General features: G+C 40.7%; 1 protein-coding gene across 2 annotated transcripts; it reads right to left on the reverse strand.

Annotated features, from left to right (window-relative positions):
* Window positions 1–285: 285 nt before the first annotated feature.
* Window positions 286–53,006, reverse strand: si:dkey-34e4.1 (carboxyl-terminal PDZ ligand of neuronal nitric oxide synthase protein). Of its 2 annotated transcripts, none has more exons than XM_028601333.1 (11): window positions 52,459–53,006; window positions 51,375–51,446; window positions 31,531–31,623; window positions 31,243–31,301; window positions 29,642–29,750; window positions 28,583–28,724; window positions 26,272–26,441; window positions 21,957–22,118; window positions 19,717–19,918; window positions 17,507–17,837; window positions 286–2,440 (listed from the first exon to the last, which is right to left on the reverse strand). In XM_028601333.1, exons 1-11 carry the CDS (start codon window positions 52,561–52,563, stop codon window positions 1,879–1,881), a joined length of 2,007 nt encoding a protein of 668 aa, XP_028457134.1. In that variant the 5' UTR covers window positions 52,564–53,006; the 3' UTR covers window positions 286–1,878. The 2 variants fall into 2 exon arrangements, with proteins under 2 accessions (XP_028457134.1, XP_028457135.1); XM_028601334.1 differs by lacking the exon at window positions 286–2,440 and adding an exon at window positions 7,432–7,695.
* Between the last annotated feature and the right edge of the window lie 1,188 nt (window positions 53,007–54,194).

Below are 54,194 nucleotides of genomic sequence, written 5' to 3' on the forward strand. Positions count from 1 at the left end.
ACAATGTAACCTCCTTGTGTCGGGTTCGCTCCGTGGACTGGAGGAGTAAACTGGATGTTTTCTACTGAGATGATGTAGCATTGACCCCCTGCTATTGTGGTGAGCTAGTTTGATTTTACAATAGAGACACTGTACAGATTTTTCTTTTTTTTGTTGCAGCAAATGATCCACATTATCACTAGCGCACAATGGGCTCACGCCACGAGCCCGTTGTGCGCCAGTGATAATCATCCGTGCGGAAACACAGTGTTTTAGTAATCAAGTTTTTCGGATGAACCGTTTCAGCCCTAATCCTGTGTGCAATATCACATAAGAGTCTGATGTTGTGGTTTTCTGCATATAATACAAACATACTCTGGGTATAAATTTGTAGGGGGAAAAAACCACAAGTAAGTGCTGAAGTTCTTCAACTATTCCTTTTTATTTTTTATTTTTTTTCCATTATTATTGCTGTTATAGCTTCCTGCCACATGTGATGTTGCGAAAAGCCTCGTTTCTGGGTGTTAAAAGCTTCGCCTGTGGGCATTTGACACCTGCACCTTTACACCACCTCTCCTATCACACCTTAGCTGCTTTTCCTCTCACGTCCACTTATGACATCTACATTTCGAAGGTTACACCTGCGCTTACTTGAATAAAACACTATTATACTATAATGCACTAACATTTTTAAAAGGGAATTTCAACAGGGAATTTATTATTTGCAAATTATTCTTTCAGATTATTTAAACCTTAATCTATAAAATGTCAGAAATGCCACTCAAAAACCAAACAGATATTCAATGAATATCTGAAAGAATTATCATAATATGTGTGTGTCTACACACAACGTCAGCTTAATTCATCTTGACAGCTCTAAAGGAAACAAATTTGCTGGCGATTCAGGATTTCTCAAAGCGAAAGGCCGAACAGAGAAAATCCATCTGCCAAGCTGTCTTTCTCTGGTGTCCTCTGTGATTCCCCAATTATCTTCCCATTGAGTCTGAGGGTTTATTTTATAACACACTCTCCACTGAGACGGGTGCAATCCAAAGCTTTCCTGGCCGTAGGTTTTTAAGTTTTTTGAGGGTACGCTTTCTTCCTGTGCTCAAAACTAAAAATACATTAAAATTCAATGCTACATACAGCATACAAAATCCATTCAAATATTCCACTAATTGTTCCAGTGCTGCTTCAAAGCCTGCAAGTATCACAAGTATCACAAAACATTCTAAAACCCACTCAACTCCGATAATAATGAAAAAAAAAACATACCACACAGCCACAAATAGGTGTGCATAAACCAAAACACAACTACATCTGCTCACTTCTATCCTCCCAGTTTCCTTTATCTGACTTTCTTGTTCTTTTCTTTTCACGCATCATCCGGTCAGGTGCTGTACAGAAGGCGAGGCTCTTTCCAACATCACCAACATGTGCATGATCATCACGATCACTGTGATATCTGCAAAAAATGATATTTCCCACAATGGTTTGCACCACAGCGAAGCAATATACAAAATTACGTTTTAAGATTGACCACTAGCAAAAATAAAACGTGTTCCCTCATTCTCTTTGAATTCTACGGTAACTTATGTGTGACCTTAACAGTGCAAGAATTGCTACATGTATTCTGCTTAACATTCTAGTCACTAAAAAGTAAATTAGATCATTAATATTATTACAAAAATACTAAATCTGACCATTGGCTAATAATTTACACAATAGATTATTTTTCAGTAACTGGTATATGCTATGTCTGTACTGTGTCACAAGTGGACGGAATAATTAAAGGTCCTGATATGGAGCCCAGTGCAAACATAGGAGGGTCTGAGAGTAAGTATTGCATTAAGAGCTGATTGAAGGATGTAGTGGAAGGTCTCCCATCAGCTGATTCTCCTAACTCCGCTGTGGGACATTAGGTTCTTCCTGGTTGCTCTCCAGCAGCTCATCCTCAGAGAAACTGATGTGAAGGCAGGTATCATTCATAGGAGAGGAGAAGGGCAGTGGGTGCTCATAGGTGTCCGGATGCGAGGCGAGGGTGGGGGGCTCAGCATGGTACAACTCGGAGGAAGACAGAACCGCTTCATTTCTCTCCTCCACGGGACTGTCGCAGCCACTGGAAGCCGTTAAGAACGTCCCGCGGTCCCCGAACAGGTCATCGTCATCGCGGAGCGGCGACAGCAGGGACTTGGTCTCGGAGCGCACGCCCGAGTCCTCGCTGGCTGAGCAGGAGCTGCTCTCACCATTGCTGAGAGAGTGGAAATCAGCAGAAGACAAGGAGCTGGGGGTAATGTCGGGGAATGAGAGGCTGCTGCTGTGGCTGGCCGCCCCATCATCAGCGGTGGCCTCTCTGGCCGTGGGCACGGCGGTGACTTCTGACCCCGGAGACAAGGTCCTGCTGGCCCGCTTGCGGTTCATGGAGGGTGGGGGGTCAAGTTTAGGGATCATCTGTTTATATCTGCCAGTGAAGAGAACAGAGGCACTGGTTAGTGAAGTCTGACAAAATGTACCTTTATTAGTTACCATGTTGAGTGAAGATCCATGAAAACTTTAATTGTCGTCATTTTGCTAATTCAAGGTCAGGATAATCATTTCTCTCTACCAAACAGGTGCACGAGAATAAGCCTCCAGGCAGTTTTCCTCTCCATCAGCCACATTATCCCCCATGAACTTGAGACGTACTGTGACGTAAGCCGTTACTAGACAAGATAGAAACACACTCTGTCTGTCTGGCTCCCTGCGGTTTCAGCTTATCTACATCCCACAGCTCCCCTATTGAGAACATACAGGGGGAACAGGGGGAAGAAAGGGAGCCAAAGGAAGAAAAAAAAAGTGGGGGGAGGGGGGTTAGGGTAAAGAAGCGAGAAAAAAGCTGCAGGCTTCCCCCTCCTCACACCAGAAATAGCTACACTGCAGTGTCGCTGATTGTACTACAGAAATGCCACGGCAAGCACCAGTGCGCACAATCACACACAATCGCAGTCATTCTCTTGGAAAATGAGTCCTGACACACACACGTTAACTAGCCTCGCTTCCTCCCCGGCTCCCCTTATCCACATTATTCTGGTGACTGCTACAGTAACTCCCACCCCCGTCCCCCGTCCCGTGAAATCAGGTCTATGGTTGAATCCTGGTCTCAGTAATGATGTGACTTGCTGATGTATTTACTGTCTCTGCTGCTGTACGAGATTGGTGTTGATAGCTACAGTAATGACAGACTTATCATGATGCAGGGAAACTCCATCGCCGGAGATAAATACACACCATTTCCCCTACTGACAAATGGAGAAGCACACACACAGCATTGTGGGGGTAAAAGTCAAGTTGAACTCCACTGACACAAGCGGTATCATCAGGTTTTATTTATTTATTTTTTTTTTAAGTGCCATTGCTCCAGAGATGGCAATGTGGTCCACCACATGGTCCAGACAAAAATATCTCAACAACTATTGAATGGATTACCATTAAAATGTTGTACAGACATTCATGGTCCTGACTTTCATCAAGCTACAAAATGAGGCTGTCTTAGTGGCATATTGGATGGATGGACATAAAATGTTGTACATACACTCACCTAAAGGATTATTAGGAACACCTGTTCAATTTCATGTTAATGCAATTATCTAATCAACCAATCACACGGCAGCTGCTTCAATGCATTTAGGGGTGTGGTCCAGGTCTAGACAATCTCATGAACTCCAAACTGAATGTCAGAATAAGAAAGAAAGGTGATCTAAGCAACTTGGAGCGTGGCACGGTTGTTGGTGCCAGATGGGCTGATTTGAGTATTTCCCAATCTGCTCAGTTACTGGGATTTTCACGCACAACCATTTCTAGGGTTTACAAAGAATGGTCTGAAAAAGAAAAAACATCCAGTATGCTCCAGTCCTGGGGGGCAAAAATGCCTTGTTGATGCTAGAGGTCAGAGGAGAATGGGCAGACTGATTCCAGCTGATAGAAGATCAACTTTGACTCAAATAACCCCTTGTTACAACCGCGGAATGCAGCAAAGCATTTGTGAATCCACAACACGCACAACCTTGAGGCGGATGGGCTACACCAGCAGAATACCCCACCGGGTACCACTCATCTTCACTAAAAATAGGAAAATGAGGCTACAATTTGCACAAGCGCACCAAAATTGGACAGTTGAAGACTGGAAAAATGTTGCCTGGTCTGATAAGCCTCGATTCCTGTTGAGACATTCAGATGGTAGAGTCAGAATTCGGCGTAAACAGAATTAGGACATGGATTCGTCATGCCTTGTTACCACTGTGCAGGCTGGTGGTGGTGGTGGTGTAATGGTGTGAGGGATCCCTTTCGCCTTCAGAACTGCCTTCATTCTTTGTGTCATTGATTCAACAAGGTGTTGGAAACATTCTTTAGAAATGTTGGCCTATATTGATAGGATCGGGTCAAACACGGTATTAGTATGGCGTTCCTAATAATCCTTTAGGTGAGTGTATATCAACGCTTTACTTAATTTTCCTCTAGGGCCACTAGCAGGTCAAAGATTTCCGTTATTCTGTGAAATATCTTAACATCTACTAGATGGATTGGTACACGCTTTGGTAGAGACTTTCATAGTTTCTAAAGGACAAATCCTAATTACTTTTTTGATCCCCCCTGTTTCACATTTGTGGTTTTGAGTGAAATGTATCAACAGTTATGCTCAACTGCCATGATTCATGTACCCCTCAGGATGAATTGTAATAACTTTTTATCAAGCACCATCGCAAAGTCAAATTGTGGTTTTCGGTCCATTATTTTTATGGCAAAATTTGTTTATACTAGAAAAAACTAATGAGATTCCCATCAGCCTCAGTTATACATTGTGTTTAGTTCTAATTAGAAAATGTCAGCATGCTAAGGTGCTGTGTTACATAAGTAATGAGTTATGTAGAAATATTTTTGCAAAACACCCATGCATTCAGCATGTTAACTACACCTGTGCTTTTAAAGCTAATGAAAAGTCAAAAAGATATGCTGTGAAAAGGCCCATTTCTGCACTGAAAGAAGATTGGCTTTCCAAATTATTTGCAAAAAATAATTGGATTACAATTTTTTTCTGGTCCTTTTCAATGTGTGTGCTGCCAAGTTGTGGGGAAGAATGTGCAGCTGGATCAAGGAGCAGGCTGGTCTCATTATCATAACTTTGACTCAGCACTCCTTTTTTCTGTCACATTGACACCCCTCCACCTCACTGCCAGATCTCCCTCTACTGTTTCTCTCTTCGCACTTATGTACCTCTCCTTTTATTACTCCATTTTTTTTGTCTCTCCATTCATCTCGCTCAAGTCCAGAGATCTTCAACAGGGGGTCTGGGACCCATAGGGGGTCCTCAGACTTACTGCAGGGGGGGTATCCTGCTCTGCCTTTGAGAAAAGGAAAGCTCAGATGAGCCGTTTTGGAATCTGCTTGTTATGAGGTCATAACAAGCAAGGTTACCTCCCCTTTCTCTGCTTTGCCCGCCCAGAGAATTTGGCCAACCCACGAGAGAGAGACATCATGGCTTTCAAACGAGAAAAGTGGCAGTTGGTCAAGGCCACACCCCCACCCTCCACCTTGCCCCTCCCACTCTCCTCCTCAATAGCTTCAGACACAGAAATGGCACATACTAAGGAAAGCTCATAAATATATATATATATATATATAAAAAAAAATATATATATATATATATATATATATATATATAAATAAAAGCATCCAAAGAGCACCATGTCATGGAACCTTTAATATTTAATTTTATACAATATGTAGTAGGGTCCTTTGCTTAAAAAAAACACGCTGAGACGTTAAGACCCCTGCTCTAGTCTCATTCAACCTGCCATGCATCTCAGCTGCTAGTGTCCTTTTCCTTTAGCCTCTCTTTTTTTAGTCTATTTAATTTGGAAATTCTGTCACAGATATATAACAAGGACAGAAGAATTGACATTAAGGTCGATTCCATCCCCTTATTTAATGATTCATGACATATTTGTGCAATTCTGGATGTCAATGTTGGTGATTATGAGAATGAGCAAAATGTCTTTGCGTATGATCTTTAGAGCTGTATTAGATGACTTTGAAAAGGGTGATTTTATGTTGCAGACCACAGAATTTCTAAAATCCCAGTCTTCTGTCAAACAGAATTATTACACACTTAACTTGTCAGCACAATATCCCTCTCTTACTGTCGGTGTTAGTGCACAGACTATAAGACGAGCTAATGATCTGTGATATGGCCCACAGTGCTCAAATCTTCCAGTGCTCATTATACCATGATGCTGTACGACAGTCGTCACACTAAAAGGAGATTATTAGGCGCTTGTTCAAGTCAGAGCATTTACGACAGCTCATGTACACTTCATGTTACTGCTGAAGAAGAATATCTGAATGCTTTCTTCTGCTGTAGCATTTAGCAATCCACTGGTTTCAGTTCCTTTCAGTGTGGCATAGAAATTAACTTGCAGAGAGACTTGAAATGCACGTGTGATACTGCAGATAATCCATCACAGTGAAAAATTCATTGGGTTTTCTTTTTTTAAAGTAAGATTATCTTTTTGCCGTAGTGCATTTGAAGACAGAATATTTCACGTCTTCTAAATTGGGGCATTTAATTGTAAATTGGGGCATTTAATTGTGGGTGGAAAGCTCTGAAATTAGAAAATAAGCTGAATATTTGTCAAGTATAAGGCAACAGAATTCACATTATCCTGTTATCTGGGTAAATTAAAAACAATTATCTTATGATCGTATGCAGGATTTTAACCCTTTATCCTATCTACTTTAAGGATATTTTTGTCTGTCATTCCTAGCCACAAATTTGAATTTATTTCCTTCTGCTTCTATTCTACTGGTGCAACAGTACAGTATGTAAGACCTCTGATGGTGTATGCCTGAGGCTGGGCTTATTACTTTCTCCACCTGGAAGATGGTGATTTGGTCAGACTGAGTAAAGCAAAACATGCACATGACACAAAAAACACAAAAACACACACACACACACGCACACACAAACTCCACTAACACAGTGAGTGTAAGACAGGTGCATCTTGGGTGCTTCTCTTCTACCTCTGCTCTGACAGTTTTACTGTTCAGGTGGAACCTCCACTGACAAGATAATACCAAATCTTGACAAGAACATTTCTTCTATTTTGGCAAAAGTATGCGATACAAGTGCTCACAGTCGAGCAAAGTGTATAAAACACAGACAGCGCTACCCTGCATAAGACACTGATTCACTGATTACATCAATGCAAATGCTGAACCACATCTGCATGTAAATGGAGGTTATTATGCAGTCATTAGCAGAGAAATCACCGGTGAGACCTAAACATGAGCCAGCAAACACCCACACTGTTCATCCACCACATGCCGAGTGCCGTGCTTGTACCACAGACAGTTTCACATGCTGGTTGTCATGAAAATACTCACATAGAGGGAGAAGGGGCAGAGAGGAGAAGATGAAGAGGAGGAGGAAGAGGAGAGGAAGAGGGATAAGCCAGTGGAAGAAAGCTCCCCAGGCTCCTAGGAAGAAGCAGGCTGGTGCAGCAAACGATGAGAGTGACAGGGATAGAGACGGGACGATGAAACGTATGAGCTGTGGGTTTAAGGCAGCGACCTGCTCGTTGGGTAATATTTTGGGGTTCACTTTGTTTGTTTGAGCAGACTGATGGGGAAATGAGGGATAGTTAGATGAGGAAGAGGAAGAGCAGGAGAGGGTCCTCGCACCTGTACCAAAGAGAGGCAACAGTTAGACTACAGAGAATCAGGGAGCTACTGTATGTAAGGGACCAGTGGATTAAAAAAATCTTCACTGTGTTGGGTTATCTAGCTTTGCAAGTTACTGTACTGTACTTTTACACTAAAATGAATGCAAACCAATGGCGGCCTCAAAGGCTAAGAGATAAGTCTTAAAAAAGTGTAGTAGTTAGTGACTAAAAAACATACAGAACCACTGGTACGGACCTTGAAATTTCACTTTTTGGTATTAGAAATGTGTGTCAGGCTATGCACTGCCAAGACTTGTTTAATGTCACATGAAAATCAATAGAGACCAACGCAGCAAAGGTGTTTTATAAATTAAAATGAACGTGTCTGCAATACATAAGACTCATAAGCACAGCATGCTGGTTTACCTCACTCATTCAATAAACATAAATAAAGCAGGCAATTAGGAAAGCAAGAAACAACATTTTTGTATTTAAAAAGAAAATAATCAAAAAACAGTTTGAGACAAATAAAAGGAATGAGAAAACATCTCTATCTTTGTATTTAGTCATGTCTCTAGAAAAGAAAGTTGCCAGTAAAATTCTTTACACTTCAGCCTTTGAGACAGACAGACATGCAAAAAGCAACTGAAAGAACAAGTAGGAGGTTTAAACTCAGAGAAGGGACACTGGGCCTTTGTGAATGCATGTTGCTTTTGTAAAGAAATTAACACGCAACACCCATCTGAGATGCCTGTGTGGGATGTTTAAGCATGTAGGTGGATGAACATGAGAGCCTGCAAGAGTATAGTAGGAACCGCAAAGTGGCTGCAAAACTTGTAAATTTGAGCAATTGTACCCTAAAGAGCAACGCTGCCTGACAGAGTCCCTGTCAATCATTATTCCGTGACTGACCGGACGACTTTTCAGCTCCCCAGATATCAAACTCAGCCTGACATGAGTAACACAGATGAATCTTAAAAACGAGAGTATAGTATATCTCTGAAAAACAACATGTAGCAGTGTGTAACTCCAGCTGGCAAAACCAGCTCCACCTAAACGCCTGTAAACATCCTCCATTACACTCCTATTACGATGATCGCGATGATGTTAATGATGAAGAGGGAAAATAAAAACGGATAGAGGGGGAGGAAGATGATCACCAGATAGGTCAGGAAATGTGATTATGCAACATACAATGCTGTCAGAGAAAGAGTGTAAGAGAGTGCAGGCAGTCTATACCATGCCAGAGAAAAGCATGACTCACTTATGAATATTATATAGTTGGGTGTTCATATAAGCTGGTCACCATATGTTTGTTTTTGCTCTGTGTGTACATGCTGCAGTTTGGCTCTGGGGATGGCAATGTTGGTCCAGACTGAGATAACATCGACTGGATAGAGTGCAATGAAATGTTATACAGATATTCATGTTTCCCAGATGATTTCCACTACTGACTTTTCCTCTACAACACAATGAGGCTGACATTTGTGGTTTTGAATAAAATGTCTCATTCATGTCCCTCTCAGGCAGGATGACTTGTCATCTTCAGTGATCCCTTAATTTTTTCCTCCGGCACCATCATCAGGTCAACATTTTAAAATTGCTTCGTATTTTTGTTTATGACCAAATATCCACATAACTAGCATGGCTGTGCGTGTCATAAATAAGAGGAGAAAGAGGGTGACTCAAAAAGTGGAAATAACAAAGCTGAATATTCTGCCCACAAAGTGTATTTTAAGTCTACTATTACATCCTGTTTCGATTGTTCTGTTTGTTGTGTAAAGTGTGACTCACTACATGGTTAGATATAGTGTAAGTGTGGTATGCCAACATACCATATGCAGTGATCATATAGCACTCGAGTCAGTGGGCCAGCTGGAGAGCAGAGATGGATTATGGTCCATGCTGGGCGATAAAATGCTGGTGTGATTTAAAGCTCAATTGTATGAGGGGTGGAAGTTTGATAAATGATCAAGTGATTCAAATAATTTAAAGCTGATTTGATTGGAAAAGTCATGAAATAATGACAAATTTTCCATTTATCAGTTACAGCAAACAATTTTCTTACTCCGCCCAAAAACAACAACACTGTTCCAAATAAAATGGTAATCAAGTTCATAAAATCAATACACAATTTATCACTATCTTTCAATTGATACGTATTTGACTGCTTCAGTTTTTTTGTTACTTCCATCTTGAGGCCAATTCACATGGATTTTCATGATCTCCATTTCTATCAATTCATTTTTGTTACATCCACCCCTCATACAATTGCCCTAATAATGTGAAGTGAATAGACTGCATGACCAGCACTGGACCCAGGGAGAGGTCAGCTCAGGCAGGACGAAAAAGGGAGGAAGAGGATGAGGAGAGACGGGGCGAGAGGATGGCAGAGGAGTCTGTCTGCTAGTTTGCAGAGAATAAAAAATAAGGCCACTCAGGCTGTAAACATTGATTCACTGGGGAAATCCAGAAAACAAAAGCAAATGGAAGCAATAAAATGTGCCATGGTGGGGGAGGGCGGGTACAGGAGTCAGACTGCGCCAAAGGTAATGTGAAGGAGTTTGGCCGGGGAAACACAATAAGACAATGGAGCTGAAGTTTCCATTTCCCCAACACTAATTTTGTCTGATTTTCCTATGGATTTAGTGTGAGTAAAAGTTGTTGTATAGTTGAGCCACATAAGCGGCATAACGCTACCAATTCTAACATTGAAAGGTCATATCATAAACTAAGTTTCTTTGCTGCTCATTTTTCTGTTCAGCAGGAAAACCGTCCAGGACGGCAAAGTTTTCGGCGCCGGAGCAGCTTAACTTCGCTAAACCGGAGGACTGGCCCGATTGGAAACAACGCTTCTCCAGGTACCGAGTAGCAACGAAGCTTAGTAAAGAGCCAGCTGATGTCCAGGTCAGCGCATTGATTTATTCTATGGGCCCGGAGGCTGAACAAGTGTACAAATCGTTTGTCTTGGAGGATGACGAGGAAGAGGATTTTGACTATGTGCTGAGGCTGTTTGACGAGCACTTTGTGCCAAAAAGGAAAGTGATTTTCGAGAGAGCACGTTTCCACTCGCGGACGCAAGAGGCGGGTGAGTCCGTTGAACAGTACATAAGGCACCTGTATGAGCTCGCAGCTCACTGTGACTATCATGAGAAGGATGAGGAAATAAGAGATAGACTTGTCATAGGGATTAAAGACAAAGATCTTTCACTGAAGCTACAAATGACAAGTGACCTCACTCTGAAAAAGGCAGTTGACATGGCCAGGCACTCTGAGCTAGTGAAGCAACAGAACAGCAAGGCTGGCGCATCTGGGCACGTTGATGAAGTGAAATCGAAGTCTTATAAAAGTAAGTGGAAAAACACACAGTACGAGGCAACAGGAGGACGGAAAGAAAATGAAAGGCAAAACTGTGGAAGATGTGGGCGCAGGCATGCAAAAGACAAATGCCCTGCTAAAGACAGAGAATGTAATAAATGCCACAAAATTGGTCACTTTGCCAACAAATGCAAAACCAGAATGATACAAGAAGTAACTGAAGAAGTTGACAGTTTATTCTTAGGCTCAGTAGATGAGACTACAACCAAGAATGAGGCTACAGTAGATGAAGTCATCACCGATACAGAGCCACCATGGCGCACAACTCTAGTGATATGCCATACTCCAGTTAGCTTCAAGATAGATTCTGGTGCTGACACAATGATAATAAATGAGGTTACATATTACCGCCTCAGTGTCAAGCCAAAACTTACTCCAGTTACCTCTAAATTGGAAAGTCCACGAGGAAAAGTGGTCCATTTGGGGCAATTCCTAGCAAAGATACAAGAGGCAAAAGGGAGAAAAATAACAGACTGTTACTTTAGGGTAATAGTGGCAAAGTCTACATGTGATAACCTACTGAGCAGATCTGTCGGTGTTCGCCTGGGTCTGATACAACACATCGAAGAAGTCAGTGTTTGGGGAGTTAGGACTGCTTAAAGGAGACCCCATAAAAATAGTCCTAAAAGAAAACGCTAAGCCATACAGCCCCTCGCCGCATGCCCATTCCGCGTCTACCTAAAGTAGAAGAGGAGCTGAAGTGAATGGAAGAAAATGGCATAATAGAGCGCGTGACGGAGCCCACAGAATGGGTAGCACCAATGGTGCCTGTGATTAAGCCGACAGGAAAAGTAAGAATCTGTGTAGGTCTTACTAAACTGAATGAGAACGTGAAAAGGGAAAAGTTCATCTCGCCAACCACAGACAGCATCTTGCACAAACTGGCCGGAAGTAAGGTGTACACAACTCTGGATGCTGCCAGTGGATTTTGGCAGATGGCCCTGGACGAAGAAAGTTCAAAGTTAACTACCTTCATAACACCAAATGGTCGCTACTGCTTTAAACGGCTCCCATTCGGAATAACATCCGCACCAGAGATATTCCAAAGAAGGATGCAAGAACTGCTGCAGGATCACGAGGGGACGGTAGTTTACATGGACGACATACTTGTGAATTATGTTGGCAGATACATACCCAACTTGTCACAAATCCTTCATCCCCTTAACGAGCTGTTGAAGAATACAGTAGCATGGGTGTGGGACTCGCAGCAAGAAGCAGCCTTCAAGAAGGTAAAAACACTGATATCCTCTGCACCTGTTCTTCAGTACTTTGATCCAAAACTGCCCACTGTAGTAGGTGCTGAGGCACCAGTTATGGATTAGGAGGAGTACCGCTGCAAAATCACGGAGGCACACTCAAACCAGTAGCCTACTGCTCTCGTACACTAAATGAAGCGGAAAAGAAGTATGCACGGATAGAAAAGGAGTGTCTTGCTAGTGTATGGGCTTCAGAAAAGTTCTATCTATATCTGTGTGGTCTGGAAAGCTACAAATTACTTACCGACCATAAACCACTGGTGACACTCCATCAACCACAGAGACCTAGACAAAACTCCACTGAGGTGTCAGCGACTTCTAATCCGCCTGATGAAGTTCAACCCTGTTGCTGAGTACATCCCAGGTAAGAACCTGATAGTACCTGACGTGCTGTCGAGGCACCCAGAGTCAAAAGTGGACGACACAAAACTGAGCGAGGACATCCAGGCATACGTGGACGCCATCGAAGAGCTGGAAAGGCCTAAAACAGTGCTGGAGCGTATAAAGTCAGAGACAGAAGGATGAAACCCTGCAGAAGGTCAGACAATACATTAAGTCTGGCTGGCCGCGATATAAAAGAGATGTTGTCAGACCAGCTTTAGACTATTTTATGGAGAGAAGTAGTCTTAGAGAGCATAATGGACTGGTGAAGAAGGGAAACCCACAAACAATGAGAACTGAGATGCTGGAGAGGATCCACCATGGGCATCAAGGCCTAAACAAATCCAGAGAGAGATACAGTGATGCCGTCTGGTGGCCAAAGATTAGCCATGCGGTAAAGGAGAAAGTCTCCTCATGCCCACACTGTAATGAGCACAAACCAAGCCAAAGCCGGGAACCACTCATCACAACGCCTTTGCCAGAGCTCCCTTGGCAAAAACTGGCTGCAGATCTTTGTGAGGTGGCTTGAAGTATTGAGTCTCACCCAGACCACAAGTGAAGCAGTTGTAAATAAGCTGATGAGCATATTCACACGGTTCGGGATACCTGAAGAGCTGATTACAGAGAACGGCCCGCAGTTCACCTCACGGCAGTTCCAGGTCTTTACATCCAAGTATGATATCCAGCATACTACATCGAGCCCATATTATCCCCAAGCTAATGGGATGGCGGAGCGAGCTGTCAGGACAGCTAAGAGCATCCTTAGGCAACAAGACCCCCAGCTAGCTCTCCTGATCTACAGGGACACAGCCACAGAGCCGACAAAAGAAAGCCCAGCCAGACTCCTCATGGGAAGGAGACTGCGCACCACAGTCCCCAAGCTCCACCATCAGCTGAGACCAGCATGGCCCAATCTGTCTACAGTCAGGCAGACAGATGCCAAAGCTAAGCAGGCCTACGAATACACCTACAACAAGAGATATACACAGCAAAGCCGCTTCCTGCCTTAGGTGTCGGCGACCGAGTGCGACTGAAAACAGACTCAGAGAAGACATGGAGAAGGACCGGGGTGATCCAGGCTTCGTGTTCCACTCCACGTTCATTTGTGGTGAAAACGCCACAAGGAGACACCACGAGACAAAACCGGAGGCATCTGCAGATCGTCAACCAAGAAAGGGACGAGACTCCAACACAGTCACCAGAAGTCTCCACCCCACCGGGTAGCATGGCATCCGCCACCCGTCCAACCCAAACTGACTCTGAGACTGGTAGCATAACACCATCACCCAGAGTTTTGAGGACACGCTCTGGACGTGCTGTGAAACCTGCTGTCAAGCTGACTTACTGGTTAAAGAAAAAAAAACATAACTATTAACGTTTACAAATGATTACAGACCAGTTATGTTAAAGGAAAAGAAAGGTCTGAGCAAAATGTTTGTTTGTTTATATTTGCTTGTTCATTTGTATTACTGTTAATGTCTACTTGAACAGTAAGTTTGAAAATAATAGTATTGATAAGTAGAATAAGAGAAATTATGCTTATTTGATACATGGGTTTCTTAAAAGGAAGAATACGGAAAATATTGTATTTCATACAAAAGGCAATTTCAGAGTATGTTTCTTTTATACAGTCGTTTTGTTTAATAATGTATGAAACCCCAAACTAAAAGGGGGAGATGTCACGTAAACCTGTTACGATCTGTGATTGAGCATACGTCAGTGCGTATGCATATGTACGGATATACAGGAAGTCAAATGAACAGTTTGCACACGTGTGTTACATGCAGGTTACGTGTGGGAATAAAGTCGAGTTAAAGACAATTTACCGTCTCTTTATAAATATATACGAAGATAGCAACACTTCACAGCCACTTTAGAAAAATAACATAAAAAGCCCGGGGCTATATTTTTAAGCTACTGAATCTTTCTTTAAGCCTTTGAGACACAAAATAGAAAGTGGGGTGGGACAGAAAAGCTCAGAAGGAAGAGTGGTAGAAAGAAACGGGAAGTCAGTTGTTACATAATTACAAATAAAAGAGAAAAGGAGGGGTTCAACCTGGCACACAACACAATCCCAGATGAAACCAATGTTCAGATGGAAATGTACAGTAACAAGATGCCTCTCTTTGGACAAGATTTAAAGTTCCCTTTCCTTTTAGGTTTCCCCTTCACTCATGCAAAAGAAAAACTATTCTGACATATGGACTGGGGTAGAGTTTCAGGTTGTGCAGGCATAAGAGCTGGGATTGGCTGGGAGCCTGTGCTGCAGGAAACCACAGGATGAGAGTCTGGCTGTAGGGAGCTCAGCCACACACACATACACAACACACAATAAACACACACACACACACACACGCCAAATACACACTACACCGCCGAGTCAATTCCAACTCCTTATTTTTCTACTTGTCTGTTTTGAAATCAACTTGAACATGCTCTCCTTGGAGACTTCGCTGTGGATTGCTTTCAGGGAGAGATAGTGAAAAGCAAGAGCAGAGACAAATTAAGTGAGAGGATGCGAGAGAGGAGGAGGGGGATAAATAGGAAGAGTTTGTCTTGCTTGAGAGCTCAACTTGATCTTATGTAGTAAAGGTTTCTTTCTTTTTTTTCCATAGCTGGTCTTTGTGATGCCTTTAAGGAGATTAAAAGCTCATTAAAAAGCTCATTAAAAAGTAATTAGATGTTGTGGCTCCATATATGCATTCAAGGTACTGTAAGGGCTGCTTGTGTATCAGTGAGCACTTCACAAGATAAAATGTGCAAGACAATTCATCATAAATTATTCCAAAGAAAAATTCCATTTAATGTCTTTACTCTCTCAACTCTTGTTTTAATGGCTTTTCAAAAATGACTTATTTCATGAAACAGAAACACTTGCACAGAGTTTCTGTGTTTCTCTTGACTCTCATTCTCTCTCGCATGCTTCTCTGATTACCTCTTTCCACCTCCAACCTGATCCCCTCTTTGTTTGTCTAACCCCGACCTTTTTCTCCCAGTGTACTGGAATCCCCTGATTACAGTCACACTTTCATTAGCTGCAGGCTGTTTCTGCTGAGTTGAGCTGTTCTCCACTAATAACACTAAAAGCTACAGGCTGCGTATGTCACTGTGTAGCCCGCTACCTCAAACACAAACTGACTGGTTCCACATTAGGAATGTGTATGCACATTGAAGGAATAGTTAAGACATTTTGGGAAATATTTGCTTTCTGGTAGAGAGTTAGATGAGAGGATCGATACCACGGTTATATGTGGCCATTAGCCAGCAGACACTAGCTTAGCACAAAGACTGGAATCGGATGGAAAGTGCTAGCTGTCTAAAGGTTAAAAAAATATGCACTACCAGCACTTCTAAAGCTTACTAATTACCACGCAAAAAACGATGGGAAGTTATTGTATTTGGCCGTAAATCAGCTTAGAAATCATAGAGAAAAGATGCATCTCATAACACCAGAACTTGCCTGAGAATCCCGTTTTTAAGTTTTCTTAAGTACGAAAGTAATCCAGTGATAGTTGTCTGTACATTGACCCATTGTAAACAGGAACTGCTAATAGCTAATTCTGCATACTTTTAATGGAGCCAATTTGCAAAAATGTGAACAAATGTAAGCAAAAAAAAAAACAGGGTTCAAGTTTTAGCCCACAGCTATCTAAACAGACTCCATAACAACATTATGGTTACTGCCTTTGACTTCAGTACAGTTTTTCCTGCTTCCAACGTTAACATGATTGCTGGATATACCAAACTAACTTTTCTTCACTTTCCTGGAGCACGAGCGAATAGCTGAAAGGAACATCGCGACTGTTGTGTGGAATAAGGTTGGGGAGGAAAAGGCGCTAAGTAACGCTGGCTTTTAAGAGTCTATTATTTTGCTAAGAGCAAACTCAATAAAAAGCCATTAGTCAACACTAAATATCAAACAAAAGCCAGACACTATATCGTATTAAGTTGCTGTGAGCTGTAGCCTACATTCAACACTTCTAAACAGAGGCAGAACATAACGTAATCTCTGAGATTATTTCTTCAGAGCGCTGTGCATATGGGGCTGACACAGCAGTTTTCATCAGACTCACCCTGGGTCAGGTTAATTAAGTCTACTGCTAATTTACAACACTAATAACCATCTCCAAAATACCCCCGCGAATCAAATTCCCTACTTCATCATTAATCGCCAAGCCACTAAACCTGTATGGAAATCAACACCTCTGCTGAAGTGTTAAATCATCATACGACACAATATAACACCACTCTCTCTTGATTACAGACAGATATGTGCTGATTAGCTCTAACGGGCCAGGTGGGTAGCACACTGCCATGAGTCCATGAGGCAACTGTGTGATTAATCCACATTTTCATTGTGATATTTTGTGATTAAATTCTGAATCTGCAACGTTCTCTGTAAGGTAAATATAGTAGTACAATGTTACTCTTGCTCTGATGTAGATTACACTGTAAGTCAGTAGTAGGATATAGAGCGGAGTTGCGTATTAAGTGGTTTGGGGTCCTTCTGTAAGTCACTTTGGGGTACAATTTGGTTTTGAAGAATTCTACAAGCAGCAATACCACAGGCCAAGCAATCGGCCCGTTCCAAACAGGCACATTTTCAACGGGCACTGTAATAGTTAATATAAAATCAGAGAACGAGAGTGTTAACTCTTTGCCAGAAAGCAAATTAGAGTATTTCTCAAAATGTAAAGCTTTAATGTAATGTTACAAGATCTGATTACACTACACGCTGCCAGTTGACTGACTGTTAATTCCGTACATTGGTACAGTATGAATAAGAAATATTTAATAACACAAAGACAGTCTTACTTTTCATCCATGGTGGCAGAGTTCCTTAACGTGAATGGGGCGATCTCATTGCATGAGCTCTCGTTGTTGTCCGCTGTCCCATTGGCCCTGATAAAGGGGTCCAGGTCTCCATTGACGGATGTGGCTGGTTTGGTGTTGTTCTCCAGGTTGAGCAGGTTCAGGTAGGACTCAGCGCAGTCCACTTGGGTTGGGGAGAGGGGTGAGGTTTGGAGTGGCCATGCAGGTGTGGAGGTGATGAGCTGTTCCAGGGTCTGGCTGTAGTGATTTTTCAGATTCAGAGTCAGAGCCTTTGCTGATGTAGACACGGAACTGCATGGTGACTGTTGACCATCTGGAATAGACAGAAGACAAATCAACAAAATGCCAGAATCAAAAGAACAAGCAACTATTTGACAATGAACCACAAACATGTTGGTTCTTTCTTATTTTTCTAAAGTGCTGACTCTCATTACAGAAAGGAGGAGCTGGCACTGTGCCAGTGGAAGCACTTAGGCCAGCCATGTCTGAGATAAGCAATTTCTATCAGAGGGACTAACATGATTAATACAAGCATGAAACATGATACACACACACACACACACACACACACACACACACACACATTATTTTTTTGGCAAGACTGACTGTTCCTTTAGCTCCTCTAAATACATTCCTCCTCCAAAAATCCTCCTTTGGGACAAAGTGTACAAATCTATTGCAACTGTCTATTCCAACTGAACAATAATGTTTAGTTGTGATTGGCTGTCAGATAGGCATTCATTTACCTATGTGTATTTATGAAGATGTTATGATGTGCAGTAGTGTTTAACTGGACTGCAATTTATCCAGGGGCATTTCCAATGTGTTGCCCACCCAATTACAAACATGGGGTGGGCACCACTAGAAATACCACTAACTAACTATGACCTCTAACTAACTATGACCTCAGTAATAAACATTAGTTGGATTGACACCACTCTAATTGCACATTTGCACCTAGGCATTTTTGCATGTTTACGATTACATACAAAGTCACGGCGCGAATGGGGCGACGAAAATGAGGCAAACACATCAAATTCGCATAAATTGGAATATTTCAACTTGAGCGAGACATTAGCTTAACGTTGTGTGGGAAAAGCCTATCAGTGTTTAGATTTTCCTGATGTCTTGACGTTGTTGAATCGGAAATGGAGGAACACATTACTGTCGCCGGCTGTGGTCACCCAGAGCTCTATTAGTACCTCATTATTTGACAGCCTTTTCCTCTGGCGTCAGCATTAGGTCAAAATTATAATTTGTCAGGGGCGCCATGGTAGCTCACCTGGTTGAGCATGCGCCCCATGTACAAAGAATCAGTCCTTACCGCAGCTGTCCGGGTTCAAGTCCAACCCGCAGCCCTTTGCTGCATGCTGTTCCCTGCATGCTGTTCCCTGTCTCTCTACCCTCTTCCTGTCTTAATCGGTCAAGGCCAAAAAATTATCCTAATAAAAAATTATAATTTTTTTCAATACTTGGTTTCTAATCAAATCCTGCAAAAATTATAATGACATTCCCATCAGCCTCAGCTATAGTTTGTATTTAGTGCTAACTAGTAAATGTTAGCATGCTAAAACAATAAACTAAGATGTGTTAGTATGCAGCTCAGCGCTATGCCTGAATACAGCCTCACAGAGCCACTGGCATGGCTGAAGACCCTTAGTCTCGTCACTATTATACACATTAACAGAGTAAATGCAAAGTATAAAACATGAGCCTGCAACATTTAGACAATCTGATCTGAAGTTAACTATATGAAAACATAAAATGTTCTTTGCTAACGGAAATGTGAACATCTTTAGATAAATTCAAAATTGTTTTAATAAAATGAGGATCCTCTAAAAATGACTAGAAAACATGTTTGAGCACTAACTCATTAGTCCTCATTAAAACGAGATTTAACTGCTACGTTCATTCTCCTCAGTACAAATAAAATGCCCAAATCAGGGACACCCAGGTGGTACAAAGGGAAAAACACTAGTGTGCACCTGCAGAGCGGGGTTCAATACCTGCCAGCAGTACTTCTGCTCCGTCAAACCCAACTGACGATGTTTGCAGGCAGGAAGCCAGTGACTGGTCATGGTTTGTGTCATGCATGACTCCACCATCCCCGGGCCAACAAGAGGAGTGAGCAATGACAAGGCCTTGCGGCACACGGGGAACCTGACCTGACATGATTCCCACCAGTCACTTACTGTGTCCATTAGCTTGAAGCTCCTGTTGTGGCTGCCCTGGTTTTGTTTTTGGGGAGGGGGCCTCCAGCTCTTTCAGCTGCTGCACGAGCAGAGCCAGGTGCTGCAGCAGGTCCCTGTTCTGCAGCAGCAGCTGGTGGACGCGCGCCTGAGCCTCCATGCGAGCCGCAGTCTCTGCTGCCATCTGATCCTTCAACAGCTGCACCTGTAGTGGAGGGCAAGTTGTATTTGTTTGGGCGCGATTCGATTCATATGCAAAACGTAGATGCATTATCCATCACAGTGTTTGATTGAATGGTTATTTCTTTTCAATTCAACTCCCTGCCCACCTCACCCACATCATGTGTTTCTGATGATATTATGGGGACAAAACCAGATTCATGATCCTGCCCATATTTATTTTATCAAGACTGAAACTGAAAAGAATGATGGGATGGCTACTATGGTGGATCATTAACTTGCGGGTCGATATTGCTATGGCGGTGCAATCATCCGGATCAGACATAAAATACTAAAGTAAACATGCATTGGTGTTGCAGTTCCTCAGATTACGCTATAAATAGGAGGCTTGATGAATCTCTTGAGATGCAAATTTACAAATGTTGCACTGCTTGTATTTTATTACACTTCACTGACTGTCCTTCCATTACTGTGTTGGTGCTGCCCCCTAGTGGGAGAACATCAGTAGAAGACAGTGCGTGAAGATAACATGTGAATAATTCACTGTGAATAACAGACACTCAACGGAGTGAGCTATGAACTCAAGATGAAGATCCACTTCAGAGGTCTCTAAACTGCTAATTGTGCTAAAGCATGTCCCAAACAATTCTTCCTGCATGTGTGTAATAGTGTGTATTAGCCACAAGCACAAACAAAGTGCACCATGGATGCTGTGCATCCTAGTTAAGAATGGGAAAAAGCGTGATTAATTGACAAAATAATTCCAGATTCATTTTATGCCATACCCCAAGTTTTCAAAATCTGACTGAAATAAATATGAGGCTGAGTAAAAGAGCAAGATGTCATCAATGTCACGGAATAAGCCAAATCATGGTTAATAATTCATGCCATATTGGATGAGCTAAATCCACAACGTGAGTCAGGATCAATCTGTTGGGTTCAGCTGGGCCAAACGAAATTGAAGTCAGAGTAAATTGGAAAAATAAGGGGTACATGCCACTGGCTTTCACTGAAAACAGGTGAGAATCAAGTTGAATTTATTCCATTTTGATAATTGGGTTCCCCTCTCAAAAGAAAGACTACTGATTTGAAGTTAGCCTGTCAGTAAAAGATTATAGAAAGAGCAAAGCCTATGGGAACTGTTAATCTCATTAATGAAAGCGTTGGAAAAAGTGAATAGAAATGTTTGTGTATTTTTAGAAGAACCAATATGAGTGGAGCTGAAACGATTAGTTGACAGAAAAATAATCCTCAACTACTTCGGTGATCAATGACTTGTTTCACTATTGTTTAAGCAAAATAGTTAAACAGTGCTCTCTGGCTCCAACTTGTCAAATGAGAGGATTTGCTGCTTGTCTTTGCCATACATCATCACAAAGGGAATATATCTAGGTTTCTCACTTTTGGTCAAACAAAACAAGGCGTTTTAAAGATGCCATCATAGGCTCAAGGAAGTCGTGACGGGCCTTTTTAACCACGATTAATCAAAAACACCAATCGTCAAATGTATCAATAATTAAAAATGATTGTTAGTTGCAGCCCTAAATCTGAGCTTGTATTTGAAGGTGTAATACAGAAGAGGGTTCAAAGAAACTTGGTGTGTTCAGTTACTGTTGTGTTTTACATAGTCTATATCCTTGGTGTTCCACTTCCAGGATTGCTCCAGTGATGCAGGAAATTCCGCCGGATGCATGTATTTTCCGTTTCCTTCCGCTTTCTTTGCGTTGGAATTAAAAAAAATTTGGATTTATGAGGACTATTGTTGACTGCTCCTCAGATCTTTGCAGGGTAAATTGAAACAGCTAGCTAGACTATCTGTCCAATCTGAGTTTTTTTTTGTCTCGCACGACTATTTTGTAGCGGCTGTGCAGAGTTTAGCACCGCCCAAGACGATTCTGATTGGTTTAAAGAAATGCCAATAAACCAGAGCATGTTTTCCTCCCATCCCCGAATGCTTTGTGGAGTAGCCAGACCCTCCTTCAATGCGCTTTGGAGGAGGGTCTGGCAAAGCAAGACTATGTTTTACACAACCTGCACACTGCGTATGATTGTGTGTTGTTTACCTGTGCGACGGCCACCTGTGTGTGTTGCTGTTGCTGCTGTAGCTGCTGCTGAAGAAGCTGCAGATAGTGCTGTGATGCCAGCGGAGTGATAGAGCGAGAGCAAGGGCTGCTGGGAGTAATGCCTTGGGATGTCACAGTGAAGAGGGACCTTCGATCAAAGTCCTGAACACAGACAAACACATAAAAACATGTTTTATTGATGGAAGGTAGTAAAACAACATTTGTCCCTGACATCGTACTCCCTGACACATACTCCTGTAACCCACAAAAACCATCCAAGACACAAAAAGGACCTCAGGACCCGTAGTGCTGCCAGTTTTTTCAACTCTGGCTTCATGGAGCTATTTTTAGACCTCGGGACACCAGATGAAAGCAATTAACGAGCCAGTAGGATAGAAGTCCCCGAGACCAGGACTGTGACCCACTGATCTGGAGCCCCTTGGAGCTCTAATGTAACCGGAACCGGAATAATCAGGACCGGAATAATCTCTGAGCTCATTATCAAACACACACTCTCTTCCTCCTGTCTTCATTTATCTCCCTCAGTCTCCTTCCTCCATGGATTTTTAGGATTTTGCAGATGATCTCTGGTAGCACAAATATTTCCGGGAGAAATTCCCTCAGCAGCTTTTCACTACTTCACCCTCTTCTCACAGATCAGGGACAGATCAGTTGGGTGTTTCTGTCCCCAGAGATATCAGCACTGAACAAGAGAGATGGATTTAGTGTGTAACTATGTTCAAGTCCAACAGAAACGTATACAATTCATGTCTGCATAATCACACAAACTGCTACTGCCGTCATGCAAAACTGCATGATGCTTTGGTACAGTGGTACACAGTATACTGTAACTCCTACATCACACCACTAGAGGGCGAAGTAGCACACTGTAAAGTACAGCACATTCAAATTGTGATGAAGCAGATTATCTAAATTTGTGTTAGTTATTACTGAATAATAACTAAAACATGGTTTCTTTCTTCTTTACTTCTTTAGTACTGTATATTAACAATACAAGTACTGGTACTGGAAAAAGGGTTTGATTAATTGACTAGTCAATTGTCAGATAATTACTTGACAATGACTTTGATTATCAATTAAGCCTTTAAGTAATTTATTAAGCAAAAAAGGATTTACTGCTTTTGTCTGTTTTATATAAAAGTAAATTGGACATCTTTGTGTTGGTGTGGTGGAAACAAGCAATTTAAAGACATCACCTTAGGCTCTGGGAAATTTTAATTGGCTATTTCTTTTTTTTTTTTTTTTTAAGACAAAACAATTAAACAAATTGAGAAGATTAAAGCCCCTGAAAATACGCATGACTAAATAAGCAATAATTAAAGTTAAAGTTTGGGAAAAAGAAAACATTCTTACTGTGTGGAAGTGGTTTGATTGACAGCAGCCTGGCAACAAAAGCAAACCTCCCACGACAACTGTCATCAGATTTTGACTCAAATGTTGCTCAACTGTGATTGATGTACAGAATAATGTCACCTTTTTCAAAGTCAGCCCCGCCAGTGAGAGGAGCTTTGACAAAAGTAAAAGAAATATGAAGTTATTAAAATGTTGTGCTCATGTAGGGCCAGATTGTTCACTGTAAAAAGCTGATTCAGAAAATATGTTTTCAGGGCCTTTAGTTGACAATGAAAATAATCATTAGTAACAGCCCTACAAACTATGGTTTAAAAAGAAAGAAAAAGAGAAGTCGATTTAACACCTCAGATGGTCTTCGACATGTTTCTGTTATTTTGTCCACCCTTGTTTTGTCTGCTTGCAATCACCAAATACAACCAGCATCTTGTGTAGTCTGTTTCTTTCGTCTTTTTTTCTGTTATCCTGATCTCTTATTATTCCTCCATCTCTTTCTTTCCTTCGCTCTCTCCTTGCTTATCTCCATAGAGCAGATGTTCGTGAACCCCTCAATGGGATTATGGTGGCGATTAAGAGTCCCCCTTTCACAGCCAGCAGGAATATTCAGGTTCCCTCCAATCCAACACGCTCTTTAAGCAGCACGGTAACAGCTGTGTCTACCACACTCACTATGGTGACAAATCCAAAGGAAAGCATCATGACACACCAAAGCCTGCATGTTTGCATCTTTTCACCCTGTCACAGCCAATGTATTTGCGAAACAAAATAGTCAGTTCCAAACTCCATAAGGATTTAAATTCTGCTAAACCCTAAACACAGAGAAAGAAAAATGTCTTTTTTTTACCTCATGCAATCGTGACCAGGAAATGTCGCAAATACAGTATCTGCTGCCAAATGAGGTTAGTCATGGAGAGCTGCAGTCAATGATCTGGTCAGGTACTGCAGTAGATGACAAAGCACTATACTGTACTTCCTTAGTTCAATGAGCCATTTGGCAGCACAATGCCTGGATAATGGCATCAAAACACCACTAAAGCCAAAGGAATGAATCACAGCATTAGATAACCATTATAACCATTAGAATGTGGATGCTGCTGCTTCAGCTTCCGCAACCCCGCTGCGGGTGTCAGTAATAACGGGAACCTTCACTACAACTGCGATGGAAACTAAACTGCCATGAGAATGTCATGTTCATTATGTGAGTCTGCGAATGTGAGAATGTCCTTACATTTCACAATTAGGTGTTGTAAGGTTTAGCTGAACACTTAAAAACAGTCGGAAACATCACATCAATTCCAACGGTTAGTGCTGCCAATTTGGCATTTTTGCCTCTAGATTTAGCAACTTCTATGACCCCCTTAGCAACCTTTTTCAAAAATGTCCCTAGCAACAAATCAGCCAAACCTTACTTTCTTTCCCTTAAAGACAGTTCCTAATATTTCTCAGTAAATGCCCACTTATCCTTGCTCACAGTGGCTCTCTGGAATGACCTATGAACGTATGTTCCTAACCTAGCTTGCTAGCTTCTACTTTCCAAGTGAAATACAAACTTAGCAGCACAATGGTTCATCACAAATGTTTAATGTCATAAAGAGACGGACTGTACGTAACGGTACGTAACAAATGATATGTGGGCTTGTTGAAAAAGAGATGAAAAACACTTCTATCACTATACTATAGGTGTAAGGGCATCAGAGCAGTACACGCGTCTTTTAAACAAGATGTTATGTATGTAAGCCAACGCAATGGGAAATGCATCTACATGGTTTGCACTGTTCGATTGTTCCCAAATACGTTAAATATCTAGATTTTGTAATGGCCACATGCACTAACATGCAAGCACAGCATCACTGGCTATCAAAACAGAGAACAGAGAAACTGGGAGTGTGACTTCATTCATTGCTCAGGATGCCATTACTCCACTATATCTTTACAAAGCAAATACTAGTTTGCTGCTATAATATTGTTCTGAATTTAGAGTATTGCCCCTTTAAAACATCTCCATTTTTTCTTCCATTTAGAGATGCACCAATTACAATTTTCTATCTTTTCTTTAATAGAACATTTTACATTTTGCATAGAACATATTTTGAACAGATAATAGATTGCTATAAAATAGAACTATATAAATTGCTCCTGGTGTGGGAAATTCACACACATCTGTTGGGGTTTTGGAATTTATAGAGTGTGGTCTAGACCTACTCTATCTGTAAAGTGTCTCGAGATCACTTTTGTTATGATTTGATACTATAAATAAAATTGAATTGAATTGAATCTAAAGTGCAATGTTATGGAAGAAAAATGAGAGAAAGGAAAAAAGAGACGCTGTCCGGAGGATAACTAGCCAGTGGAGAGCGCGCATGTGAACGTGTGTAAGTCCTAGAGAACTGTAAGTCGTATAACTTATGTTGTCAGTTCATTGTTAGCTGGTGATTTCATTGTTTGTGTTCTTCACCTGCTAGCTAGGTTGCACGTGGCTGTTGATTCCATATAATGACGATTATTGAACGCCCTTGCTCACCTTTGTATTTGATGTGCATTATTTACAGTAGTTACACTGCATTAAGATAATGTTATTAATAATGGGTTTATTGTTATTATTTGCTAGCCTATATAATTCCTATGCATTGTGTATGCTAGCCTTTACAATGTTATTTATTTACAGCATTTGACCGAGATAAAATCGGCATATGTCAGACTGAATCGGCCAATTCTGGTCACCAGCCGGTCAATCGGTGCATTCTTTACTTCCATTAAGTCTAAATCCCATTGTTGACCCTTCAAATTTAATAAATAAGGCTGACCATACTGTAGCACGATACATTGTGCTTATTATAACATTCTTATCCACGCAATTCAATGTGTGTGCGTGTGTGTGTGTGCGTGTGTGTGTGTATGTATGTGTGTGTGTGTGTGTGTGTGCGCACGTGCTGCAGTATCTTACTATGATGGTCTGTCCAGGTTTGACCACGTTCAGTTCGGCCAGACTCTGCAGAATGTCACTGACTGCCTTTTCACACAGTGAAGTGCCAGCTGAAGGATCTTCTCCTCGTCTTCCTCCAAGTTTGCTGTCCTCCTCTTCCTCATCTCGCTCTGCCCCTGTCAACTTACGACCTGTGAAGGAGTACACACAGACAAAAGGATCACCTCGAGGGTTTATGTAAAACAATGAACAAGAGTCTATAAAACATAGAAACAGGGATGCCTTCATTTAGATCCTTAAACCCTAAATTAATGCTATTTTAAGCACATATACATTATTTTAACCCACACGGGATCAACTCTGCCTGTCACACAACTGTAGCTCAGTGGTACATAATTATTAATTCACTGTGCAAATTACACTGATCACTGGTAACAATGGCAATCAACCTGTTGTGTTGTCCAATGACGTGACAGTTGTAACCACGGGAATCTTTCCCATTGTTACCCTCCAACCCACACAAAGAACACTCAAATCCAGATTAACTTGATCTTGTTTCTTAAATCTGTTTAGATTCCAGTGAAATTGGACATCTTTGTTGTTGCTGTTTGATCACTGTGCTGATTTAATGAGCGAGCAATGTTTGATGGCTCTATTTAGGTCGTAAAGAGGCGTGTAATCAAACTAAGGCCCTGCGGCTGCCCACCGCCCCTCCGTAAGCCTACAGGGTGGGTTAAATGCAGATGACAAATTTCATTTTCCTGTGAATGACAACAAAAAAGGTAGTTTGACAGTGCACACTAGCACATTTGGTAATTAAAAACATTCAGATAAGCATACTTCTAATTTTGATCTTTGATTTGTTTTCATTTTTCTTATAAAGACAAATGAATTAAAGAAAAGATTCAAAACTAGATTCAGATTTGATTATCTAACCATTGTAATGGAAAAAATTACATTTAAGCATAATTCCTTATATTTTTATGTTTTATTTCTACTTTAATTCTCTCACATTATTGAAAGACAGTTTATCTCAGTTTCTGCTTAACTGCTGAGACATCCAGTCTGGAACATAATGTGAGCACTGTTTGTCTGAACAGATAGGGGCTACAAGGTCATTCTAAAACTATCTCTAGTTTTCCCATGCCAGTTAAGATGTAACTGGGGGGGTGAAAATCGTACAGGGAGGAGGAGGCGAAATGGCTCCGAGATGTCTGCATGTGTATCAGATTGCCTGTAAGAATTGTAGCGTCATAATAATCCAAGTGCGTGTGTGCTGTCACTCTGAAGATGCATATAAGCCTAGTGGTTCTGTTCACTCAGAAAAAACTGACTCCACACTGGGCTGCGGCCTTTTGTGAAATCATGTTGTTCCTATTTGCAAATATATATATGTTTTTAATAAAATACAAAAACCCAACTTGGTTATAGTCTCCGACTGTCTTATTTGTTTCACTTTACTAAACTTTGAAAACTCTACCCCCCTGCTGCAAAGGAAACTTCCATGACACCATCAAACCCCAACCCTGGTATCAGAAAAAAATAAAACACCAAGGCATACTTTTGCATTTAATTTTGCTTTGAAATGCCATAAATGTTACATATACCATGATTTGGGACCTCATAGGAAAGACTTACTTATGACTTGCAATACAATGACTATCCCACCTCTTCTATCACTGTACTTACAACTCTCTCATTCTTTTGATAGGATAATATGTTAATATTGTCAGTTTAACTTATTTCAATGTTTTAATGATTGTTCTATGTTTTTTCTATCATTGGAAAGTGTGAAAAACATATATTAAAACTATCTATACATACATTTTGCATGTGACAAACTGTAATGGTTGAGGTGAATAAAAACTTGTCATGTGTCCAATAACATAGCTGGGTATATGCAGTGCATTGTTCCACTAAAAGAAAATCCAGAAAATATCTTCCAACAGTCCAGCAAGAAAGACTTAGCAATGTGGTTTAATAATTGCAGTTTTGTGATGGTTTTGGCCTATTCTACAAAGAGTTGTTGTTGTTCCCTAACAGGTGGGAGGCTCAGACAAGCAGCAGGTGTTTGCACATTGCTAAACAGAAACTAAACTGTACAAACAGACTGTGGCTCAGAATTAGCTGCAAACAAAGCCAAAGAATCAGTGTACTATTAATAGTTTTTAGGATCTACAAACAGATAATAGTACACCGTTTCTTTGGCTTCAGGGTATTAAAATCAGCCACAATATAATATCTGTCTATGTGTATTTGAATGTACTCTTACTACTTTGAAGGCAACACTGTGCATAGCAGATACCAGTAAACCCTTTCAGGTAGGCCTCACCATGACTGCTGGACTCCTCTGTGGACTTGTCACTCTCTCCATCCGCCTGTCCGTCTGCATCCTGCTCAGCATGCTGCAGACTCAGCTTATGGCACACTTCAAAGGCCTGACCTACTGTGCGCACAATACGCATGGCCTGCGTCTGCCAGGGAAAGAGAGGAGGGAGAGGCAGATGGACAGAGAGAACAGAGTGGAGAGTTTCAGATAAAAGGTCAGTGTTTAGAGCAGACGCCACCACAACAAGTGATTTCACAGATGAGTTCATCCTGTCTGCTATGAGATGCGTCAATCAGTGTTTATCTGCTGTAGTCTTTGGATGGACTGAAAACGTGAACACTGTCATCCTTGACACGCAGTTGAATACCAGTGATCAGAGACCAACAACATCACTTCTTTGGAACAATTCTCATTACAGCTGACTGATAATACCAGCCCTGTAAGCCAAGACTGCAGTAACTTTCAACAACTGCAGCAACACACAGTGGAACTGCTCAAAGTAAAGAAAGGTAAAGTCTAAAAACAATGCAGTTGTAATCCTTGTCTTCCAGTGCATAGTCACTGCAGGCTTTGTATCTGCAGTGAATATGCCCTGGAAGACAAGGATTACAACTGCATTTTTGTGCAGCAAGCCACAGGATATTAACTAAGCTACAGGAAATCAAATCCCCAAAAAAGTTAAAAACCAACATTATATTAACTGAGCTGACATAATCAGGAAATTAATTCTTAAATTAAGGATCAAAATTCCAAAACAGAATACAAACAATTCTCAGTCACAGGTAGTTTGACACAGAAAACTAAAGCAACTCACATTTAAGTCTGTATGAGGTAAGTCTCAGTGTACTACCACTTTCTGTATGCAGCTGGGGGATTTAAATCAAGGAGCAATGACCGCAGCAAATTAGGTAGTGAGAGGAATAAGTGCACAGGTTTTTGCAGTTAAGAAAAAGAAAAGGCTTTACTCAAAATGCACCATGTATTACGACTGCAGAAAAGTGTGTTTGTAATCAGCTATGCATGTCTATAGTCAGGAGCTGTGTGAGTGGACGTTTGTTGTACCTTCTTCTTTGACTTGAAGACATTGCATCTGAAGGAATTATTGGGACCATCTCTTGCAATATAGCTGAAGATCTTTAAGTCCTGGGAGTCATGAGACACGTAGAAAATCCTAGAAAACATGACCCAAAATTAAATACACAAACGTTAGAAACCTCAATATATAAAATAATTTTTCTTTTTTTTAAGATGATCCCCCCCTTTCTTCACAGTCTCTATCCTCTTAATGAAAAATTAATATTAAAACCCCATATTGAAATCAGGGTAGAAAGAACTGACCTAATGCAGACATACATCTGATTAAAAGGATTATTTACAGTATAATACTTATACTGTAAAAAAAAATAAAAAAAATAAATACACGCCCCTACACTACTGATGATCTTTGTGAAGTATGCTGTCCCATCTGGTTCTGTCCTGCAAGAGCTGCAGTAAACTGGCAGAGCAAAGGGTCCGCTCTGCATCTCCATCTGCAGCTTTACTGCTATAAAACAACTCCACTGGGAACTGGCCAAACTAATTATGACCATCAACTACTGAAAGTGACATGATACAAAGTGTACTATATATCCCCACTGCACAAACACCCACAGAAACACAAGCAAGGATAATTACATTTAACACACACAACCCCTTGATGAGGTGTGGCTTTGCCAAATGAGATCCTCAAACAGATACACACACACACTTTACACACTTTACACACACACACACACACACACACACACACACACACACACACACACACACACACACCTTTAAGTGCCTGCCTACGCCTTTCCATCTCTGACTTTTTTATTTCCATGAAGAGGTTGCCTTATTAGTTTGCTTGTTTCAAGCCAGCCAAAAAAGAAAAAGTCCTCCTGACCAAAATCGTACCTTTAATTTTTGCCCGCACTTTGCATTCTAAACTTTTGTTCTCTTCTTAGCACCTGACACACAGTATTGTTTTGACACTTTACGGTTTATTTGCTGTGAGTTGTTTAGCAGTGACTGACAGCTTCATAGGCCTGTTGATGATTAGTTGACAGGCTTCATCACCATGGAGCCTACAGGGAAGGTAGGTGATGGGATGTTGTGGCCCTAATGAATGCATGTTATTTACTCTACTTTAATCTGAGAGGATGTAAAATTATATACTGACTAACATATGCTCTGCCAACTACAAAACTACAAGCACAAGCTATTGATTATTCATTCATGCTATATTATGAATGTAAGTGCATTTGGCACATACGGTACAGTACATTAAAGCATTAGTCCTGCATGGTAAAGTACATGGGGGGGGCCCCAGCTTCATCCACAGAGATCAAGCTGAAGGATATCATTTCCACTGAGAGACATACAGTTTGTATTACCTGCAGTATGCTCACAGTCATTACTTTGGTTAAAGCTAACAAGAACACACAGAGTGCAAATAATAGACTGCACTGAATATCAGGCAGTTTAACCCCCTGTGTGTGTAAGGCAAGTGGCAAAGATAGAAAGATGTAATATTTGTTTTACATACAGTATATATATATATATATATATATATATATATATATATATATATATATATATATATATTAAATGAATGAAAGAGATTAAGAGGTGTGACTGACCTGTATATGGGATCATGCATGATCAGCATCTTGCTCTCATCCCATGTCCATTCTTTCCTCTGTGTATGAGACAGATGATTGTGATTAAGCATCAATAAAGCATCACTGATAAAGCATGTCTGAAGAAGTTATTCATTTATTATTACTAATATAGCCATTTTTACATCTCATTTAAAGCTGCAATGTGTCTTTTTTTTGTTCAGTGTTACCAACTCTGGTGTTTAGTTTCTGAATCCAGTGGAAATTGTTATATCTTATTCCTTTTAGAGTGTGTCACGATTGACTTACCTTCTGTTTCTTCCTCAGCATCACCTTGACCCCGTCCACAGACACCACAATGCTGACTTTCTTCTTCTTGATGTTCTTGGCCTTGAATTCATACTAAAAAACAGACAAAAAAGCTTATCATAAGAATAGTTTCAAATAAGTCAAAAATCTTAACAGTATATGATTTCAACAGGCAGCACAGTTTTAAAACTGTATGACAGTAAATTAAGCTTTCCTACTGTAGGTTTGTTGGTATCATAGAATATTTGATTGCAGCTGATTACAGTCAAGAAGATTAGAAAACTTATACTTCACCTGCTTCACTTTCTCGCTTTCACTACTGTACAGATTAATCTGCCAAATACTTTGTTGACTATGCCATCACAACTCCCAGAGCCCAAGATTACTTATTCAAAATTCTTGTTTTGTTCCGTGTACAGTTTTAAATCCAAATATATATTGTTTAGTATCATACAAGACAGAAAAAAGCAAGACAATCAAAATATAGAAAACCTGCCTTGAAAAATGAGAAGATGAAACACTTAAAAAACACACACACACACACAACCTCTTCATTGTCAAAGATTAAGATTAATGGATCCTGCAAGGGAAAATAAAAATGTTTCACTCTGTTGTTAGTTATTAAAACACATTACACACAGGCCCGAAATACACACACATGGACAAACAGGACCAATACATTCACTAATGGAGAGATGTCGGAGTGAGGAGGCTGCCCATTAAAGGCGCCCTGAGCAGTTGGGGGGTTTGGTGCCTTGCTCAAGGGTACCTTGGCAGTGCCCAGAAGGTGAACTGGCACCTCTCCAGCTACCAGTCCACGCTCCGTACTTGGTCCCCACAGGTCTTGAACCAGCGACCCTCCGGTTCCCAAACCTAGTCTGAGCTACTGCCACCCGAAAGTGACAGTGTATGTCCTGCCGCACATTTGGCATGCTCACAGAATTAAGGGCATAATTGGAATCAATCTGTCAGCATTAAAACATGATCTGGAGTGCACTCTAATATAGCAGCATCTTTATTAGCTTGGCAGCTCACAATAGGAGCACTTATAAAGTCTGATGAATCGTGGTAGACATGCAGACTAAAAAGAAAACTTCTCTGCAGCTCTCTGATGCCAGTGAAAAGAGAAAGGACACTTAGGTAACAGAGATAGACTGCCCTAACTTCACCTTGACTGTAATGAGAACCAATAGGTCAAAAATCCAATGCAGGTGCATTCTGACAGATAGTAACTAAAAGCATTAAACATTGTTAGTTTTACCTCATTAATCCTCTAAAATATTCAGGACAATTCCTAAGGACCTGTCACATGGCTGATAAGTATCATGTTATAAATAGAAAGGACGAGGAATTATCATGTGGCCACATACAGCTGACCCACGACTCTCAGGGCCACAAAACACAAACTACACCAGCTAAATTAGACAACATTTAAATAAAAGGCCAAGGATGTAGGTTTGCCTCCACTCTGTTCACTGAGTGGTACACAACAGCTGTGTCTGCACTGAGCGACTAACATGTTTTCATCTTGTCAGCTGGCAAGGCTTTCTGCTGAGGAACTTAGCAAGTCTGGCCTGTCGACTCAAATCAGCGTCACTTCTAAACATAAAGCAGGGTTCAACTGTTGGTGGCTACCAGCCACCAGGGCCTACAAGGATGTCTGTCAGGCCAAAGCCATCTATCATGTTACAAAATGCTGGTGTTTTACTATTATTATTTTTGTAAGATTTTTGTGAGAGTGGTATTGATCTTCTTTGATATTACAAAAATACCTATTATAGCCACTTTAAAGTTTGATTTCATTTCCAAATGTCTCTATGTTATATTTTGCACTATAAATAACTGAAAACCCAACAAGTCACTGGGCCAAAATCCCAAATAACTTTGTTTTCTTTCTTTTTTTAAATCACATCTTGTGTTTAGGGAACAAATCAAAGTGAACAGTAAAAGTTTGGACAATTTTTTTTAAATGTGCCAAGGACAAAATACACTGCCAGCTTCCCATTGGAGCCAGATTAATATGTAAAGTGGAGAGAGGATGAGGAAAATGACATGTTTAAAAAGGAAAGGGTAAAATGAACACCAGTCTGGAAACAAGGCATGGGTAAGAAGATGGAAAAATAGAAGAGAGAGAGAGAGAAGAGGAGATCAGATAGGAGGAGACAGTAGGAGTGGAGGTGAGGAGACAGCTGTTGTTATGTAAGGACATCCTGCCAACTGTGACCTTTTAATCCAGCTACACAATACTGCCAGGGAACAATTAGCTAGACATTATGAACAATACGAGACCTACCAGACATGATTATGAGATAGTTTTTTTTTTTTTGTGTGAACTTGAGATATGTCCTTACTGTCTGTGTGAATGTTTTTAACAGGCTGATAACAAATACATGTCATGATTTGCATTGACAAGAATTTTTGTCACATCCGTTTCTACATTTCCATACTTTCTTTCATGCTCATTTCCTGCTTGTGTGTAGTCTATTTGAAATGCCCTGCTCTCCGCTGCCCTGGATCCATGGTGATTAAAGTTTCAGTCTCTAATTATACAGAGCTGAGTCCTGAGAGAGCTGATTAAATGGAGAAAAGGTTCAGAGAGGGAGAGGAGGAAACACACCACAGAGACAGAGAGCGCCCAATAGCCGGGGTTTTGGTGGAATGGGGAAATGCTCATGCCGCAGACTGAAGTGGTATTGGCGGTGAGATGAAAGGAAAGTGTGAAACCAAAAACCAGGTGCTGGATTTCATTTATCTCTATTGCATTATGCTTATGAACCCTGTGTGAAATCCACTGAAAATGAGAATACAATTTTTGCTTTAACATCAACCTGCCAAACACGGAGTCCCGAAATCGACAAAAGGCAGTAAAAGGTTATCAGACAAGACAAAAAACATAACTGCATGCATCAATTAACAATGCAATTAGTTAAACAGTTAAAATGGCTCGAGGAATATACTTTTTTTCTCTTTACACTTCAATCGACTGGTAAAAATAGAGAAAAGCTTGTTCCTTCCTTTACCTTAACCTTCAGTTAATAAAAGGAAGTAAGAAAATTGAACTCTTTTTTTTACCTTAAAACTAAACAAACCAGTGTATGGAATGTTAATCATCCATTTACTGTACTGTATACTGCTGAAATAGAGCTGCACAATATATCGTTTTTTGTATTGTCATCGCGATATCAGCTGGTGCAATACACACATCAGATTTTAGTTAGTTGAAAGAGAATATCAGTAGAAAACTGCACTTTAAAATGTTAATTTTTTAAATGTAATGTCATTTTTTTTAGTGGTGCCTTTTATGTTCAATTCAATGTTCAATTTGTTCAATAAAAGAATGTTGGAAATTATTTCCTTACATTTGTTTTACATTCAACAAGCAATTTGTTGTATTTTAGCAGAACGCTGAAAGCAGTAGAAATGCAGACATGAATACCTTTTATCGGTTTATTTATCGCAAGTAATATCGTTATTGCAATATTCAACAGCATTATCGCATATCACATTTTTTCCTCATATGGTGCAGCCGTATGCTGAAGCATCACCATATCAAATATTTTAACAAAAGCGTTTTGGGCCCCCGAAAGACCAGACGGGACATTTGAAGACAAAAATGGTTGGCAACAACAATGAGCCACACAACACACTTTCCATACATAGATGAACTATACACTACTTACTTTCTCTACTACCACATAAGTGTCCACACACACACACACACACACACACACACACACACACACACACACACACACACACACACACACACACACACACACACACACACACACACACACACACACACACACACACACACACACACACACACACCTCTTTCATAATTCACAGTTTATGCTGGCATTCTGGTGAAGCAAAATGGGATTTTGCAACTTCATTCAAAGTATAAAATTTTTATATTTTCTTTGCTTAAGTGCCAAGTGTTTTGAAATATTCAAGCTTTTAATGCACTCGCATTGTTGTGCTTTTCCTGTTATCAACAGCGGAACAAACACTTAAAAAGTTCATCACACAAGTTCCCTGAAGCCTTCAGAGGACTTTTCAGCAGCAAAGCATAAATATTCCAGAGAAGAGCTTAGTTTAGTTTAGTCCGCTGTTATGAATTGTGAAACTTTCTGAATGATGTTTTTATACCTCAAGTATGTCATTTAAGAAGACATACTTGAGGTATAACACATGAGTTGTAATGAAAAGTGTATGACTAATATGTGGATTTAACAGGCATGAGAAGGAAATGGGCTTTTGGTTCTAAGATGCACACTTCAAAGATTTGTCCTAAAACCTTAAAACTATGCCTCCGCTGCTGACTGTGAGCGCTACAGTGCTACAGCAATGTTGAAGCTCAAGAGTGAGAGCATTTATTTCAAATCTTTCTGTCTGGATGTGTGCATTTAAGACGTCTGACTCATCCGTCTTCCTAGACAGCGTAACAAATTTGAGCCAGCGTTCCTCTCTGCAATCTATTATGAAAGTGTCAGACAGAATAGTGATGGCTGTTGCTATGTGCACAAAATGAGGAGCTGGCTCTCAGTAGAATTTGAGATCCCAGTGTTATAAATTTTGAGCCTCTTTTTAAAAAAGATTTTTTGATTTAGATTTTTTTTTCAAACCAGAGAAGACAAGGGGCCACTCACTTATTAGTAATATCTGAGCAAGCCAAGACAATGAAATTTGGTGTGACATTTTCAGAGCAGCTTCTTTGAAATTTTATTCCGTCTACAATATATTCTGTCCACATACATTAGCCTCTGCAAACACACTTGTAATATGACCATTGGGCTAGTATGGATCATATTAAACGAAAAAGTGTGGAACTCATGATCCTAAGATACAGACCGAGATCTAATCTTGACATGTTCACAGACCACAAGGGATAAGGAGGCTCGAGTCTCGGAGCAAACTGTGGAGGACGCACATGAGGGACTCTGATGAACTTCAGTGTTCATGACCTCTTTTCTAGAGGGACAGCAGGTATAGGAGCAGGTGAAGTAGTTGTACAGCAGATGCTGAAAAAAAAGCATCCTTCTTGGCTCCAAAAATATCTGTCAGCAACTTCTTAATGAGAGGCCACTGCCATTCCTTCTGTTAATGGTATTTGGTAATTTGAAAAGGAAAAGTTGTCCACTCCCCTTTCTTGAGCCTGAAAAGCAGTGGAATGTCGGGTGCATTGTGGGTCATTGATGCTCCCTGTAGTACCATTGAATCCATACAGGAGTTCACAATAGAGCCTATAGATTGTAACCTAGCAACCCCTTCATTACAATCCCCAGAATTCGGGGAGTTCCAAGGAATTTCACCGCTTTCCCTCCCAATTCAGTATACAAAGAAATTACTGTTGAGAGCTGAGAAACGCAACAGCTGCCCAACAGCCTGAAACCTGAAAAAAGGCTTCTTGGAAAACAAAGTAGTGGGAAACTATTTGTAATAAAATTAGCACATTTATTTTATGTGAAACTCCAACTGCGAGTGCTAATTTTCCTGAGAAGGAAATACATGTTTTGGCAATCAAGCAGCTGCTTCTTACAATGTCCCATTAGTTAAACAAAGAATTGGAGCTTTAATCAGTGCTGCTCAACTAGTCTCTCTCCTTATAGGTGGTATTTTCAGACAGGCCTCTCAGCCTCAAGGCCAAACAGGGAGGACGGAGTGACTCCCATGATGCCGCTGAGGCCCAAACGTCTGCCGTGAGCTGGCACGTCTCATCATTAGTCAGCAGGAGTGTGATAAGTGAGCAATTACCTCGACAGTCGCCACGGACGATGACCTTGGCTTAGACCAGAAATGGATGGGAGTTTGTGTTTGTGCAAGCTGGCAGTGTTATGTGAAAGAAAGAATAAATATACAAGAGCTAGATAGGCAGACAACATTTTAAAAATGTGTCTGCCTGCATTTGGATGCTTGCTGGTGCCTGTCTGTGCCTACGTGAGTGGTTTCCGCCTGAGTGCACATATTATGGATTGGACTCCTGGGCTTTGGTCTGTTGGCAGCCTCCAGTGAGCAGCAGCAGTCTGGTCCTGTGGGAGAGATGGTGCTAACAGGAAACAGCCAGCCTTAAAGGGCTGCTTAACAGGGGCTTCTCCATGACAGCGGGGTTACACACAAGACTGGAATTTACTGCAAAGGCGTAGAATAACTGAGGCTTTGTTGTGATATAAACTTGGTTTTTCCAGTAGTTTGGAACAGTTTTGATTGAAGGGCTTTGTTTTATTGTCTTTTTTTTTGTTGTCTTTTCAGTATGTTTTATCCTTGATTTTAATGACACAGTTCTGAAAGACAGACAAGCAACCACAGCTGGCAGCGACACTGCACCAGCTCCATCTGGGAGCTACAGCTGTGACTTCTATAGATAAATGACTTCATTACTTACACTGCAAAAGTGTGTTTATAGAGGCTGAGAGACAGAATAGATCAACTCCGTGGTCCCGTGTTAATACGTCTAGAAGGAGGCAGAGAAGGAAAAGAATCAAAGGCCCCCCAACTCTGGGTAGCCTTTAGAACAGACCAATGTGGTACACTTAATTGGTCAACGTTATGTCCTTTCATCTTAGATTAAAGCGGCAAGGTCAGGACGAAAAGCCGCCCCGGATAAAAACAGTAAACATGATGATGGATGAGTCAGCTCGTACCTTGGGAGAGGAGTCAACTACACTTGAAGCAGGCTTGTCAGAGGAAGCAGATAAGTCCCAGTGCGGGCCCAGGCAGGCACTCCTTGAGTGCCGGCGCCCTTGCAGTGAGAATGGCTCCACGCCTGAGTGACTCCCTGACAGGCACAGTGAAAGGACAGCCAGCCCTAGAGTGCTGACGGCGGATACTCAGGGTTAGTCACATGGGACGTGGAGGAAATACAAAGGGCCGACCCGAGCATGCCAAACACTCACCCTCAATGAGATATGGGTGGAAGGTGCACACGGAGACACCGTTAAGTCCATACATCCACATGTGCACTCATGAAGACACCACGATAAATAGGTTTACTTATAGTATGAAGGTAATTATTCACATTATTTCATAACTTACAAAAACCCAAATCTAAAGTGATGTAAAACAGAGTTATAATCTCATCTGTGTTTCAGACATGAGAAGTGAAATGGGCGTCGGTAAGTTTTAAGAAAAGGGGAATCAAGCAGACATGTCCTAACGTCCACAAAAACTACGAAAAAGCAATACTACACCTGCATGTGTAGTGACGCAGAAAACCTAATCTTAATCCTCCTCCAAGTTCTTACATGAAGAGATAGTGGCAGTGTCTCCTTTAAATGCAAATCTGAGTCAAACTCACAAGTGACTCCACTGAAATGAAAGAAATGTGCGTGAAATATACAATAACACAATGACTGATAGCTTGAGCTTTTCTTATAGTTACACATTCGTTTGAACTGGAAAGTAAGAACATTTTTGTTTGGACAGCACTATTGCTACGTCAGTTGGATGACTGACCTTGACAGTGCAGAACAGCGTATGTGCAGAGTTTGATATTAGATTGTTTTCACATTTATCTGCTGAAGAGGGAAAGTTTCTTTGTAACTTTAAATCTGAGTTTAATATGTGTATCATTTGTGACATCACAAGTTGATTGAAAGCCAATCATAGTCCAGTATGCAATTTACACTGAGAATGGACTTTTCAGTGAAGTAGGAGACATCTTGTGTCTAGAAGCTAATCTCTGAAACAATAGATATTTGCATATTCATAGATCCTGGATTAGTCAAAGAGGGAGGAGTCAATGTAATTTTAGGATTTTAAAAATGTGTTCATTGATATTTTTTATGTGGAAAAAACAATATCAGGACACAAATTATTTTTCAAAGCAGAGTATTTTATGCGTCCTAGGACGTGTCTGGAGGGAATCTTTAAAACCAGACATCTGTTTACAACAAGTGAGCAAGTATTGATTTAGGGTTTGTAGATCTGTGGAATGAATCTTATTCTAATATCTCGTGTGTGCCGTGATTATGATGTAATGTGTCTTTGACAAATACAGTAATTGAGTTTCTTTTTTGTTTTGAATTAAACCTTTGCATTTGTCCTGTAGACTTGAAATGTGTGTGTGTGTGTGTGTGTGTGTGTGTGTGTGTGTGTGTGTGTGTGTGTTATTGTGAGTATTTAGTTCATTGTTTAATCAATGTTCTTCTGTTTAAGGTTTGGCACTGGGGGAAACAGAGCATCCTGCAGCAAGAGATTAATATAGGTGCCACGGTGATACTGAGATGCTGAGTGTGGCTCTGCCCATTGCAGTAGTCTGGCAAAGCAGCAGTCAGAGTAATAGGATTACCGGGTCACAAGCCCTAAATTCCCCTTAGCACCCAGTGCAGGGTGGCTGGCAACCATCACCATTCTATAGCCACATATTGTTACAGTTACACCTCAAGTTAGGGCAGCAGCAGATTCTGCACTTTGAGGGCTTTGAATAGAGACATGTTTAAGGTCTTGTTTGACACAACATTACCAGTTAATAAATGAGAAGATTCGCTGTTTTTGTTTGATGTCATTCTAGACAGAATATCTTTGGGCTTTGGACTGTTGGTCAGGCAAAACAACACATTTTAAAAAAGGCGTCACCTTGGACTCTGGGGAACCAAGATCAACTCATTTCCTATAATTTTAGACATTTTATAGACCAAAGGATTAACAGCCCTACACGACTTTAAAGGTTATTGTATTTTCCCAATACCTTAAATTAGGAGAATTAACCATTTCATTCTTCCAGTGCGAAAAAGAGATCAATGATAACCTACAATCTGTGGCTTATGTGTATATTGAACATATTGGCACACATATCTGTACATATCTGCCAAATTGTAGCTTTACAAGCCTGCCATCACAAAGGGAAACCACAAATGTGAATAGACAGGACACTGGGGGAGCCTATAGCTGGTGTGAAGGAGACACATGATGAAAGAAAACCAGGAGAAACAAGAAAGTAGGTGACAAACCATATAATGAAACAATGTTAGGTTTGAGGCCAAATGCCTGATTAACCAGGGGGGGAAGGGGGAAGGGTGTAAACGTGGGATGTGATTCATTGGCGCCATCTGTGCCTTACATGCAAACATGCCCCCAAAAAGCCCCTTGGAAGAGGCTTTAAGAGTGTGTGAGAGCTTTCATGAAGCTCAATCATGAGTAGCTTCAATCCTCGTCTGATGGGACAACTCGTCTGAAGGTTGGGCAAAGTGTGCCACCACATGGCACTGATTGATGACAGTCAGCTCAACTCTACTTACTGTTGCCTGCACTTTTTTTCCCTCTCCCTGACTGCTTCCTTCCACCTATCAAGGTAAATATGAATTCACACCTGAGAGAGAAGTGCTTCAATCAAATTCACAAAATACTGAAAAAATAAAAAACATGGCAAAGTCAGAGGGCCACCAAATGAAAACACTATCGCTGAGGCACTGTGATTTTCCATCATTAATGCACTGCAGCAGATTAGAGGCAATCAAATGGATCAAAAGAACAGAATGCCTTTTATGCAGAATCAAAGGACTTACTGGAGATGAGCAGTGTTCAGTGCAGTGTGATAACCAGGATGGGCACTGTACTATCTAGTATGTAAGATTACCCCAAAACAAGACTTGGGGATTAGAGACTGTAGACCCTTTAGAGAGGTTTGGCAGGTGTAATACCATACAAAAGTGACAGAGGTTTGGTCAAAGATCCTTGTAGAGAAGGTCAGTTCAGTAATACTTTTAGCAAGGATAACAGAGCCAGGATAATGTTGGGAAGTCAGAACACACTTCTGTACTTGTTTGATGTACCTAATAGGTGATGGCAAAGGGAGACAGAGACAACCAGACAGAAAGATAAGAAAGAGATCTGAGGAGCGCAGGCTTCATCATAACCTGTAAACAAGACACAGAAAGTGAGAAACCAGACCAGTCAAAGGCAAAGATTATAATGAAATCCAATTGGGGGATCCAATTGTTCAAAGGAAAGAAAACATGAAAAAAAAGTACAGAGTTTGGGATATTGAGATTCTGTTCCAAAAATATGCTAATGCCTCCAGTGCATATGATTAGAAGGGTTATGGGCTGTCTACTCCCTCATTATCCATTCAGTTTTCTGCCCTGATGGGTTGATGCAAGTGGAGATAACAATGAATGCAGCAAAACAGTTTCTCAAACTTTCACTGCAGAGCAGTGTGTTATATAAACAAGTAAGTCGCACAGCATTATTCCTTTTCTGTTCAATCAACAATGAAAATACAGCTTTGATTGAAAAACCTATGCTGCCTAAGCGACAGACATTAATGAATAGACAGAGTTCGACAGGCAGAGATATGGTCCTCTGCGAGACCGAGATGTTGTTAATCTGAGTGACAGTCACATTAGCCCTGTCATTTGGACTGCAGAGAATACGTTATCTTGTTAGTGGATGGCAGTGCTATAGCAGTTTGGAGTCTTTAGGGTGAGTAGCAGCAGTTTACTCACATCATTTATCCAATTAGAGGACAGAACAGGGAGCAACCAGTGCATCCCCAACTGTATACTTTGCAACAGACACCAATACATGTATCAAGAATATGTCATATATTAAACAATGTATCATAAATACAGTATACAGTATTATTGATTAATTCATAAAACATTGTTAATACATATTAGATATCCATACAGAGTCCCCCTAAGACTTTCTTGGGCCTAAAAACGTTTTTTTTTGTTAGACTGCGTTGATTCTGAAAGTGTCAATGTAAATAGCCACTGCAAACATGAAAAACAAGATCAGTTAGACGAAGAATTAAAAGGAATAGTTTGACATATTAGGAAATATGCTTATTTTGCTCTTTTTTTCCCCATATAAAGCCAGACTATTTCTTGGCCAGGCGCAGTAACTTCCTGGAGTCTTGTCGTTACCCTAAGGTTGCCAGACAACCAGTGGCAAGTACAGAATTGCATTACATGATACTGTAACTTTTAACTTGTGGGCAAAGTTTTTCTCCTCAAATGCTATTGCTGTGTCTCCATATGGAAATAATAATAATAATAATAATAATGTTGGTTCATCAGGGGTATGGAGTGGTAACATTTAATGGAGTTTAGGGCTGCACGATATGAGGAAAACATGCAATATGCGATAATGATATTTCATGCGATGAATAAACAGATGTTAAAGTGTAGTCAGTTTTGCTGCTTTCAGCATTCTGCTAAAATACAACAAATTGATTGTTGAATTTAAAACAAATGAATGGAAATCATTTCCAAATTTTTTTTAACAAATTGAACATCGAATTGAATATAAAAAGGCACCACTAAAAAAGAATGACAGTTACATTTTTCTACTGATATTTTCTTTCAACTAACTCCAAAAAATCTCGGAGTGCCCGTCATGATATGTTGCAGCCTTTCGCGATGTTTTATGCGCCAGTTTATATCGCTATGACGATAAAACAACGATATACTGTGCAGCCCTAATGGAGGTGTTGACAGCAGGAAGTCAGTAGCAATTTAACGCCAACTTGAGCTCAGACTTTTTAAATCCTGACAGCTTCCTGCATGTTTAAACCAACACAGACTTCAGACAAGAGCAGGAGAATGCACAGTAAATGCAGCTACAATGACAGCAAGACGAACATAGTAAAATAATAAGAGAATTGGGAGGGGTGAAAGGGAGGAGGCTGTGCAATATAGGAGCGGGAGAACGAGACCTTGAGGCTTTCTATGTAGCACGCTGGAACAAGATGAGAGAAGTGAAATGAATGCCCACACAGACACACACAAATACACACACGGACACACACGACTCCAAATAACATTTAGAAGTAGGGCAGCCTATCTGCCAGCTCAAAAGCCTGCAGCACATTTCTCAATCATTATCCAACAAACTTTTACCATAATACAATAGGCCTAGTTTATCTGCCTACTCATGCTAAGAAGAATGCTTCCAGGCAGAGAAGCACAACTTGCAAACCTGACTCGTTTATTTTAAGTAATATGGAGAATGAGTTTCTGGTAAATACAGAATTTATATATTTGTGAATATGTATAAAATGTACTTTAACCTTTGTGTGCTTCGCAAAATTGAATCCTAACTAAACAGTGATGTTTCTATATGCTTCTCCTGTGCAACAGTCATCACACGTGGCAAATTAAACAGGGTTAGTTTCTCCATCCACACAAAACTATGAGCCCATCCTAAACCTGAAGAGGAGTTGTTTTGTCGGCAGAACTGGTTGCCAGGGAGACCTGAGGAGTGGTCTGATATTTGTGATTAATTCAGATCTGCAGAACAATAGAGAGAGGGAGCAAGAGCTTAACAGTACCATTCATCAAAAGACGAACCATGCATTTGAAATTCTAATTTAACTTAAATCTAATTGTTCTGTTGGGACAATTTGTAAATTTACAGACCAGAGAATTACTTTGACCAAATATAGACACAGTGACCACAAAACATTCAAGAGAAAGGCACAGACAGTTATGGTTCCTATAGTAGCATGCATACTGGACCTCTTGCAGTGAGGAACTTTTACATTTACTACAAGAGACAGAAGAGTCTACAGCCGTACTAGCAGCTCTGTGAGGCGGTTCTGAGGAACAGTGGTGCAGCTATGTCATTCTAAACCAAAAATAACAACGTGCTGGTGGCGCTAGAGGAAAAGTCAGGGGTTCAATAAAGTACGTGGGATTCATCCTCTGGGGAACATGAATGTCTGTACATAATTGGTAGACATTAATAACATAAAATTAAACAAATATACTGCAGATCTAACCGAAATAATTGTGTATAGACATTTATTGTGTTGCATCATACTGTAATGCTCCCATTATTTGGTCTACCCTTTGTACAGGACTTTTTGGCCTTTACAACTCTCCTACGTTATTCTGTGCAAACCCAAGGACATAGGAGCATACTGATGAAATTGCGCTCACATGACTGCAGATTAACAGGTGCACACCCACACACAAACAATACCCACCAAGTACATCCACACACGTGTCCAGTTCCTGGTCTGTTGACTTAAGTTGTGTTTGTACTTGAGATTAGCTACAGAAGGCTCTGCAGCGGGCAGTAACAGATGACTGTTCATATGATCTCCTCAGGGACTGTTACACTATAATGTAACTATAAGCTTGGACTTGCTGACATATTGCAATACCTCCAAATAGAGTAAAAATACACTGCTTTTTTTACAGAAAAAAATCCATTCCTGATCAGTGTGTGTGAAATTTGAATTTTACGGTTATATCTAACTTCTTTGTGTCAAAGTGACTGAGTCATATAAGTCTACTCACATCTGTTTTATTTATTTTTTTAAATGATGATGTTCAAGTATGGAAATACTACAAACAAACACACTATATTCATGTATCCAATACATATTGGAAAACGAAAAACCACAACCACCAAAACTTTGCATGCTAAGGGTGCAGAGAGCACTCTTAGCTCTGAACAAAATGTGCCCTTAGGCTCTGCAGCAGGATTGAGTTCATGGCTTTACAAAAGTCTTTTCTTTAGCATGGGACTTGTTTTAGGTGAGCGTGGGGAGAACAGAGTATACAAGACTTGACTAATTGTGGCAGTTACTGACACAGCATCGCCTTAGGGTAGATGATGAACGCAGAAGCTTGTGTGTTTGTGTATGCGTGCGACATGATGCTGGTTGTGGAGGCTGAGACCACTCACCACCTGTCTGTCCATCCATGTGAGCAAAGACCTGCTGTCCCTCCAGTATATTTATCCACCCCACACACAAGTGTCAAAAAAAGTGTAAAATCCAGCAAAAAAAAAAGAAATACATAATCAAACATTAACTGAAGTGTACAGTCATTCAAATGACCACATGCCCTTTTTAAAATATAAAATCCAGTTTTACAGCAAAGTAACAACAAAAGGGCTTGTTCACACCAGTATTTACAACGGTAAATGTTTTTGTAGAAATCTGTTCCTTTCAACCGAATACTTGCAATCATTGCATTCGTTCATGGGGACAAAGTAAATGCGTGCGTGGCTTTTTCACGTCAACTTCTGTGAACTTTGAACTCTGAATTCACGCCATTGACATATAGCAAGTTGTCTTGACAGTGCTAACCTTTAAGGCAACATAGAGTACGAAAAAGAGGATGCTTTTGTAGCTTCTTAACAGTCTTGAATGATTCACTTTTATTTAACCTCCTCTGTTGGGTATAAAAAGCTCCAAAACAGTGTGAACCTACAGTATTGTCCCGTTTAGCTGAGCTTTCTAACTGTCAGTTAGAAGACCTCTGAGAACGCACCAGCGCTAACATGTTCCCAGAAAGCTAGCCTGTTAGCGTTTAGCTCAGCAGCTACAGTAGTTCACCACCTAGCCCTGCAAGTAATCACCATGTCACCAAGATTCTAGACCCACGCCTGGATGAATATCACTGTGCCACTTTCTGTGGTGACTGAGTTTTAACAGAGCAGATCATGCAGCAGTATACTTTTCAAAAGACTGTTAATCAACAAGAATGGGACCCCCTTTTTTCTGGGAGTTTGGATAAACAAAGGGTAACTGCACCCTTTCAAAGCTGAAATCATGTCTAATCCAGTACACATATAGGTCACCCACTATGCTCTTGTACATCTGCCATTAAGCCAGCATGAATACAAAGTGAAAACAATGCCCCCCAATATGTGTCATGCCTCCCTAAATAGTGCCTATCCCTCATTCACACTTGCGAGGGCACACAGAATAACACCCATCCAACCACCCCCACTTTGCTATAGATCTGTAACCCCCCCTAGAGTTAAGCTGGGCTCTCATTTCTCCCCTGGTTTTCTGGGACATGCAGGGTGTGTAATTGTTATGCAAAAATGTGATTCACTGAAATTTATGAATTGTTTAAGTTGGGTCCTGACTCCTGACTCCTGTTCAGTTGTCTTAATGGTCATGTTGTTTGATCTTCAAGTAAGCGTCTAACTTTGGCCACACTACTACTTCGATTGAAATGCCTCATTTCACACTCATGCATAGTCCTATGTGATGTTATCACTAATCCATGTGTTTTGTGTGTCCTGCAGTCTTCAGGCATAGGTGAGCATTTGTTATGGCTAGCTGCCAAAATCTGACCATAAAGAAAGAATTAAAAGAACGACAGAAACATAAAAGGATAGCTAGAGGAAGTGAAATATGGATATTTTCCTGTTTATGTGGGGAAAGATATTTATTTTGGCTGCGGGTAATTAAGTTGACTGCTGCCATTGTGTTGTATGAGTGAGTGACAGGTGGTCACATGTAATTACAATTGCGTCTCAATCAAAAACATTTTTGTTTTAGCCGACAGTTTGAGTAAAGTCTGAAGCGCAGAGACACAAAAAGGACACAAAGTAAACCAAGAATTTTTGTTGCACTCCAACAGGTCCAGAGTGCCTGTTTTTTCACTACATCCCTTTTGACAGCCAAACATCCACTCTTGACTGAGTCATGACAGTTCAGCGTGCTCTCAAAAAACTGACACAGGCTCAGCGGACCCATACTGAAACGGAGGAACCAGAGGAACCAAAAAACAAACAAACAAACAAACAAACAAACAAAAAAACACACAAGGTTTGCTTCTTTCTCGCACGGCAGACAGAGATGCTCTCATGAGATGTTCCAGATAGACACAGGGACAAATGCAGACAGATAGGAGCCATGTTTTTTCCAGCAAGACTCTTGACAGTCTGCGAAAGGAGGCTGCATCGACGGACATGAGAGGGAGGCTTAAAATCCCATTAGAGCCGATCAAAATTCAAAGGGAAGCATGCATAGCCTGCCCTCAGCCTAAAATCTATTCCTGTCAGCACTGAGTAGATAGCAGAGATGGGCTATATTGAGACGGTCTATTTTAGTAGGAGGAGAGTGAGGGGATGGAAAGAAAACAGCAGTGGATGGAGGGATAAGAGGAAGTAAGAGAGAGAGAGGAATGACAGAAAACAAGACAGGAGTGAGGAGCAGAGAATAGCCTTAAACTTGTTTCCTTTTGTAGAGAGACGCTGGCCTCCTGTGAATAGTGCTTGCTTGTTTCTCAAGGATTTTCCAGTATATACACAGGTCCTTTTCTTACGCAGTGAGTTGTGGACAACTACACCAAATCTCTCCATGTGAGATGTAGCAACGGCAGCCTTTTTCGTCATTCAGCCCCGTTAATCAATTGCGGTGTTTGTTAGAATGCAAGGGGTCTCGCTATTATGGAGCACTCACACATACAAACATGTGTGTGAACGTACTTGCACACCACCGGGATGGTTTCTATGCCACTGGTCAAACTGAATGAAACTAATTATTATAAACCAACACAGCAGGACCAGTCAGCCATAATGGGAGAAGTTTTAACAAAACGCAACTTTGAAAAGATCCACAGGACACAAAATTGTGTCTTTTCACTTTCTCTCTGTGGGAATGACAGGTGTGTGTGTGTGTTTGTAAAACAACTGAAGACTTGACTCAACTGGCACTGCTCCTCTGCTCAGTCAAACCCAGATTTACTGCTTGTTCAGTTGAGACGATCAGGCTGTGTTTTCTGCTCTCCCTCTCTCTCTCTCTCCTCATATTTTCTCACATCCACTGAGACTAAAGAGATTAGCCGAGGGAGATGAAAGGACTACGGCTCTGCCAGCCACCACGCAACCCCTCTCGATTCCAGGACTTCCTCTCGAGTCCTTCCTCTCGAGTCCTTCTCCTAACTGCCATCAGTTCATTCGTTGCTCTCTTTAATCACACACACAACTCCTCTGTGCAGTCCCTCGGCTAAAGGGTTGCGCTTTTAAATTTAAGACAAGGCCTTTGCTTTTGTCAAAAGAGATGAGGAGAAAGTCAGGAAGGCCAGTCAATATTCAGCTACACAAAGCTAATTACATTTGACTTGGCAACCAACCCTAAACTCGCACGCCCACCCTCTAAAACGCTCATGTGTTTGCATTCACTCAGTGTAGGCCCAGTGTTACAGGGTTCACCCAAAAAGACGCAGTTGGCACAGGAATACAATCTTTGCTTTCCATGTGTTTGAAACGAGGGGCCACACGCACGCACATGCACACGGATAAGACATAAACTGACCTTAAAATGAGACTATGTAACTTTTGAAAGATCTAAAAACTGTTTTCCTCTTACAAATGAAAAGCTGAACTCACAAGCAATAAAATACACACTTGCTCAATTCAATACACTCGGGGGTTATTGCTGCTACAGCCTTACTTGGTTTGTATGTCCAGTAGCTTATAATGGCTAATGTTAGATGAATGTTAGATGAATATTGCTTCCTGTGTAGCTTACATTACTGAGACAAGTATGCTGACTGAATAACCATTGCTACAGTTAAACTACTTTGTAGAATGTCACAGATGAAGATTAGATTGTTTTTTTTATTACAAAAACAAAATGATGCACACTCCAGGAGACATGTTTGTGTTTTCCTGCTTGTGGTCCCATTCCAATTGCCCTTTTTTTATTTTAAAGAAATAATTTGAAATTTTTGGAAATAAGCTTATTCACTTTGTTGCTTAGAGTTAGATGAAAAGATTAATATCACTCTCATATCTCTCCATTAAATATGAAGCAACAGCCAGGAAACGGTTCACTTGGCTTAGCATAACGAATGGAAACAGGGGAAACAGCTAGCCTGGCTTTGAAAAAAAATTCACCTCACCTACTACCAGCACTTTTAAAAGGTCACTAACGTAAACCATAATAATGTCATTTAGAGTGACCGTTTCGAAAAAGAAAGAATTGCGATTGCTACTTGTGGCCACAGTGGCCGCTGTTCAGTAAAAGTTATGTAGTCTTGCTTAAAGGAATACGCCACCGTTTGTTGAAATAGGGCTTATCACGGTCTACCCTGGCTGTAGATAGGTGGGCCAACACATTTTTTTGTCTCACTGCAAGTAATTAGGTTGTTTTTTTGTCTTTTGCTGGCTCACTTTTACTCACAACATGCTAACCGGCAACATAGGATTCCATTCACTACGCTAAGCTAACTAGCGGAGGCGCTTCTGGTGTTGCACCGGACTAAAACGATGCATGCACAAAAAATGCGTTGGCCCACCTATCTACAGCTAGGGGAGACTGTGATAAGCCCTATTTCAACAAACGGTGGCGTATTCCTTTAAATGCTTCAACTGCAAAGATGATATGACACAGTAAAAACTAAGCCAAAGTCATCCACCAGTCAGTGTAATACCACAAGTCTATGAATAGTAACATCTCTCTGGTCACTGTCATCAAAGATTACATTAAACACACGTCATGACAATATATAATAAATGAGAGGTTATTTATTTATTTATATATTGGTCCATGCTATCAGGCAGACTCTCATGTTTACATTAGTCACAGGAGACACTATAAAGCAGTGTTGCCATTCAAAAACAAAGATATTCTATACAATATGCTGAAAGTTGCAACCTAAATACACTAACTCATTCATTATTGATTCAAGGCTATATTTGGACATCAAGGGAACTTCCTATACACACACCCAATGTGTATGCATCCACACACTCTGACATAAATAAACATTAATGAGTGTATGTCTTTAAATAACAAAATCACATGCATATATGCTGGTAAACAGATCTTGATTTGATGTAAAAACTAGGTCTTATGTATTTTTTTAATAGAGATAATCTTTTTTTGTAGCAATCAAAAGCATAATTTCTGTTTTGTGTTCTGCCTCAGCCTGCAGTGTATCACCCTGATGATCACGTTTACTATACAACCTTATTGATTTCTCAGTTTGAGAATAAAAAAAAAACAGGCACTATCTGCGCACTCAGCCCATTCACACAGATAGACCGAGTCATAAACAGTCTGACTGGCTGTGTCTCTGTTCCATAGACCTACTTTTGTAGATGAGTTTTGTTTGTTGAAAATATCTTTTTTCTACGGTTGGGGTTCCTCTGATTTTATATGCACACAGTTTCACACTTAAAGCAGCCACCTACGAACCCATATTTTACACTACAGGAGCCAAAACAAAGTATTGTAAAAGAACATGGGAGGATTCCCCAAAATAGTAAAAAAAAAAAAATGTTGTGCCTAAAAACTTGTGCCTTTTTTCAGAGGATAAATCCACATTATGGCTTTTTAGTAGCTCAAAAAATGAAATTACACATTTATTTCCTGCATATTGACTCAGCTAGGGTTAAGAGCCTTGTCATGTCTAAACCGAGCAAGCAAGTCTGGTGAGTCACACTTAAATTACAGATCAACCCCAGCTCTCTGATAAGGCTCTGTGTTAGCGGCTCTGAGGAAAAATACTGGCCCGCTGGGACAATGAGAGGAGGAAATGATTACATGATCCCTATAGTAACACTACTGATGTAACTTTACGGGGGAAAAAGCCTGGCTATGATATGATAGTGTGAATAACAATGAGGAGAGACTGAATGCAGGGTGACAGAGGAAAAAAGATGAAGCTCATAAGTAGAAAAAAGGTTGATTTGTGAAATTCTAATAATCAGCTCAACATAATGCAATACTAATAAGCCACAGTCTGACTTTAATCAAAGGCAGCGCTAACCCACACACGTTGTGTCCTTGAACTTTCACAAACCTATCTAGAAAGTGTGATGCACTATTCAGCAAAGAAAGCCACTCCAGCTCTCTCTTATTGCTTTGTCTTTCTGAAAAATTCATCCCTGCATTGCTTTCCCAGAAGTCGTGTCATTGTCCAGCGAGTGCATGCGTCACTACGTACTCAATACAAATTTCATCTGACAGACGGACACTCCTTGTATTGCGTGCGTGTGTTTACTGTGTTTATAGTAAAGATAGTTTCTGTCCTCCATCAGGGAGCAATCATCACAGGACTGATGATATGTGTGTGTGTGTGTGTGTGTGTGTGTGTGCACTTCTGCTCTTAAACACACATGGCATTATGTCTTCATCTTACCCTGATTCTCCTCATGGCTGCCACGATCTCCATCCGACTGTTGGGCCTGGGCACGTCCAGACACCCCACATACTGTAGTAAACAATCACACGACAACAGCATGAGAGTCAGAGATGTAATCCCAGACACTACAGCTCCCAAAGTGGAGTCACGGCAACAAAATTAGAGCTCTCCCAAAATGTTTGGTTTTTGTTTTATAAAAAGGCAAACACTGCCTAAACGGTGCCTACAATATGAGGAGACAAACTGAACTACCTAAACTCTCACATTGGTGGAAAGTGGTTCTGAAATATTTTTCCATTGGAGAGATGAACTTGTGCATTACCAAATATTTTTTTATGAAATGTGGCAACTAGTGCTTTTCTATTTATACGTTGAATGTATTGTATAAAAGGACTTGCTTTGCCTTACATTCTTTGTGGCTTGCATATATTCAAACTGGTGGCTGTGGCTTCAAGTTGCGACTCTTTTGTTAAAAGTGTTGTATACCCACAGTAAGAAATTGTTCGTATGGTGGATTCATTATGGGACTGTGTTTTTGCAACACTAAGGGGAATAAAGAAAGACTGAGGCAAACTGAGATGAGAAAGCGGCTTGATAAGCAGCCCTCATTTTACAAGATAAAGTCATGGATGTATCACAAGCAGCTGTGTGATTGAACTTTGGACCAGTAGGCTAACACTCCCATTGTTTTAACCCTTTCTACCACGGTGCTCCCTGTCTCATGCCCTGCAAATCAGCTCAGACGGCTCCCTGAGAGGTTAATAATTCAATGGACTTGGGGAAAACCTGAAAATACACTCAGTTCAGTTCACTTTCGAGCGCCAAATATAAAAACACATTTGCCTCAGTTTTTTTTAAAGGATTACAAATAAAGTACAACTCCCCATAAAGACTTGCTGCATTAAACCACATGGGTAGTTGAGTACACTGCCATGCGTTCAAACTTCATGCTGGATCCCAGCAGGAAGGGTCCAGTGCACCTGCCACTTCGCTCCAAATACAACACAACACAACACAACTCCGAACTGACGGTCTATGGTAAACGGTGTCAAAATAAAGAGGATAGCTAGTTTCGTTTCACCTTGGCTTGGAAAGAAATCCCATGCTGGTACGCCTCTTCGTTGTGCAGAGGCACCCTCGAGTCCGCCACATCGTCCACCAGGTTGTACCTGTTCCTCGCGGGCATCGCGGACTCCCAACCGACGACCCTGTGAACAATGTTTAACTAAACAGACAAACGTCGTGTGGCTTTGAAACGCTACACTCCCGTGTGTTCGTACAGCACGCCTCCCAGAGTGAGTTCCCGGTGGAAACGCAGTCCATTGTTGTTGCTTTTGAGATTCAAAAAGGTCCCATCCTCAAGAGGGACAGATTTGGGCGCCCCCTTTTTTCTGTGACAATACACCGAGACACGCTTAAGGATTTCCTTCCATATAGCCTACGCCTCATGTAAAAAAAAACTCAACAACAACACAGCAACGTGGAGGATGTAGTTTTCCAAAGCCGCTGGGGAATTCGAGCGTAACAAGGTGTCTTCTCTCCGCAGGTGATGTCGCTCGCTGTGGGGATTTTTTTTGAATCCCGTCCTGTTGGTTGGCAACGCTGCACCCGTCTCTCTCTCTCTCTCTCTCTCTCTCTCTCTCTCTCTCTCTCTCTCTCTCTCTCTCTCTCTCCTCTGTCTCCCCCCCACAAAGCACAATGCCAGCCCCTCATTGGAGCAAAGTTCCCAAGCATGATGCAACCCGGAGCTGGGAGGAAAGCAGGCAGACAGAGTTAGTCCTCCCCTCAGGAGATGAACATTTCAATTCTGAGGTGGATTTACTTTAGGGGAGAACGAGAAATTCAACAGCAAAATAAAGAGGGAATTTCAACAGTATTCAGTCATTTTCTCCAGTCAGTGGTATATGTACTCATAGTACAGTGTTGGAATGTAACAAAGTAGCCTAAATTTATTCAAGTATTGTACTTAAGTACAGTTTAGGTGCTTGTAGCCTACTTGGATATTTCCATTTTATGCTACTTTATACTTCTACTTCAATACTTTTCAGAGGATAATATTGTACTTTTTATTCTCTTACATTTATTTGACAGTTATAGGTACTTTTACATTAAATATGCTTATTGGATGTGATGCAGTACTATACTACTAATTTACCCAGTAGTAGGGGTGGGGGGGGAAATCGATACAGCATAGTATCGCGATATTTTTTGTGGCAATACTGTATGAATACACAGAGGCCAAGTAAAATAAATAAAATTGAAGTGAGATGAACAGACAGAGAAATGTATATTTTTAGATAAAACAGATGTTAAAAAAGTTTTCTTTTGGGGACATCATTTGAAATTGGGAAAAATTTGAAGTTGGAAAAAAGTACATAATACAAAATACATTGCAATATATCGCAGAATATTGCAATGTGTTTAAAATCACAATAATATTGTATCGTGACATAAGTATCGTGATGATATCGTATCGTGAGGCCTGTGGTGATTCCCACCCCTACCCAGTAGTGGCCACAGTGTGTTCAAAATATCTAAAATTGGAGCCACAAATATTAAAACATTAAAATGCAGAATAATATAATATTCCATAATCATATAACACTTTGAAAGGAGCCCAGCTATTAGTAGATAACAAGAGTCCTGTCACTGAAAAGCCATTGTTAACTGCATGACAAATGGTTTTGATGACTGCAAAATGGCATCTCTGTTTGGATATTAAATGTCTGTTTGATGCTTAGCCTTTATAAAGCTTCAACCTCTTATGTTTGAATGTTTTTGTCATTTTACTGCAGCTGTTGGTATTAAACCTGTCAT

The sequence above is a fragment of the Perca flavescens genome, chromosome 16 (genome assembly GCF_004354835.1).
Source record: "Perca flavescens isolate YP-PL-M2 chromosome 16, PFLA_1.0, whole genome shotgun sequence".
Lineage (NCBI taxonomy): Eukaryota > Metazoa > Chordata > Actinopteri > Perciformes > Percidae > Perca > Perca flavescens.

What these genes read in the sequence shown, in the direction of transcription:
- si:dkey-34e4.1 (XM_028601333.1), bottom strand. Translation starts at nt 52,563, where the DNA reads ATGCCCGCGAGGAACAGGTACAACCTGGTGGACGATGTGGCGGACTCG. An exon ending in TGCTGAGGAAGAAACAGAAG is followed by an intron (nt 31,302 to 31,530) that starts GTAAGTCAATCG and finishes TCTCATACACAG; the next exon opens with AGGAAAGAATGGACATGGGA. An exon ending in ATGCATGATCCCATATACAG is followed by an intron (nt 29,751 to 31,242) that starts GTCAGTCACACC and finishes CATGTTTTCTAG; the next exon opens with GATTTTCTACGTGTCTCATG.